Below are 70,753 nucleotides of genomic sequence, written 5' to 3' on the forward strand. Positions count from 1 at the left end.
ACATCTCCTCTAAGTTTGTTTTGGATAATAGACGATTCCATTGGTGAGACGGATCCTCTTTCTTGCTACAATAAGTATTTGTAAACACAGAGTTAGTTCTGGACTTAGAGATTTTGATATCTACTAAGGTTATAAGTTTTTCTGACGTGAAGTCATTCACTGGATTAACTGTGACCTCTACTACCGTAGTCTTGATCTGTAGTGAGTCGAACTTATATTCAGTAAGAAGTGAGTATTAGGCCCCTTATATTCTACTGAAGGTCTCAGCTGTATATTTTATTCCTACTTATAAAATCGCTTGTTTTGTTTCGATAAATGTCACCGTCTCTAGGCTAGCTTCTTACTTGGTGGATTATCGTACTCGAAGTCTGTGATTATTCGAGACGATCTAGAGCGAGACACTTCGTCTATGTGTATATATGGTGAATTATGACGAAGATATTAAATTATTATTTTATCGGATTGCCTCCTGGTTATGATTTACAAAATCCTATTAAGTTGATCATTTATGCTAAACATAGCCAGTTGTGACCGTAATCCAACACCTTGTTACTAAGAAGACTAAGGAGAGTTATCCCGAACTCCCGGGAGTTCTCCGCTCCTGCTACCCAGCCTCACACATAACTTCTCTTATTTGTAACAAGGAGGAAGACAACAGTCAAGGACCAGGTAATCAGGCTGAGGAAGGAAGGTGGGGAACTCACAAGAAACGACCGAGAAGTATGTGAGGAGCTCAACACCAGATTTATAGAAGTATTTACAGGGGAGACAGAAAGGTCTCCAGGAAGTCAGAACAGTGAGGTACACCAACAAGTGTTGGACGAAATACACACAACTGAGGAGGTGAAGAAGCTGCTAAGTGACCTTGATACCTCAAAGGCGGTGGGACCAGACAACATCTCTCCGTGGGTCCTTAAAGAGGGAGCAGAGACACTGTGTGTGCCACTAACAACAATCTTCAACACATACATTGAAACAGGGCTACTACCTGAGGTATGGAAGAGACAAATGGTGTCCCAGTTTTAAGAAAGGAGACAGACACGAGGCATTAAACTACAGACCAGTGTCACTGACGTGTATAGTATGCAAAGTCATGGAGAAGATTATCAGGAGGAGAGTGGTGGAGCACCTGGAAGGAAAAAAGGTTATAAACGACATCCAGCATGGATTCAGGGAAGGAAATCCTGTGCCAAATACCTATTGGATTTTTATGACAAGGTAACGGAAGTATGACACGAGAGAGAGGGCTGGGTAGACTGCATCTTCTTGGACTGCAAGAAGGCCTTCGACAGTTCCTCACGAGAGATAAGTGCAAAAGCTAGAGGACCAGGCACATAACAGGAAGGGCACTGCAATGGATCAGAGAATACCTGACAGGGAGGCAACAACGAGTCATGGTACGTGATGAGGTATCACAGTGGGTGCCTGTGACGAGCGGGGTCTCACAGGGGTCAGTCCTAGGATCAGTGCTATTTTTGATATATGTAAACGACATGATGGATAATGTGAAGTTAATGAGAAGGATTAAATCAGATGAGGACCAGACAGGTCTACAAAGAGACCTGGACAGGCTGGACACCTGGTCCAGCAACTGGCTCATCGAAGTTTACCCCATCAGATGTAAAGTCGTGAAGATCGGAGGAGGGCAAACAAGACCGCAGACAGAATATAGGCTAGGTGGCCAAAGACTGCAAACTTCACTCAAGGAGAAAGACCTTGGGGTGACCATAACACCGAGCACATCACCGGAGGCACACATCAACCAAATAACTGCTGCAGCATACAGGCGCCTGGCAAACCTGAGAATAGCGTTCCAATACCTTAATAAGGAATCGTTCAAGACACTGTACACTGTGTATGTTAGGCCCATACTGGAGTATGCAGCACCAGTCTGGAACCCACACCTGGTCAAACACGTCGAGAAATTAGAGAAAGTACAAAGGTTTGCAACAAGGCTAGTCCCAGAGCTAAGGAGAATGTCCTATGAAGAAAGGTTGAGGAAAATTGGACTGACGACACTGGAGGACAGGAGGGTTAGGGGAGATATGATAACGACATACAAAATACTGCGTGGAATAGATAAGGTGGACAGAGACAGGATGTTCCAGAGATGGGACACAGAAACAAGGGGTCACAATTGGAAGTTGAAGACTCAGATGACTCAGAGAGAGATGTCAGGAAGTATTTCTTCAGTCACAGAGTTGTCAGGAAGTGGAATAGCCTAGCAAGTGATGTAGTGGAGGCAGGAACCATACATAGCTTTAAGACGAGGTATGATAAAGCTCATGGAGCAGAGAGAGAAAGAGGACCTAGTAGCGACCAGTGACGAGGCGGGGCCAGGAGCTATGAATCGACCCCTGCAACCACAAATAGGTGAATACACACACACACACACACACACACACACACACACACACACACACACACACACACACACACACACACACACACACACACACACACACACACCCACACACACACACACACACACCCACACACACACACACACACACACACACACACACACACACACACACACACACACACCCACACCCACACACACACACACACACACACACACACACACACTAACCCCCCACCTCACCCCCCCTACCACCCCCACCCCCCACCCCCCCACAGACAACAAAACCCCACCATTGTCTCCTCTTTTCATATACACGATACAAAACTCCAAAACAAAAGCCTTTTTAGGAAAAGCCTCTTTGCAAGCCTGCCATTGAAGTCAGGCTTGCATAAAACCCACCCAGGGGCAAAACTCCGGTAAAAACCACGCCAAAAACCCACCCTGTCCAATTCTTTTTTTTTTTGCTGGGTCTAAATTGATAATAATTGATCATTTAGAGGTGGGTTGGTGGGTTAGTAGGTGGGTTGGTGGGTTAGTAGGTGGGTTGGTGGGTTAGTAGGTGGGTTGGTGGGTTAGTAGGTGGGTTGGTGGGTTAGTAGGTGGGTTGGTGGGTTAGTAGGTGGGTTAGTAGGTGGGTTAGTAGGTGGGTTAGTAGGTGGGTTGGTGGGTTAGTAGGTGGGTTGGTGGGTTAGTAGGTGGGTTGGTGGGTTAGTAGGTGGGTTAGTAGGTGGGTTAGTAGGTGGGTTGGTGGGTTAGTAGGTGGGTTGGTGGGTTAGTAGGTGGGTTGGTGGGTTAGTAGGTGGGTTGGTGGGTTAGTAGGTGGGTTAGTAGGTGGGTTGGTGGGTTAGTAGGTGGGTTAGTAGGTGGGTTGGTGGGTTAGTAGGTGGGTTGGTGGGTTAGTAGGTGGGTTGGTGGGTTAGTAGGTGGGTTGGTGGGTTAGTAGGTGGGTTGGTGGGTTAGTAGGTGGGTTGGTGGGTTAGTAGGTGGGTTGGTGGGTTAGTAGGTGGGTTAGTAGGTGGGTTGGTGGGTTAGTAGGTGGGTTGGTGGGTTAGTAGGTGGGTTGGTGGGTTAGTAGGTGGGTTGGTGGGTTAGTAGGTGGGTTGGTGGGTTAGTAGGTGGGTTGGTGGGTTAGTAGGTGGGTTAGTAGGTGGGTTAGTAGGTGGGTTGGTGGGTTGGTAGTGGGTTGGTAGGTTAGTAGTGGGTTGGTAGTTGGTTGGTGGGTTAGTAGTGGGTTAGTAGTGGGTTGGTGGGTTAGTAGGTGGGTTAGTAGGTGGGTTGGTGGGTTAGTAGGTGGGTTGGTGGGTTAGTAGGTGGGTTGGTGGGTTAGTAGGTGGGTTGGTGGGTTAGTAGGTGGGTTGGTGGGTTAGTAGGTGGGTTGGTGGGTTAGTAGGTGGGTTGGTGGGTTAGTAGGTGGGTTGGTGGGTTAGTAGGTGGGTTAGTAGGTGGGTTGGTGGGTTAGTAGGTGGGTTGGTGGGTTAGGTGGGTTGGTGGGTTAGTAGGTGGGTTGGTGGGTTGGTGGGTTAGTAGGTGGGTTGGTGGGTTAGTAGGTGGGTTGGTGGGTTAGTAGGTGGGTTAGTAGGTGGGTTGGTGGGTTAGTAGGTGGGTTGGTGGGTTAGTAGGTGGGTTGGTGGGTTAGTAGGTGGGTTGGTGGTTAGGTAGGTGGGTTAGTAGGTGGGTTGGTGGGTTAGTAGGTGGGTTGGTGGGTTAGTAGGTGGGTTAGTAGGTGGGTTGGTGGGTTAGTAGGTGGGTTGGTGGGTTAGTAGGTGGGTTAGTAGGTGGGTTGGTGGGTTAGTAGGTGGGTTGGTGGGTTAGTAGGTGGGTTGGTGGGTTAGTAGGTGGGTTAGTGGGTTAGTAGGTGGGTTGGTGGGTTAGTAGGTGGGTTAGTAGGTGGGTTGGTGGGTTAGTAGGTGGGTTGGTGGGTTAGTAGGTGGGTTAGTAGGTGGGTTAGTAGGTGGGTTAGTAGGTGGGTTGGTGGGTTAGTAGGTGGGTTGGTGGGTTAGTAGGTGGGTTAGTAGGTGGGTTGGTGGGTTAGTAGGTGGGTTGGTGGGTTAGTAGGTGGGTTGGTGGGTTAGTAGGTGGGTTAGTAGGTGGGTTAGTAGGTGGGTTGGTGGGTACGTAGGTGGGTTAGTAGTGGGTTGGTGGGTTAGTAGGTGGGTTAGTGGGTTAGTAGGTGGGTTAGTGGGTTAGTAGGTGGGTTAGTGGTGTTAGTAGGTGGGTTGGTGGGTTAGTAGGTGGGTTGGTGGGTTAGTAGGTGGGTTGGTGGGTTAGTAGGTGGGTTAGTAGGTGGGTTGGTGGGTTAGTAGGTGGGTTGGTGGGTTAGTAGGTGGGTTGGTGGGTTAGTAGGTGGGTTGGTGGGTTAGTAGGTGGGTTGGTGGGTTAGTAGGTGGGTTAGTAGGTGGGTTGGTGGGTTAGTAGGTGGGTTGGTGGGTTAGTAGGTGGGTTGGTGGGTTAGTAGGTGGGTTGGTGGGTTAGTAGGTGGGTTGGTGGGTTAGTAGGTGGGTTAGTAGGTGGGTTGGTGGGTTAGTAGGTGGGTTGGTGGGTTAGTAGGTGGGTTAGTAGGTGGGTTGGTGGGTTAGTAGGTGGGTTGGTGGGTTAGTAGGTGGGTTGGTGGGTTAGTAGGTGGGTTAGTAGGTGGGTTGGTGGGTTAGTAGGTGGGTTGGTGGGTTAGTAGGTTAGTAGGTGGGTTAGTAGGTGGGTTGGTGGGTTAGTAGGTGGGTTGGTGGGTTAGTAGGTGGGTTGGTGGGTTAGTAGGTGGGTTAGTGGGTTAGTAGGTGGGTTGGTGGGTTAGTAGGTGGGTTAGTAGGTGGGTTGGTGGGTTAGTAGGTGGGTTAGTGGGTTAGTAGGTGGGTTAGTGGGTTAGTAGGTGGGTTAGTGGGTTAGTAGGTGGGTTGGTGGGTTAGTAGGTGGGTTGGTGGGTTAGTAGGTGGGTTAGTAGGTGGGTTGGTGGGTTAGTAGGTGGGTTGGTGGGTTAGTAGGTGGGTTGGTGGGTTAGTAGGTGGGTTGGTGGGTTAGTAGGTGGGTTGGTGGGTTAGTAGGTGGGTTAGTAGGTGGGTTGGTGGGTTAGTAGGTGGGTTAGTGGGTTAGTAGGTGGGTTAGTGGGTTAGTAGGTGGGTTGGTGGGTTAGTAGGTGGGTTGGTGGGTTAGTAGGTGGGTTGGTGGGTTAGTAGGTGGGTTGGTGGGTTAGTTGGTGGGTTGGTGGGTTAGTAGGTGGGTTGGTGGGTTAGTAGGTGGGTTGTGGGTTAGTAGGTGGGTTGGTGGGTTAGTAGGTGGGTTGGTGGGTTAGTAGGTGGGTTGGTGGGTTAGTAGGTGGGTTAGTGGGTTAGTAGGTGGGTTAGTGGGTTAGTAGGTGGGTTGGTGGGTTAGTAGGTGGGTTGGTGGGTTAGTAGGTGGGTTGGTGGGTTAGTAGGTGGGTTGGTGGGTTAGTAGGTGGGTTGGTGGGTTAGTAGGTGGGTTGGTGGGTTAGTAGGTGGGTTGGTGGGTTAGTTGGTGGGTTGGTGGGTTAGTAGGTGGGTTGGTGGGTTAGTAGGTGGGTTGGTGGGTTAGTAGGTGGGTTGGTGGGTTAGTAGGTGGGTTGGTGGGTTAGTAGGTGGGTTGGTGGGTTAGTAGGTGGGTTAGTGGGTTAGTAGGTGGGTTGGTGGGTTAGTAGGTGGGTTGGTGGGTTAGTAGGTGGGTTGGTGGGTTAGTAGGTGGGTTGGTGGGTTAGTAGGTGGGTTGGTGGGTTAGTTGGTGGGTTGGTGGGTTAGTAGGTGGGTTGGTGGGTTAGTAGGTGGGTTGGTGGGTTAGTAGGTGGGTTGGTGGGTTAGTAGGTGGGTTGGTGGGTTAGTAGGTGGGTTGGTGGGTTAGTTGGTGGGTTGGGTGGGTTAGTAGGTGGGTTGGTGGGTTAGTAGGTGGGTTGGTGGGTTAGTAGGTGGGTTGGTGGGTTAGTAGGTGGGTTGGTGGGTTAGTAGGTGGGTTGGTGGGTTAGTAGGTGGGTTGGTGGGTTAGTAGGTGGGTTAGTAGGTGGGTTGGTGGGTTAGTAGGTGGGTTGGTGGGTTAGTAGGTGGGTTGGTGGGTTAGTAGGTGGGTTAGTAGGTGGGTTGGTGGGTTAGTTGGTGGGTTGGTGGGTTAGTAGGTGGGTTGGTGGGTTAGTAGGTGGGTTGGTGGGTTAGTAGGTGGGTTGGTGGGTTAGTAGGTGGGTTGGTGGGTTAGTAGGTTGGTAGTGGGTTAGTAGGTTGGTAGTGGGTTAGTAGTAGGTTGGTAGTGGGTTAGTAGGTGGGTTGGTGGGTTAGTAGGTGGGTTGGTGGGTTAGTAGGTGGGTTGGTGGGTTAGTAGGTGGGTTGGTGGGTTAGTTGGTGGGTTGGTGGGTTAGTAGGTGGGTTGGTGGGTTAGTAGGTGGGTTGGTGGGTTATTAGGTGGGTTGGTGGGTTAGTAGGTGGGTTGGTGGGTTAGTAGGTGGGTTGGTGGGTTAGTAGGTGGGTTGGTGGGTTAGTAGGTGGGTTGGTGGGTTAGTAGGTGGGTTGGTGGGTGGTGGGTTAGTAGGTGGGTTGGTGGGTTAGTAGGTGGATTGGTGGGTTAGTAGGTGGGTTAGTAGGTGGGTTGGTGGGTTAGTAGGTGGGTTGGTGGGTTAGTAGGTGGGTTGGTGGGTTAGTAGGTGGGTTAGTAGGTGGGTTGGTGGGTTAGTTGGTGGGTTGGTGGGTTAGTAGGTGGGTTGGTGGGTTAGTAGGTGGGTTGGTGGGTTAGTAGGTGGGTTGGTGGGTTAGTAGGTGGGTTGGTGGGTTAGTAGGTGGGTTGGTGGGTTAGTAGGTGGGTTAGTAGGTGGGTTGGTGGGTTAGTTGGTGGGTTGGTGGGTTAGTAGGTGGGTTGGTGGGTTAGTAGGTGGGTTGGTGGGTTAGTAGGTGGGTTGGTGGGTTAGTAGGTGGGTTGGTGGGTTAGTAGGTGGGTTGGTGGGTTAGTAGGTGGGTTGGTGGGTTAGTTGGTGGGTTGGTGGGTTAGTAGGTGGGTTGGTGGGTTAGTAGGTGGGTTGGTGGGTTAGTTGGTGTGTTGGTGGGTTAGTAGGTGGGTTGGTGGGTTAGTAGGTGGGTTGGTGGGTTAGTAGGTGGGTTGGTGGGTTAGTAGGTGGGTTGGTGGGTTAGTAGGTGGGTTGGTGGGTTAGTAGGTGGGTTGGTGGGTTAGTAGGTGGGTTGGTGGGTTAGTAGGTGGGTTGGTGGGTTAGTAGGTGGGTTGGTGGGTTAGTAGGTGGGTTGGTGGGTTAGTTGGTGGGTTGGTGGGTTAGTGGGTGGGTTGGTGGGTTAGTAGGTGGGTTAGTGGGTTAGTAGGTGGGTTAGAAGGTGGGTTGGTGGGTTAGTAGGTGGGTTGGTGGGTTAGTAGGTGGGTCGGTGGGTTAGTTGGTGGGTTGGTGGGTTAGTAGGTGGGTTAGTAGGTGGGTTGGTGGGTTAGTTGGTGGGTTGGTGGGTTAGTTGGAGGGTTGGTGGGTTAGTTGGTGGGTTGGTGGGTTAGTAGGTGGGTTAGTAGGTGGGTTGGTGGGTTAGTTGGTGGGTTGGTGGGTTAGTAGGTGGGTCGGTGGGTTAGTTGGTGGGTTGGTGGGTTAGTAGGTGGGTTAGTAGGTGGGTTGGTGGGTTAGTTGGTGGGTTGGTGGGTTAGTAGGTGGGTCGGTGGGTTAGTTGGTGGGTTGGTGGGTTAGTAGGTGGGTTAGTAGGTGGGTTGGTGGGTTAGTTGGTGGGTTGGTGGGTTAGTAGGTGGGTTGGTGGGTTAGTTGGTGGGTTGGTGGGTTAGTTGGTGGGTTGGTGGGTTAGTAGGTGGGTTAGTAGGTGGGTTGGTGGGTTAGTAGGTGGGTCGGTGGGTTAGTTGGTGGGTTGGTGGGTTAGTAGGTGGGTTGGTGGGTTAGTAGGTGAGTTGGTGGGTTAGTAGGTGGGTTGGTGGGTTAGTTGGTGGGTTGGTGGGTTAGTTGGTGGGTTGGTGGGTTAGTAGGTGGGTTAGTAGGTGGGTTGGTGGGTTAGTAGGTGGGTCGGTGGGTTAGTTGGTGGGTTGGTGGGTTAGTAGGTGAGTTGGTGGGTTAGTAGGTGGGTTGGTGGGTTAGTTGGTGGGTTGGTGGGTTAGTTGGTGGGTTGGTGGGTTAGTAGGTGGGTTAGTAGGTGGGTTGGTGGGTTAGTAGGTGGGTCGGTGGGTTAGTTGGTGGGTTGGTGGGTTAGTAGGTGGGTTGGTGGGTTAGTAGGTGAGTTGGTGGGTTAGTAGGTGGGTTGGTGGGTTAGTTGGTGGGTTGGTGGGTTAGTTGGTGGGTTGGTGGGTTAGTAGGTGGGTTAGTAGGTGGGTTGGTGGGTTAGTAGGTGGGTCGGTGGGTTAGTTGGTGGGTTGGTGGGTTAGTAGGTGGGTTGGTGGATAAGTAGGTGAGTTGGTGGGTTAGTAGGTGGGTTGGTGGGTTAGTTGGTGGGTTGGTGGGTTAGTTGGTGGGTTGGTGGGTTAGTAGGTGGGTTAGTAGGTGGGTTGGTGGGTTAGTAGGTGGGTCGGTGGGTTAGTTGGTGGGTTGGTGGGTTAGTAGGTGGGTTGGTGGGTTAGTAGGTGAGTTGGTGGGTTAGTAGGTGGGTTGGTGGGTTAGTTGGTGGGTTGGTGGGTTAGTTGGTGGGTTGGTGGGTTAGTAGGTGGGTTAGTAGGTGGGTTGGTGGGTTAGTAGGTGGGTCGGTGGGTTAGTTGGTGGGTTGGTGGGTTAGTAGGTGGGTTGGTGGGTTAGTTGGTGGGTTGGTGGGTTAGTAGGTGGGTTGGTGGGTTAGTTGGTGGGTTGGTGGGTTAGTAGGTGGGTTGGTGGGTTAGTAGGTGGGTTGGTGGGTTAGTTGGTGGGTTGGTGGGTTAGTTGGTGGGTTGGTGGGTTAGTAGGTGGGTTGGTGGGTTAGTTGGTGGGTTGGTGGGTTAGTAGGTGGGTTGGTGGGTTAGTTGGTGGGTTGGTGGGTTAGTTGGTGGGTTGGTGGGTTAGTAGGTGGGTTGGTGGGTTAGTTGGTGGGTTGGTGGGTTAGTAGGTGGGTTGGTGGGTTAGTTGGTGGGTTGGTGGGTTAGTTGGTGGGTTGGTGGGTTAGTAGGTGGGTTGGTGGGTTAGTAGGTGGGTTGGTGGGTTAGTAGGTAGGTTGGTGGGTTAGTAGGTGGGTTGGTGGGTTAGTTGGTGGGTTGGTGGGTTAGTAGGTGGGTTGGTGGGTTAGTTGGTGGGTTGGTGGGTTAGTAGGTGGGTTGGTGGGTTAGTAGGTGGGTTGGTGGGTTAGTAGGTAGGTTGGTGGGTTAGTTGGTGGGTTGGTGGGTTAGTTGGTGGGTTGGTGGGTTAGTAGGTGGGTTGGTGGGTTAGTTGGTGGGTTGGTGGGTTAGTAGGTGGGTTGGTGGGTTAGTTGGTGGGTTAGTAGGTGGGTTGGTGGGTTAGTTGGTGGGTTGGTGGGTTAGTAGGTGGGTTGGTGGGTTAGTAGGTGGGTTGGTGGGTTAGTTGGTGGGTTGGTGGGTTAGTAGGTGGGTTGGTGGGTTAGTAGGTGGGTTAGTGGGTTAGCAGGTGGGTTGGTGGGTTAGTAGGTGGGTTGGTGGGTTAGTAGGTGGGTTAGTAGGTGGGTTGGTGGGTTAGTTGGTGGGTTAGTAGGTGGGTTGGTGGGTTAGTTGGTGGGTTAGTAGGTGGGTTGGTGGGTTAGTAGGTGGGTTGGTGGGTTAGTAGGTGGGTTGGTGGGTTAGTAGGTAGGTTGGTGGGTGACTAGGTGGGTTGGTGGGTTCGTAGGTGGGTTGGTGGGTTAGTAGGTGGGTTAGTAGGTGGGTTGGTGGGTTAGTAGGTGGGTTGGTGGGTTAGTAGGTGGGTTGGTGGGTTAGTAGGTGGGTTAGTAGGTGGGTTGGTGGGTTAGTAGGTGGGTTGGTGGGTTAGTAGGTGGGTTGGTGGGTTAGTAGGTGGGTTAGTAGGTGGGTTGGTGGGTTAGTTGGTGGGTTAGTAGGTGGGTTGGTGGGTTAGTAGGTGGGTTGGTGGGTTAGTAGGTGGGTTGGTGGGTTAGTAGGTGGGTTGGTGTGTTAGTAGGTGGGTTGGTGGGTTAGTAGGTGGGTTGGTGGGTTAGTAGGTAGGTTGGTGGGTTAGTAGGTGGGTTAGTAGGTGGGTTGGTGGGTTAGTTGGTGGGTTAGTAGGTGGGTTGGTGGGTTAGTTGGTGGGTTAGTAGGTGGGTTGGTGGGTTAGTAGGTGGGTTGGTGGGTTAGTAGGTGGGTTGGTGGGTTAGTAGGTGGGTTAGTAGGTGGGTTGGTGGGTTAGTAGGTGGGTTGGTGGGTTAGTAGGTGGGTTGGTGGGTTAGTAGGTGGGTTGGTGGGTTAGTAGGTAGGTTGGTGGGTGACTAGGTGGGTTGGTGGGTTAGTAGGTGGGTTGGTGGGTTAGTAGGTGGGTTAGTAGGTGGGTTGGTGGGTTAGTAGGTGGGTTGGTGGGTTAGTAGGTGGGTTGGTGGGTTAGTAGGTGGGTTGGTGGGTTAGTAGGTGGGTTGGTGGGTTAGTTGGTGGGTTAGTAGGTGGGTTGGTGGGTTAGTAGGTGGGTTGGTGGGTTAGTAGGTGGGTTGGTGGGTTAGTAGGTGGGTTAGTAGGTGGGTTGGTGGGTTAGTTGGTGGGTTAGTAGGTGGGTTGGTGGGTTAGTAGGTGGGTTGGTGGGTTAGTAGGTGGGTTGGTGGGTTAGTAGGTGGGTTGGTGGGTTAGTAGGTGGGTTGGTGGGTTAGTAGGTAGGTTGGTGGGTTAGTAGGTGGGTTAGTAGGTGGGTTGGTGGGTTAGTTGGTGGGTTAGTAGGTGGGTTGGTGGGTTAGTTGGTGGGTTAGTAGGTGGGTTGGTGGGTTAGTAGGTGGGTTGGTGGGTTAGTAGGTGGGTTGGTGGGTTAGTAGGTGGGTTGGTGGGTTAGTAGGTGGGTTGGTGGGTTAGTAGGTGGGTTGGTGGGTTAGTAGGTGGGTTAGTAGGTGGGTTGGTGGGTTAGTAGGTGGGTTGGTGGGTTAGTAGGTGGGTTGGTGGCTTAGTAGGTAGGTTGGTGGGTGACTAGGTGGGTTGGTGGGTTAGTAGGTGGGTTGGTGGGTTAGTAGGTGGGTTAGTAGGTGGGTTGGTGGGTTAGTGGGTTAGTAGGTGGGTTGGTGGGTTAGTAGGTGGGTTGGTGGGTTAGTAGGTGGGTTGGTGGGTTAGTAGGTGGGTTGGTGGGTTAGTAGGTGGGTTGGTGGGTTAGTAGGTGGGTTGGTGGGTTAGTAGGTGGGTTGGTGGGTTAGTAGGTGGGTTGGTGGGTTAGTAGGTGGGTTGGTGGGTTAGTAGGTAGGTTGGTGGGTTAGTAGGTGGGTTAGTAGGTGGGTTGGTGGGTTAGTTGGTGGGTTAGTAGGTGGGTTGGTGGGTTAGTTGGTGGGTTAGTAGGTGGGTTGGTGGGTTAGTAGGTGGGTTGGTGGGTTAGTAGGTGGGTTGGTGGGTTGGTGGGTTAGTAGGTGGGTTAGTAGGTGGGTTGGTGGGTTAGTAGGTGGGTTGGTGGGTTAGTAGGTGGGTTGGTGGGTTAGTAGGTGGGTTGGTGGGTTAGTAGGTGGGTTGGTAGGTTGGTGGGTTACTAGGTGGGTTGGTGGGTTAGTAGGTGGGTTGGTGGGTTAGTAGGTGGGTTAGTGGGTTAGTAGGTGGGTTGGTGGGTTAGTAGGTGGGTTGGTGGGTTAGTAGGTGGGTTGGTGGGTTAGTAGGTGGGTTGGTGGGTTAGTAGGTGGGTTAGTGGGTTAGTAGGTGGGTTGGTGGGTTAGTAGGTGGGTTGGTGGGTTAGTAGGTGGGTTGGTGGGTTAGTAGGTGGGTTAGTAGGTGGGTTGGTGGGTTAGTAGGTGGGTTGGTGGGTTAGTAGGTGGGTTGGTGGGTTACTAGGTGGGTTGGTAGGTTAGTAGGTGGGTTAGTAGGTGGGTTGGTGGGTTAGGTGGGTTAGTAGGTGGGTTGGTGGGTTAGTAGGTGGGTTGGTGGGTTAGTAGGTGGGTTGGTGGGTTAGTAGGTGGGTTGGTGGGTTAGTAGGTGGGTTGGAGGGTTAGTAGGTGGGTTGGTGGGTTAGTAGGTGGGTTGGTGGGTTAGTAGGTTGGTTGGTGGGTTAGTAGGTGGGTTGGTGGGTTAGTAGGTGGGTTGGTGGGTTAGTAGGAGGGTTGGTGGGTTAGTAGGTGGGTTGGTGGGTTAGTAGGTGGGTTGGTGGGTTAGTAGGTGGGTTGGTGGGTTAGTAGGTGGGTTGGAGGGTTAGTAGGTGGGTTGGTGGGTTAGTAGGTGGGTTGGTGGGTTAGTAGGGTGGTTGGTGGGTTAGTAGGTGGGTTGGTGGGTTAGTAGGTGGGTTGGTGGGTTAGTAGGAGGGTTGGTGGGTTAGTAGGTGGGTTAGTAGGTGGGTTGGTGGGTTGATGGGTTAGTACGTGGGTTGGTGGGTTAGTAGGTGGGTTAGTAGGTGTGTTGGTGGGTTAGTAGGTGGGTTGGTGGGTTAGTAGGTGGGTTGGTGGGTTAGTAGGTGGGTTGGTGGGTTAGTAGGTGGGTTGGTGGGTTAGTAGGTGGGTTGGTGGGTTAGTAGGTGGGTTAGTGGGTTAGTAGGTGGGTTAGTAGGTGGGTTGGTGGGTTAGTAGGTGGGTTGGTGGGTTACTAGGTGGGTTAGTGGGTGGGGTAGTAGGTGGGTTGGTGGGTTAGTAGGTGGATTGGTGGGTTAGTAGGTGGGTTGGTGGGTTAGTAGGTTGGTTGGTGGGTTAGTAGGTGGGTTGGTGGGTTAGTAGGTGGGTTGGTGGGTTAGTAGGTGGGTTGGTGGGTTAGTAGGTGGGTTGGTGGTTTAGTAGATGGGTTAGTAGGTGGGTTGGTGGGTTACTAGGTGGGTTGGTGGGTTAGTAGGTGGGTTCGTGGGTTAGTAGGTGGGTTGGTGGGTTAGTAGGTGGGTTGGTGGGTTACTAGGTGGGTTGGTGGGTTAGTAGGTGGGTTGGTGGGTTAGTAGGTGGGTTGGTGGGTTAGTAGGTGGGTTGTTGGGTTAGTAGGTGGGTTGGTGGGTTAGGTGGGTTGGTGGGTTAGTAGGTGGGTTGGTGGGTTAGTAGGTGGGTTGGTGGGTTACTAGGTGGGTTGGTGGGTTAGTAGGTGTGTTGGTGGGTTAGTAGGTGGGTTAGGTGGGTTGGTGGGTTAGTAGGTGGTTTGGTGGGTTAGTAGGTGGGTTGGTGGGTTAGTAGGTGGGTTGGTGGGGTAGTAGGTGGGTTGGTGGGTTAGTAGGTGGGTTGGTGGGTTAGTAGGTGAGTTGGTGGGTTAGTAGGTGGGTTGGTGGGTTAGTAGGTGGGTTAGGTGGGTTGGTGGGTTACTAGGTGGGTTAGTAGGTGAGTTGGTGGGTTAGTAGGTGGGTTGGTGGGTTACTAGGTGGGTTGGTGGGTTAGTAGTTGGGTTGGTGGGTTAGTAGGTGGGATGGTGGGTTAGTAGGTGGGTTAGTAGGTGGGTTAGTAGGTGGGTTGGTGGGTTAGTAGGTGGGTTGGTGGGTTAGTAGGTGAGTTGGTGGGTTAGTAGGTGGGTTGGTGGGTTAGTAGGTGGGTTGGTGGGTTAGGTGGGTTAGTAGGTGGGTTGGTGGGTTACTAGGTGGGTTGGTGGGTTAGTAGGTTAGTTGGTGGGTTACTAGGTGGGTTGGTGGGTTACTAGGTGGGTTGGTGGGTTAGTAGGTGGGTTGGTGGGTTATTAGGTGGGTTCGTAGGTGGGTTGGTGGGTTAGTAGGTGGGTTGGTGGGTTAGTAGGTGGGTTGGTGGGTTAGTAGGTGGGTTGGTGGGTTACTAGGTGGGTTGGTGGGTTAGTAGGTGGATTGGTGGGTTAGGTGGGTTGGTGGGTTAGTAGGTGGGTTGGTGGGTTAGTAGGTGGGTTGGTGGGTTAGGTGGGTTGGTGGGTTAGTAGGTGGGTTGGTAGGTTAGTAGGTGGGTTGGTGGGTTAGTAGGTGGGTTGGTGGGTTACTAGGTGGGTTGGTGGGTTAGTAGGCGGGTTAGTAGGTGGGTTGGTGGGTTAGTATGTGGGTTGGTTGGTTAGTAGGTGGGTTGGTGGGTTAGTAGGTGGGTTAGTAGGTAGGTTTGTGGGTTAGTAGGTGGGTTGGTGGGTTAGTAGGTGGGTTGGTGGGTTAGTAGGTGGGTTGGTGGGTTAGTAGGTGGGTTGGTGGGTTAGTAGGTGGGTTAGTGGGTTTGTAGGTGGGTTAGTGGGTTATTAGGTGGGTTGGTGGGTTAGTAGGTGGGTTGGTGGGTTAGTTGGTGGATTGGTCGGTTAGTTGGTGGGTTGGTGGGTTAGTAGGTGGGTTGGTGGGTTAGTAGGTGGGTTAGTAGGTGGGTTGGTGGGTTAGTAGGTGGGTTGGTGGGTTAGTAGGTGGGTTGGTGGGTTAGTAGGTAGGTTGGTGGGTTAGTAGGTAGGTTGGTGGGTTAGTGGGTTAGTAGGTAGGTTGTGGGTTAGTTGGTGTGTTGGTGGGTTAGTAGGTGGGTTGGTGGGTTAGTTGGTGTTTTGGTGGGTTAGTTGGTGGATTAGTTGGTGGGTTAGTAGGTAGGTTGTGGGTTAGTAGGTGGGTTGGTGGGTTAGTAGGTGGGTTGGTGGGTTAGTAGGTGGATTGGTGGGTTAGTTGGTGGATTAGTAGGTGGGTTGGTGGGTTAGTAGGTGAATTGGTGGGTTAGTAGGTGGGTTGGTGGGATAGTTGGTGGGTTGGTGGGTTAGTTGTTGGATTAGTTCGTGGGTTGGTGGGTTAGTAGGTGGGTTTGTGGGTTAGAAGGTGGGTTGGTGGGTTAGTTGTTGGGTAAGTTGGTGGGTTGGTGGGTTAGTAGGTGGGTTGGTGGGTTAGTAGGTGGGTTGGTGGGTTAGTTGTTGGATTAGTTGGTGGGTTAGTAGGTGGGTTTGATGGGTTAGTAGGTGTTGGTGGGTTAGTTGGTGGATTAGTTGGTGGGTTAGTAGGTGGGTTGGTGGGTTAGTAGGTAGGTTTGTGGGTTAGTAGGTGGGTTGGTGGGTTAGTAGGTGGGTTGGTGGGTTAGTAGGTGGGTTGGTGGGTTAGTAGGTGGGTTAGTAGGTTGGTTAGTTGGTTTGTAGGTGGGTTAGTAGGTGGGTTGGTGGGTTAGTAGGTGTGTTGGTGGGTTAGTTGGTGTGTTAGTTGGTGGATTGGTCGGTTAGTTGGTGGGTTAGTAGGTGGGTTGGTGGGTTAATAGGTGGGTTGGTGGGTTAGTAGGTGGGTTGGTGGGTTATTAGGTGGGTTGGTGGGTTAGTTGGTGGGTTAGTAGGTGGGTTGGTGGGTTAGTAGGTGGGTTGGTGGGTTAGTAGGTGGGTTAGTAGGTGGGTTGGTGGGTTAGTAGGTGGGTTGGTGGGTTAGTAGGTAGGTTGGTGGGTTAGTAGGTAGGTTGGTGGGTTAGTGGGTTAGTAGGTAGGTTGTGGGTTAGTTGGTGTGTTGGTGGGTTAGTAGGTGGGTTGGTGGGTTAGTTGGTGTTTTGGTGGGTTAGTTGGTGGATTAGTTGGTGGGTTAGTTGGTGGGTTGGTGGGTTAGTTGGTGGGTTGGTGGGTTAGTAGGTAGGTTGTGGGTTAGTAGGTGGGTTGGTGGGTTAGTAGGTGGGTTGGTGGGTTAGTAGGTGGATTGGTGGGTTAGTTGGTGGATTAGTAGGTGGGTTGGTGGGATAGTTGGTGGGTTGGTGGGTTAGTTGTTGGATTAGTTCGTGGGTTGGTGGGTTAGTAGGTGGGTTTGTGGGTTAGAAGGTGGGTTGGTGGGTTAGTTGTTGGGTAAGTTGGTGGATTAGTTGGTGGGTTGGTGGGTTAGTAGGTGGGTTGGTGGGTTATTAGGTGGGTTGGTGGGTTATTAGGTGGGTTGGTGGGTTAGTAGGTGGGTTGGTGGGTTAGTTGGTGGGTTGGTGGGTTAGTTGTTGGATTAGTTGGTGGGTTAGTAGATGGGTTTGATGGGTTAGTAGGTGTGTTGGTGGGTTAGTTGGTGGATTAGTTGGTGGGTTGGTGAGTTAGTAGGTGGGTTGGTGTGTTAGTAGGTGGGTTGGTGGGTTAGTTGGTGGGTTAATTGGTGGGTTGGTGGGTTAGTAGGTGGGTTGGCGGGTTAGTTGGTGGATCAGTTGGTGGGTTAGTAGGTGGGTTGGTGGGTTAGTAGGTGGGTTTGTGGGTTAGTAGGTGGGTTGGTGGGTTAGTTGGTGGATTAGTTGGTGGGTTAGTTGGTGGGTTAGTAGGTGGGCTGGTGGGTTAGTTGGTGGATTAGTTGGTGGGTTAGTAGGTGGGTTGGTGGGTTAGTTGGTGGGTTAGTAGGTGGGTTAGTTGGGTTGGTGGGTTAGTAGGTGGGCTGGTGGGTTAGTAGGTGGGTTGGTTGGTGGGTTAGTAGGTGGGTTGGTGGGTTAGTAGGTGGGTTGGTGGGTTAGTTGGTGGGTTAGTAGGTGAATTGGTGGGTTAGTTGGTGGGTTGGTGGGTTAGTTGGTGGGTTGGTGGGTTAGTTGGTGGGTTGGTGGATTAGTTGGTGGGTTAGTAGGTGGGTTGGTGGATTAGTTAGTGGGTTAGTAGGTGGGTTGGTGGATTAGTTGGTGGGTTGATGGGTTGGTGGATTAGTTGGTGGGTTCGTTGGTGGGTTGGTGGGTTAGTTGGTGGGTTGGTGGATTAGTTGGTGGGTTAATTGGTGGGTTGGTTGGTGGGTTAGTTGGTGGGTTGGTGGGTTAGTTGGTGGATTAGTTAGTGGGTTAGTTGGTGGGTTGGTGGATTAGTTGGTGGGTTAGTAGGTGGGTTGGTGGATTAGTTGGTGGGTTGGTCGGTTAGTGGGTTAGTTGTTGGGTTTGTTGATGAGTTAGTTAGTGGGTTGGTGGGTTGTTCGGTTGATGAGTTGGTGGGTTAGTTGTTGGGTTAGTTAGTGGGTTTGTTGGTGGCTTTGCAAGTGGATTTGTAGGCGACTTTGTAGGTGGGTGTGTTGGCGACTTAATAGTTGGTTTTGTAGGTGGTATAATAAAACGGGCGAAATGTCTTGTATCACCCAACCCACAACATTTCGCCGGGAGATGTCTGGCTTCCCGTGTGTGTGCGGACTCGATCTCCGGTTCACATTAGGAAAGACCAGAGGGAGAGTCTAGCTAGGGTCACAGAACCTGAAGGGGACCTCTGGGGTCCCTGAAGACCTCTTTGGGGACGGAAGAGGAGGCAATCAGAGGCTTACCAATGATACAGGAGGCAGGAAATTAGTGCTCGAGGGCAGGTAGTGGCCAGTTCTTCACGTGTCAATTGGTATCTCGTCTGACATCAAGGCTGTCAGTGTGAGGGATGATTCTATCAACACATATACAGCTCCTGGCCCCGCCTCTTCACTGGTCGCTACTAGGTCCACTTTCTCCCTGCTCCAGGAGCTTTATCATACCTCTTCTTAAAGCTATGTATGGATCCTGCCTCCACTACATCACTCTCCAGATTGTTCCACTTCCTGACAACTCTGTGGCTGAAGAAATACTTCCTAACATCCCTGTGACTCATCTGAGTCTTCAACTTCCAGTTGTGTTCCCTTGTTGCTGTGTCCCCTTGTTGCTGTGTCCCCTTGTTGTTGTGTCCCCTTGTTGCTCTGTTCCCTTGTTGCTGTGTCCCCTTGTTGCTGTGTCCCCTTGTTGCTGTGTCCCCTTGTTGTTGTGTCCCCTTGTTGCTCTGTTCCCTTGTTGCTGTGTCCCCTTGTTGCTGTGTCCCCTTGTTGTTGTGTCCCCTTGTTGCTCTGTTCCCTTGTTGCTGTGTCCCCTTGTTGCTGTGTCCCCTTGTTGCTGTGTCCCCTTGTTGCTGTGTCCCCTTGTTGCTGTGTCCCCTTGTTGCTGTGTCTTCTTGTTGCTGTGTCCCCTTGTTGCTGTGTCCCCTTGTTGCTGTGTCCCCTTGTGGCTGTGTCCCCTTGTTGTTGTGTCCCCTTGTTGCTGTGTCCCCTTGTTGCTGTGTCCCCTTGTTGCTGTGTCCCCTTGTTGCTGTGTCCCCTTGTTGCTGTGTCCCCTTGTTGCTGTGTCCCCTTGTTGCTGTGTCTTCTTGTTGCTGTGTCTCCTTGTTGCTGTGTCCCCTTGTTGCTGTGTCCCCTTGTGGCTGTGTCCCCTTGTTGTTGTGTCCCCTTGTTGCTCTGTTCCCTTGTTGCTGTGTCCCCTTGTTGCTGTGTCCCCTTGTTGCTGTGTCCCCTTGTTGCTGTGTCCCCTTGTTGCTGTGTCCCCTTGTTGCTGTGTCTTCTTGTTGCTGTGTCCCCTTGTTGCTGTGTCCCCTTGTTGCTGTGTCCCCTTGTGGCTGTGTCCCCTTGTTGTTGTGTCCCCTTGTTGCTGTGTCCCCTTGTTGCTGTGTCCCCTTGTTGCTGTGTCCCCTTGTTGTTGTGTCCTCTTGTTGCTGTGTCCCCTTGTTGCTGTGTCCCCTTGTTGCTGTGTCCCCTTGTTGCTGTGTCCCCTTGTTGTTGTGTCCCCTTGTTGCTGTGTCCCCTTGTTGTTGTGTCCCCTTGTTGCTGTGTCCCCTTGTTGCTGTGTCCCCTTGTTGTTGTGTCCCATCTCTGGAACATCCTGTCTCTATCCACCTTGCCAATTCCTCTCAGTATTTTATATGTCGTTATCATGTCCCCTCTATCTCTCCTGTCCTCCAGTGCCGTCATACCCCTTAGCACCGGGACTAGTCTTGTTGCAAACCTTTGCACTTTCTCAAGTTACTGTACGTGCTTGACCAGGTGTGTGTTCCACATTGCTGCTGCATACTGGTGTTGTAGTGGAGGTGTTCTAATGCAGGTGTTGTGAAGCAGTTGTTGTAGTGCTGGTGTTGTGGTGCAAGTGATGTAATGCAGGTGTTGGGGAGGTTGCAGGTGTTGTGGTGCAGGTATTGGGGAGAGTTCAGTCGTTGGGGTGCATTTGCTACGGTGCAGGTGTTGTAGTGCAGGCTTTGGGAGGGTGCAGGTGTTGTAGTGCAGGTGTTTTGATGGTGCAGGTGTTGGGAGGGTGCAGATGTAGGGAGGGTGCAGGTGTCGTAGTGCAGGTGTTGGGGAGGGTGCAGGTGTTTCATTCTTTCTGCTTTAAATCCAGCTTTTGTCTTGGCACTCCTGGCACTGTGCCACTCTCACCTCTTGTTTATAGTACTGCCAGGCAGGGTGGCAGGCAGGGTGGCAGGCAAGATGGAAGGCAGGGTGGCAGGCAGGGTGCCAGGCAAGGTGGCAGGCAGGGTGCCAGGCAAGGTGCCAGGCAGTGTGGTAGGAAGGGTGACAGGCAGGGTGCCAGGCAGGGTGCCAGGCAGTGTGGCAGGCAGGGTGGCTGGCAGGGTGCCAGGCAAGGTGGCAGGCAGGGTGCCAGGCAAGGTGCCTGGCAGTGTGGCAGGCATGGTGACAGGCAGGGTGTCAGGCAGGGTGCCAGGCAAGATGGCAGGTAGGGTGGCAGGCAGGGTGGCAGGCAAGGTGCCAGTGCCAGGCAAGGTGCCAGGCAGTATAGCAGGCAGGGTGGCAGGCAGGGTGGCAAGCAGGGTGGCAGGCAAGGTGGCAGGCAGGGTGCCAGGCAAGGTGCCAGGCAGTATGGCAGGCAGGGTGGCAGGCAGGGTGGCAGGCAAGGTACCAGACAGGGTGCCAGGCAGGGTACCAGGCATGGTGCCAGGCATGGTGGCAGGCAGGGTGACACAGTGCCACCACTTTTGAAGTTTTGGCAGTAAAGATCGAGAACCAAAGCCTTGTCACTGTGGTAGTATACAAGCCTCCAGGTACAACTTCCCAGCAATTCCAGGAAAAGCTTTTGAAAATTGATCACTGTCTGGAAAATCTGCCAACTCCTGCTCCAAACATCTTACTACTGGAAGACTTAAGACACCTAAAATGGAGGAGTAGAGTAAATAATGTTTAGCCCAGGAAGCAGCAGCACCTCAGGTGAACATACACATACATGCCAGCTATTAAATCTCTGCACCAAATTCACTTTAAACCAGCAAATATTAGAGTCTACAAGACTAGTAAATACGCTGGACCTCATCTTCACTAACATTGATGATCTATATAACTGTATCAAAGACAATACACTCAGATCACAACATAATAGAGGCACAAACATGTATGTACAGGGCTCCTGACCAGCAAAATGTGAGCAGTCATGAGTGTGTCTTAACATAATTCAACTTCGGTAACAAAAACATATAATGGGAACAAGTCAACTGTGTCCTTAATGAAACAACCTGGGAAGATATCCTAAATAACACGGATCTTAACTTTTGCCTAGAAAAATTAACTCTGCTCAAGGCACATTAAGAAAAAGAGAAGATGTAAACTAGAAAGAGAGAGACGTTCCCTATACAGACGAAGGTGAAGAATCACAGAGCTGCTGAGAGGGGCCAATATATCTGAAATACGAAGGGAAGCACTGGTCAGTGAAATAGCAAATATCGAACTTAAGCTGAAGGAATCTTACAGGAGAAAAGGATCTCAGGGAGAACTAAAAGCCATAAAAGAAACCGAAACAAATAAAAAACAAAATACTTCTTCTTTTATGCCAGAACTAAGATAAAAACAACATCCAGTACTTCTCTTATGCCAGAACTAAGATAAAACAACATCTAGTACTTGTCTTATGCCAGAACTAAGATAAAACAACATCCAGTACTTGTCTTATGCCAGAACTAAGATAAAAACAACATCCAGTACTTCTCTTATGCCAGAACTAAGATAAAACAACGTCCAGTACTTGTCTTATGTCAGAACTAAGATAAAAACAACATCCAGTACTTGTCTTATGCCAGAACTAAGATAAAAACAACATCCAGTACTTGTCTTATGCCAGAACTAAGATAAAACAACATCCAGTACTTGTCTTATGCCAGAACTAAGATAAAACAACATCCAGTACTTCTCTTATGCCAGAACTAAGATAAAACAACATCCAGTACTTGTCTTATGCCAGAACTAAGATAAAACAACATCCAGTACTTCTCTTATGCCAGAACTAAGATAAAACAACATCCAGTACTTCACTTATGTCAGAACTAAGATAAAACAACATCCAGTACTTGTCTTATGCCAGAACTAAGATAAAACAACATCCAGTACTTGTCTTATGCCAGAACTAAGATAAAAACAACATCCAGTACTTCTCTTATGCCAGAACTAAGATAAAACAACATCTAGTACTTCTCTTATGCCAGAACTAAGATAAAACAACATCCAGTACTTGTCTTATGCCAGAACTAAGATAAAAACAACATCCAGTACTTCTCTTATGCCAGAACTAAGATAAAACAACATCTAGTACTTCTCTTATGCCAGAACTAAGATAAAAACAACATCCAGTACTTGTCTTATGCCAGAACTAAGATAAAAACAACATCCAGTACTTCTCTTATGCCAGAACTAAGATAAAACAACGTCCAGTACTTCTCTTATGCCAGAACTAAGATAAAACAACATCCAGTACTTCTCTTATGCCAGAACTAAGATAAAACAACGTCCAGTACTTGTCTTATGCCAGAACTAAGATAAAACAACATCCAGTACTTCTCTTATGTCAGAACTAAGATAAAACAACATCCAGTACTTGTCTTATGCCAGAACTAAGATAAAACAACGTCCAGTACTTGTCTTATGCCAGAACTAAGATAAAAACAACATCCAGTACTTCTCTTATGTCAGAACTAAGATAAAACAACATCCAGTACTTGTCTTATGCCAGAACTAAGATAAAACAACATCCAGTACTTCTCTTATGCCAGAACTAAGATAAAACAACATCCAGTACTTGTCTTATGCCAGAACTAAGATAAAACAACATCCAGTACTTCTCTTATGCCAGAACTAAGATAAAACAACATCTAGTACTTCTCTTATGCCAGAACTAAGATAAAACAACATCCAGTACTTGTCTTATGCCAGAACTAAGATAAAACAACATCCAGTACTGGGCTGCTGCTCAGGCAGGATGGGACACAGATGACACCCAAGAAATGAGTGAGATACTAAAGTGCCAATATGACTCTGGTCAGTGAGCCGTTACCCAGACTAAGGGTCGACAACCCAAATGAATTCTTGATGAACGAGACCCAAAATTTGGTCATCTCAAAAAATTTCTGATATCCTAACACCATAAGACTTAGAAAAGGCAATTAATGACTTGGCCATGCACTCTGCCCCAGGCACAGACTCATGGAACTCCGTGTTCATCAAGAACTGCAAGAAGCCCCTATCACATACCTTCAGCATTCTATGGAGAGGGAACATGGACACAGGGGTCGTCCCACACTCACTAAAAACAACAGACATAGACCCATTATACAAAGTTGGCAGTAAAGCAATTGCAAAGAACTGCAGACCGATAGCACTAACATCCCATGTCATAAAAATCTTTGAAAGGATTCTAAGAAGCAAGATCGCCAACCATCTAGATACCCATCAGTTACACAACCCAGGGCAACTTGGGCCGCTCCTGCCTGTCCCAACTACTGGACCACTATAACAAGGTCTTGGATGATCACTACTGCCTGTCCCAACTACTGGACCACTATGGCATGGTCTTGGATGGTCACTACTGCCTCTCACAACTACTGGACCACTATGACATGGTCTTGGATGGTCACTCCTGCCTCTCACAACTACTGGACCACTATGACAAGGTCTTGGATGATCACTACTGCCTCTCACAACTACTGGACCACTATGACATGGTCTTGGATGGTCACTACTGCCTCTCACAACTATTGGACCACTATGACATGGTCTTGGATGATCACTAATGCCTCTCACAACTACTGGACCACTATGACATGGTCTTGGATGATCACTACTGCCTCTCACAACTACTGGACCACTATAACAAGGTCCTGGATGTCCTAGAGGATAAACAAAACACAGATGTAGTATACACAGAATTTGTGAAAGCCTCGACAAGTGTGACCATGGTGTAATAGCACACAAAATGTGTGATAAAGGAATAACAGGAAAAGTTGGTAGATGGATCTATAACTTCCTGACAAATACAACAGAGTAGTAAATAAAGTCTGAGGCGGCTACGGTGAAAAGCTCTGTTCCACAAGGTACAGTACTGGCTACCAGTGTTCCACAAGGTACAGTACTGGCTACCAGTGTTCCACAAGGTACAGTACTGGCTCCCAGTGTTCCACAAGGTACGGTACTGGCTACCAGTGTTCTACAAGGTACAGTACTGGCTACCAGTGTTCCACAAGGTACAGTACTGGCTACCAGTGTTCCACAAGGTACAGTATGGCTACCAGTGTTCCACAAGGTACAGTACTGGCTACCAGTGTTCCACAAGGCACAGTACTGGCTACCAGTGTTCCACAAGGTACAGTACTGGCTCCCAGTGTTCCACAAGGTACAGTACTGGCTACCAGTGTTCCACAAGGCACAGTACTGGCTACCAGTGTTCCACAAGGTACAGTACTGGCTCCCAGTGTTCCACAAGGTACAGTACTGGCTACCAGTGTTCTACAAGGTACAGTACTGGCTACCAGTGTTCCACAAGGCACAGTACTGGCTACCAGTGTTCCACAAGGTACAGTACTGGCTCCCAGTGTTCCACAAGGTACAGTACTGGCTACCAGTGTTCCACAAGGCACAGTACTGGCTACCAGTGTTCCACAAGGTACAGTACTGGCTCCCAGTGTTCCACAAGGTACAGTACTGGCTACCAGTGTTCCACAAGGTACAGTACTGGCTACCAGTGTTCCACAAGGTACAGTACTGGCTCCCAGTGTTCCACAAGGTACAGTACTGGCTACCAGTGTTCCACAAGGTACAGTACTGGCTACCAGTGTTCCACAAGGCACAGTACTGGCTACCAGTGTTCCACAAGGTACAGTACTGGCTACCAGTGTTCCACAAGGTACAGTACTGGCTACCAGTGTTCTACAAGGTACAGTACTGGCTACCAGTGTTCCACAAGGTACAGTACTGGCTACCAGTGTTCCACAAGGTACAGTACTGGCTCCCAGTGTTCCACAAGGTACAGTACTGGTTAGCAGTTTTCCACAAGGTACAGTACTGGCTCCCAGTGTTCCACAAGGTACAGTACTGGCTACCAGTGTTCCACAAGGTACAGTACTGGCTACCAGTGTTCTACAAGGTACAGTACTGGCTACCAGTGTTCCACAAGGTGCAGTACTGGCTACCAGTGTTCCACAAGGTACAGTACTGGCTACCAGTGTTCCACAAGGCACAGTACTGGCTACCAGTGTTCCACAAGGTACAGTACTGACTACCAGTGTTCCACAAGGTACAGTACTGGATACCAGTGTTCCACAAGGTACAGTACTGGCTACCAGTGTTCCACAAGGCACAGTACTGGCTACCAGTGTTCCACAAGGTACAGTACTGGCTACCAGTGTTCCACAAGGTACAGTACTGGCTACCAGTGTTCCACAAGGCACAGTACTGGCTACCAGTGTTCCACAATGCACAGTACTGGCTACCAGTGTTCCACAAGGCACAGTACTGGCTACCAGTGTTCCACAAGATACAGTACTGGCTACCAGTGTTCCACAAGACACAGTACTGGCTACCAGTGTTCCACAAGGTACAGTACTGGCTACCAGTGTTCCACAAGGCACAGTACTGGCTACCAGTGTTCCACAAGACACAGTACTGGCTACCAGTGTTCCACAAGGCACAGTACTGGCTACCAGTGTTCCACAAGACACAGTACTGGCTACCATTGTTCCACAAGGCACAGTACTGGCTACCAGTGTTCCACAAGGCACAGTACTGGCTACCAGTGTTCCACAAGGTACAGTACTGGCTACCAGTGTTCCACAAGGCACAGTACTGGCTACCAGTGTTCCACAAGGTACAGTACTGGCTACCAGTGTTCCACAAGGTACAGTACTGGCTACCAGTGTTCCACAAGGCACAGTACTGGCTACCAGTGTTCCACAAGGTACAGTACTGGCTACCAGTGTTCCACAAGGTACAGTACTGGCTACCAGTGTTCCACAAGGTACAGTACTGGCTACCAGTGTTCCACAAGGCACAGTACTGGCTACCAATGTTCCACAAGGTACAGTACTGGCTACCAGTGTTCCACAAGGTACAGTACTGGCTACCAGTGTTCCACAAGGCACAGTACTGGCTACCAGTGTTCCACAAGGTACAGTACTGGCTACCAGTGTTCCACAAGGCACAGTACTGGCTACCAGTGTTCCACAAGGTACAGTACTGGCTACCAGTGTTCCACAAGGTACAGTACTGGCTACCAGTGTTCCACAAGGCACAGTACTGGCTACCAGTGTTCCACAAGGTACAGTACTGGCTACCAGTGTTCCACAAGGCACAGTACTGGCTACCAGTGTTCCACAAGGTACAGTACTGGCTACCAGTGTTCCACAAGGCACAGTACTGGCTACCAGTGTTCCACAAGGTACAGTACTGGCTACCAGTGTTCCACAAGGTACAGTACTGGCTACCAGTGTTCCACAAGGCACATTACTGGCTACCAGTGTTCCACAAGGTACAGTACTGGCTACCAGTGTTCCACAAGGCACAGTACTGGCTACCAGTGTTCCACAAGGTACAGTACTGGCTGTTATCGTGTTCCTCATCCTCATATCTGACATAGACAGAGATGTAAGCCACAGCACCGTGTGTTCCTTTATGGATGCCACCTGGATCACCATAACAGTGACCTCCATCACAGACACTACGAGACTCAAGGTGGACATCAACTACACCTTCAGATGGGCCACTCGGAACAATGTGAAGGTCACTGAAGAGAAATTTCAGCTACTCAGAGATATATAACTTAAGGAAATTAAAACTGTATCAGGGAATACAACAAATTCTACCCATTCGATAGAGCGAGAAAGTAATGTGAAGGACCTGGGAGTGATAATGTCAGTTTTGTTCCAGGATGCGACGAACACCAGTCCACTAACACCCAGGATGCCACCCACACCAGTCCACTAACACCCAGGATGCCACCCACACCAGTCCACTAACACCCAGGATGCCACCCACACCAGTCCACTAACACCCAGGATGCCACCCACACCAGTGCACTAACACCCAGGATGCCACCCACACCAGTCCACTAACACCCAGGATGCCACCCACACCAGTGCACTAACACCCAGGATGCCACCCACACCAGTCCACTAACACCCAGGATGCCACCCACACCAGTCCACTAACACCCAGGATGCCACCCACACCAGTCCACTAACACCCAGGATGCCACCCACACCAGTCCACTAACACCCAGGATGCCACCCACACCAGTCCACTAACACCCAGGATGCCACCCACACCAGTGCACTAACACCCAGGATGCCACCCACACCAGTGCACTAACACCCAGGATGCCACCCACACCAGTGCACTAACACCCAGGATGCCACCCACACCAGTCCACTAACACCCAGGATGCCACCCACACCAGTCCACTAACACCCAGGGTGCCACCCACACCAGTCCACTAACACCCAGGATGCCACCCACACAAGTCCACTAACACCCAGGATGCCACCCACACCAGTCCACTAACACCCAGGATGCCACCCACACCAGTCCACTAACACCCAGGATGCCACCCACACCAGTCCACTAACACCCAGGATGCCACCCACACCAATCCACTAACACCCAGGATGCCACTCACACCAGTCCACTAACACCCAGGATGCCACCCACACCAGTCCACTAACATCCAGGATGCCACCCACACCAGTCCACTAACACCCAGGATGCGACCCACACAAGTCCACTAACACCCAGGATGCCACCCACACCAGTCCACTAACACCCAGGATGCCACCCACACCAATCCACTAACACCCAGGATGCCACTCACACCAGTCCACTAACACCCAGGATGCCACCCACACCAGTCCACTAACATCCAGGATGCCACCCACACCAGTCCACTAACACCCAGGATGCCACCCACACCAGTCCACTAACACCCAGGATGCCACCCACACCAGTCCACTAACACCCAGGATGCCACCCACACCAGTCCACTAACACCCAGGATGCTACCCACACCAGTCCACTAACATCCAGGATGCTACCCACACCAGTCCACTAACACCCAGGATGCCACCCACACCAGTCCACTAACACCCAGGATGCCACCCACACCAGTCCACTAACACCCAGGATGCTACCCACACCAGTCCACTAACACCCAGGATGCCACCCACACCAGTCCACTAACACCCAGGATGCCACCCACACCAGTCCACTAACACCCAGGATGCCACCCACACCAGTCCACTAACACCCAGGTACCTATTTTACTAATGGGTGAACATAGACAACCGATATAAGGAAACACGCCCAGTGTTTTCACCCCTTCGCTGGGAATCGAACCCGGACCTTCACCGTGTGAAGCGAGAGATTTTGCTACCAGTTCACGGGCCACCGTATGCTGGTGACAGTGTCTACCTACTGAGACACAGTGTCTACCTACTGAGGCATAGTGTCTACCTACTGAGACACAGTGTCTACCTACTGAGACACAGTGTCTACCTACTGAGACACAGTGTCTACCTACTGAGACACAGTGTCTACCTACTCAGACACAGTGTCTACCTACTCAGACACAGTGTCTACCTACTGAGGCACAGTGTCTACCTACTGAGACAGTGTCTACCTACTGAGGCACAGTGTCTACCTACTGAGACACAGTGTCTACCTACTGAGGCACAGTGTCTACCTACTGAGACACAGTGTCTACATACTGAGACACAGTGTCTACCTACTGAGACACAGTGTCTACCTACTGAGACACAGTGTCTACCTACTGAGACACAGTGTCTACATACTGAGACACAGTGTCTACCTACTGAGACACAGTGTCTACCTACTGAGGCACAGTGTCTACCTACTGAGACACAGTGTCTACCTACTGAGACACAGTGTCTACCTACTGAGACACAGTGTCTACCTACTGAGGCACAGTGTCTACCTACTGAGGCATAGTGTCTACCTACTGAGGCACAGTGTCTACCTACTGAGACACAGTGTCTACCTACTGAAGCACAGTGTCTACCTACTGAGGCATAGTGTCTACCTACTGAGACACAGTGTCTACCTACTGAGGTACAGTGTCTACCTGCTGAGGCATAGTGTCTACCTGGTGAGACACAGTGTCTACCTACTGAGACAGTGTCTACCTACTGAGGCACAGTGTCTACCTACTGAGGCACAGTGTCTACCTACTGAGACAGTGTCTACCTATTGAAGCACAGTGTCTACCTACTGAAGCACAGTGTCTACCTACTGAGGCACAGTGCCTACCTACTGAGGCATAGTGTCTACCTACTGAGACACAGTGTCTACCTACTGAGGCACAGTGTCTACCTACTGAGGTATAGTGTCTACCTACTGAGGCACATTGTCTACCTACTGAGGCACAGTGTCTACCTACTGAGACACAGTGTCTACCTACTGAGACACAGTGTCTACCTATTGAAGCACAGTGTCTACCTACTGAGACACAGTGTCTACCTACTGAGACACAGTGTCTACCTACTGAAGCACAGTGTCTACATACTGAGACACAATGTCTACCTACTGAGACACAGTGTCTACCTATTGAAGCAGTGTCTACATACTGAGACACAGTGTCTACCTACTGAGACACAGTGTCTACATACTGAGGCACAGTGTCTACATACTGAGACACAGTGTCTACCTACTGAGACACAGTGTCTACCTACTGAGGCACAGTGTCTACCTACTGAGACACAGTGTCTACCTACTGAGGTACAGTGTCTACCTACTGAGGCACAGTGTCTACCTACTAAGGCATAGTGTCTACCTACTGAGGCACAGTGTCTACCTACTGAGGCACAGTGTCTACCTACTGAGTCACCGTGTCTACCAGTACTACCTGTCTACCTAGTGAGGCACAGTGTCTACCTACTGAGGCACAGTGTCTACCTACTGAGACACAGTGTCTACCTACTGAGGCACAGTGTCTACCTACTGAGGCACAGTGTCTACCTACTGAGACACAGTGTCTACCTACTGAGGTACAGTGTCTACCTACTGAGACACAGTGTCTACCTACTGAGGCACAGTGTCTACCTACTGAGGCACAGTGTCTACCTACTGAGGTACAGTGTCTACCTACTGAGGCACAGTGTCTACCTACTGAGGTACAGTGTCTACCTACTGAGGCACAGTGTCTACCTACTGAGGCACAGTGTCTACCTACTGAGGCACAGTGTCTACCTTCTGAGGCACAGTGTCTACCTACTTAGACACAGTGTCTACCTACTGAGACACAGTGTCTACCTACTGAGGCACAGTGTCTACCTACTGAGGCATAGTGTCTACCTACTGAGACACAGTGTCTACCTACTGAGACACAGTGTCTACCTACTGAGGCACAGTGTCTACCTACTGAGGCACAGTGTCTACCTACTGAGACACAGTGTCTACCTACTGAGACACAGTGTCTACCTACTGAGACACAGTGTCTACCTACTGAGGCACAGTGCCTACCTACTGAGGCACAGTGTCTACCTACTGAGACACAGTGTCTACCTACTGAGACACAGTGTCTACCTACTGAGGCACAGTGTCTACCTACTGAGGCACAGTGTCTACCTACTGAGACACAGTGTCTACCTACTGAGGCACAGTGTCTACCTACTGAGGCACAGTGTCTACCTACTGAGGCACAGTGTCTACCTACTGAGACACAGTGTCTACCTACTGAGGCACAGTGTCTACCTATTGAAGCAGTGTCTACCTACTGAGGCACAGTGTCTACCTACTGAGGCACAGTGTCTACCTACTGAGGCACAGTGTCTACCTACTGAGGCACAGTGTCTGCCTACTGAGGCACAGTGTCTACCTACTGAGACACAGTGTCTACCTACTGAGGCACAGTGTCTACCTACTGAGACACAGTGTCTACCTACTGAGGCACAGTGTCTGCCTACTGAGGCACAGTGTCTACCTACTGAGACACAGTGTCTACCTACTGAGGCACAGTGTCTACCTACTGAGGCACAGTGTCTACCTACTGAGACACAGTGTCTACCTACTGAGGCACAGTGTCTACCTACTGAGACACAGTGTCTACCTACTGAGACACAGTGTCTACCTATTGAGGCACAGTGTCTACCTACTGAGACACAGTGTCTACCTACTGAGGCACAGTGTCTACCTACTGAGACACAGTGTCTACCTACTGAGGCACAGTGTCTACCTACTGAGACACAGTGTCTACCTACTGAGGCACAGTGTCTACCTACTGAGGCACAGTGTCTACCTACTGAGACACAGTGTCTACCTACTGAGACAGTGTCTACCTACTGAGGCACAGTGTCTACCTACTGAGACAGTGTCTACCTACTGAGACAGTGTCTACCTACTGAGGCACAGTGTCTACCTGCTGAGGCACAGTGTCTACCTAATGAGACACAGTGTCTGTCTACTGAGGCACAGTGTCTACCTACTGAGACACAGTGTCTACCTACTGAGACACAGTGTCTACCTACTGAGACACAGTGTCTACCTACTGAGGCACAGTGTCTACCTACTGAGGCATAGTGTCTACCTACTGAGGCACAGTGTCTACCTACTGAGACACAGTGTTTACCTATTGAAGCACAGTGTCTACCTACTGAGGCATAGTGTCTACCTACTGAGACACAGTGTCTACCTACTGAGGTACAGTGTCTACCTGCTGAGGCATAGTGTCTACCTGGTGAGACACAGTGTCTACCTACTGAGACAGTGTCTACCTACTGAGGCACAGTGTCTACCTACTGAGGCACAGTGTCTACCTACTGAGACAGTGTCTACCTATTGAAGCACAGTGTCTACCTACTGAAGCACAGTGTCTACCTACTGAGGCACAGTGCCTACCTACTGAGGCATAGTGTCTACCTACTGAGACACAGTGTCTACCTACTGAGGCACAGTGTCTACCTACTGAGGCATAGTGTCTACCTACTGAGGCACATTGTCTACCTACTGAGGCACAGTGTCTACCTACTGAGACACAGTGTCTACCTACTGAGACACAGTGTCTACCTGTTGAAGCACAGTGTCTACCTACTGAGACACAGTGTCTACCTACTGAGACACAGTGTCTACCTACTGAAGCACAGTGTCTACATACTGAGACACAGTGTCTACCTACTGAGACACAGTGTCTACCTATTGAAGCAGTGTCTACATACTGAGACACAGTGTCTACCTACTGAGACACAGTGTCTACATACTGAGGCACAGTGTCTACATACTGAGACACAGTGTCTACCTACTGAGACATAGTGTCTACCTACTGAGGCACAGTGTCTACCTACTGAGACACAGTGTCTACCTACTGAGGTACAGTGTCTACCTACTGAGGCACAGTGTCTACCTACTGAGGCATAGTGTCTACCTACTGAGGCACAGTGTCTACCTACTGAGGCACAGTGTCTACCTACTGAGACACAGTGTCTACCTAGTGAGGCACAGTGTCTACCTACTGAGGCACAGTGTCTACCTACTGAGACACAGTGTCTACCTACTGAGGCACAGTGTCTACCTACTGAGGCACAGTGTCTACCTACTGAGACACAGTGTCTACCTACTGAGGTACAGTGTCTACCTACTGAGGCACAGTGTCTACCTACTGAGGCACAGTGTCTACCTACTGAGGTACAGTGTCTACCTACTGAGGCACAGTGTCTACCTACTGAGGTACAGTGTCTACCTACTGAGGCACAGTGTCTACCTATTGAGGCACAGTGTCTACCTACTGAGGCACAGTGTCTACCTACTGAGGCACAGTGTCTACCTACTGAGACACAGTGTCTACCTACTGAGACACAGTGTCTACCTACTGAGGCACAGTGTCTACCTACTGAGGCATAGTGTCTACCTACTGAGACACAGTGTCTACCTACTGAGACACAGTGTCTACCTACTGAGGCACAGTGTCTACCTACTGAGGCACAGTGTCTACCTACTGAGACACAGTGTCTACCTACTGAGACACAGTGTCTACCTACTGAGACACAGTGTCTACCTACTGAGGCACAGTGTCTACCTACTGAGGCACAGTGTCTACCTACTGAGACACAGTGTCTACCTACTGAGACACAGTGTCTACCTACTGAGGCACAGTGTCTACCTACTGAGGCACAGTGTCTACCTACTGACACACAGTGTCTACCTACTGAGGCACAGTGTCTACCTACTGAGGCACAGTGTCTACCTACTGAGGCACAGTGTCTACCTACTGAGACACAGTGTCTACCTACTGAGGCACAGTGTCTACCTATTGAAGCAGTGTCTACCTACTGAGGCACAGTGTCTACCTACTGAGGCACAGTGTCTACCTACTGAGGCACAGTGTCTACCTACTGAGGCACAGTGTCTGCCTACTGAGGCACAGTGTCTACCTACTGAGACACAGTGTCTACCTACTGAGGCACAGTGTCTACCTACTGAGACACAGTGTCTACCTACTGAGGCACAGTGTCTGCCTACTGAGGCACAGTGTCTACCTACTGAGACACAGTGTCTACCTACTGAGGCACAGTGTCTACCTACTGAGGCACAGTGTCTACCTACTGAGACACAGTGTCTACCTACTGAGGCACAGTGTCTACCTATTGAAGCAGTGTCTACCTACTGAGGCACAGTGTCTACCTACTGAGGCACAGTGTCTACCTACTGAGGCACAGTGTCTACCTACTGAGGCACAGTGTCTGCCTACTGAGGCACAGTGTCTACCTACTGAGACACAGTGTCTACCTACTGAGACACAGTGTCTACCTACTGAGGCACAGTGTCTACCTACTGAGGCACAGTGTCTACCTACTGAGGCACAGTGTCTACCTACGGAGGCACAGTGTCTACCTACTGAGGCACAGTGTCTACCTGTTGAGGCACAGTGTCTACCTACTGAGGCACAGTGTCTACCTACTGAGGCACAGTGTCTACCTGTTGAGGCACAGTGTCTACCTACTGAGGCACAGTGTCTACCTACTGAGACACAGTGTCTACCTACTGAGGCACAGTGTCTACCTACTGAGGCACAGTGTCTACCTACTGAGGCACAGTGTCTACCTACTGAGGCACAGTGTCTACCTACTGAGGCACAGTGTCTACCTACTGAGGCACAGTGTCTACCTACTGAGACACAGTGTCTACCTACTGAGGCACAGTGTCTACCTACTGAGACACAGTGTCTACCTGTTGAGGCACAGTGTCTACCTACTGAGGCACAGTGTCTACCTACTGAGGCACAGTGTCTACCTACTGAGGCACAGTGTCTACCTACTGAGGCACAGTGTCTACCTACTGAGACACAGTGTCTACCTGCTGAGGCACAGTGTCTACCTACTGAGACACAGTGTCTACCTGCTGAGGCACAGTGTCTACCTACTGAGACACAGTGTCTACCTACTGAGGCACAGTGTCTACCTACTGAGGCACAGTGTCTACCTGCTGAGGCACAGTGTCTACCTGCTGAGGCACAGTGTCTACCTACTGAGGCACAGTGTCTACCTGCTGAGACACAGTGTCTACCTACTGAGGCACAGTGTCTACCTACTGAGACACAGTGTCTACCTACTGAAGCACAGTGTCTACCTGCTGAGGCACAGTGTCTACCTACTGAGGCACAGTGTCTACCTACTGAGGCACAGTGTCTACCTACTGAGGCACAGTGTCTACCTACTGAGGCACAGTGTCTACCTACTGAGGCACAGTGTCTACCTACTGAGGCACAGTGTCTACCTGCTGAGGCACAGTGTCTACCTACTGAGACACAGTGTCTACCTACTGAATCACAGTGTCTACCTGTTGAGGCACAGTGTCTACCTACTGAGGCACTGTGTCTACCTACTGAGGCACAGTGTCTACCTACTGAGGCACAGTGTCTACCTGCTGAGGCACAGTGTCTACCTGCTGAGGCACAGTGTCTACCTACTGAGGCACAGTGTCTACCTGTTGAGGCACAGTGTCTACCTACTGAGGCACTGTGTCTACCTGCTGAGGCACAGTGTCTACCTGCTGAGGCACTGTGTCTACCTATTGAAGCACAGTGTCTACCTACTGAAGCACAGTGTCTACCTACTGAAGCACAGTGTCTACCTGCTGAGGCACAGTGTCTACCTACTGAGGCACAGTGTCTACCTACTGAAGCACAGTGTCTACCTACTGAGGCACAGTGTCTACCTACTAAGACACAGTGTCTACCTACTGAAGCAGTGTCTACCTGCTGAGGCACAGTGTCTACCTACTGAGGCACAGTGTCTACCTACTAAGACACAGTGTCTACCTACTGAAGCACAGTGTCTACCTGCTGAGGCACAGTGTCTACCTGTCTACCTGTATTTCACCAGGACTTGAAATCTGACCACGTACCTCCTGTACACAACTCTGATAATTCCCACAAATCCTTTAACTTGAGGGGAAGAGAGAATTGTGTTTTTCCCCCTCTGGGAAAAATCGATTTGCATAGTCAGATTTGTAGCCAGCGACTCCAATTTACATTCACAGATTTTCTTTGATTACTAAGAAAACATGGGAAAATCTGGGTCCCAACAGATTTTCTTTGGCTGTTTAGCAAACACGGAAAAAATCTGGGTCCCAACAGATTTTTTGGGGTACTAAGACAACGGGAAAAATCTGGGTCCCAATAGATTGTAGATTTCTTGGTTGGTGAGGTTTGAAGACTATCTACTAGATTAGGGATCATTAAGGTGAGGTTTGAATAGTGATTAATGTATACAACCAGTGTATATACACTGAGATATACACCTCTCAGTGTATATACACTGAGATATACACCTCTCAGTGTATATACACTGAGATATACACCTCTCAGTGTATATACACTGAGATATACACCTCTCAGTGTATATACACTGAGATATACACCTCTCAGTGTATATACACTGATATATACACCTCTCAGTGTATATACACTGAGATATACACCTCTCAGTGTATATACACTGAGATATACACCTCTCAGTGTATATACACTGAGATATACACCTCTCAGTGTATATACAGTGATATACAACTCTCAGTGTATATACACTGAGATATACACCTCTCAGTGTATATACAGTGATATACAACTCTCAGTGTATATACACTGAGATATACACCTCTCAGTGTATATACACTGAGATATACACCTCTCAGTGTATATACAGTGATATACAACTCTCAGTGTATATACACTGAGATATACACCTCTCAGTGTATATACACTGAGATATACACCTCTCAATGTATATACACTGAGATATACACCTCTCAATGTATATACACTGAGATATACACCTCTCAGTGTATATACACTGAGATATACACCTCTCAATGTATATACACTGAGATATACACCTCTCAATGTATATACACTGAGATATGCACCTCTCAGTGTATATACACTGAGATATACACCTCTCAGTGTATATACACTGAGATATACACCTCTCAGTGTATATACACTGAGATATACACCTCTCAGTGTATATACACTGAGATATACACCTCTCAGTGTATATACACTGAGATATACACCTCTCAGTGTATATACACTGAGATATACACCTCTCAGTGTATATACACTGAGATATACACCTCTCAGTGTATATACACTGAGATATACACCTCTCAGTGTATATACACTGAGATATACACCTCTCAGTGTATATACACTGAGATATACACCTCTCAGTGTATATACACTGATATATACACCTCTCAGTGTATATACACTGAGATATACACCTCTCAGTGTATATACACTGATATATACACCTCTCAGTGTATATACACTGAGATATACACCTCTCAGTGTATATACACAAAGTTAAATATAGTAAAATATTAATTGCCTCATTTTCCTACATGATTTTACATAAATAATTGAAAATTCGTTTAATTAAAGTTAACCATTTTAAAAGTACCGTTTTCTTTAACTCAAAATTAATATTACGTTTTCTTTTATGGTTAAATATGGTAAACGATTATTTTTTTCAAGAATTCAGAGAGACAATACCGTGGCTGGAGCAGTACATAAATAACCAGCATAAAGGAGAGAGAAACGCGTCTGACGATGTTTCGGCTCGGCTTAGACCATTAATTAGTCTCCAGGCTGAGGGACTGACCTCCTCTAAAATACGTTTTAAGAGGGTGAGGGACTGATGTCATGGTCCTCACGTCATTACTGCTCCTGTTACCGCCTCTGTAATCGACTGTAGAAGTTACTGTGTGGGCGAAACGTTTGGCAACAAAGATGCTTTGGGATTACTTGAGTGACACCCATCCTGGGACCTGACGCCAGGGTCACCCAGGAACCTCACTGGATACGTGAGTGACCCCCATCCTGGGACCTGACGCCAGGGTCACCCAGGAACATCACTGGATACCTGAGTGACCACATCCTGGGACCTGACGCCAGGGTCACCCAGGAACCTCACTGGATACGTGAGTGACCCCATCCTGGGACCTGACGCCAGGGTCACCCAGGAACATCACTGGATACGTGAGTGACCACATCCTGGGACCTGACGCCAGGGTCACCCAGGAACCTCACTGGATACGTGAGTGACCCCATCCTGGGACCTGACGCCAGGGCCACCCAGGAACATCACTGGATACCTGAGTGACCACATCCTGGGACCTGACGCCAGGGCCACCCAGGAACATCACTGGATACCTGTGTGACCACATCCTGGGACCTGACGCCAGGGTCACCCAGGAACCTCACTGGATACGTGAGTGACCCCATCCTGGGACCTGACGCCAGAGTCACCCAGGAACATCACTGGATTCCTGAGTGACCCCATCCTGGGACCTGACGCCAGGGTCACCCAGGAACCTCACTGGATACCCGAGTGACCACATCCTGGGACCTGACGCCAGGGTCACCCAGGAACCTCACTGGATACCTGAGTGACCACATCCTGGGACCTGACGCCAGGGTCACCCAGGAACATCACTGGATACCTGAGTGACCACATCCTGGGACCTGACGCCAGGGTGACCCAGGAACCTCACTGGATACGTGAGTGACCCCATCCTGGGACCTGACGCCAGGGTCACCCAGGAACCTCACTGGATACCTGAGTGACCCCATCCTGGGACCTGACGCCAGGGTCACCCAGGAACATCACTGGATACCTGAGTGACCACATCCTGGGACCTGACGCCAGGGTCACCCAGGAACATCACTGGATACCTGAGTGACCACATCCTGGGACCTGACGCCAGGGTCACCCAGGAACCTCACTGGATACCTGAGTGACCCCATCCTGGGACCTGACGCCAGGGTCACCCAGGAACATCACTGGATACCTGAGTGACCCCATCCTGGGACCTGACGCCAGGGTCACCCAGGAACATCACTGGATACCTGAGTGACCACATCCTGGAACCTGACGCCAGGGTGACCCAGGAACCTCACTGGATACCTGAGTGACCACATCCTGGGACCTGACGCCAGGGTCACCCAGGAACCTCACTGGATACCTGAGTGACCACATCCTTGGACCTGACGCCAGGGTGACCCAGGAACCTCACTGGATACCTGAGTGACCCCCATCCTGGGACCTGACGCCAGGGTGACCCAGGAACCTCACTGGATACCTGAGTGACCCCATCCTGGGACCTGACGCCAGGGTCACCCAGGAACCTCACTGGATACCTGAGTGACCACATCCTGGGACCTGACACCAGGGTGACCCAGGAACCTCACTGGATACCTGAGTGACCACATCCTGGAACCTGACGCCAGGGTGACCCAGGAACCTCACTGGATACCTGAGTGACCACATCCTGGGACCTGACGCCAGGGTCACCCAGGAACATCACTGGATACCTGAGTGACCACATCCTGGGACCTGACGCCAGGGTCACCCAGGAACATCACTGGATACCTGAGTGACCCCCATCCTGGGACCTGACGCCAGGGTCACCCAGGAACCTCACTGGATACCTGAGTGACCACATCCTGGGACCTGACGCCAGGGTCACCCAGGAACCTCACTGGATACCTGAGTGACCACATCCTGGGACCTGACGCCAGGGTGACCCAGGAACCTCACTGGATACCTGAGTGACCACATCCTGGAACCTGACGCCAGGGTCACCCAGGAACCTCACTGGATACCTGAGTGACCACATCCTGGGACCTGACGCCAGGGTGACCCAGGAACCTCACTGGATACCTGAGTGACCACATCCTGGGACCTGACGCCAGGGTCACCCAGGAACATCACTGGATACCTGAGTGACCACATCCTGGGACCTAACGCCAGGGTCACCCAGGAACATCACTGGATACCTGAGTAACCACATCCTGGGACCTGACGCCAGGGTGACCCAGGAACATCACTGGATACCTGAGTGACCCCCATCCTGGGACCTGACGCCAGGGTGACCCAGGAACATCACTGGATACCTGAGTGACCACATCCTGGGACCTGACGCCAGGGCCACCCAGGAACATCACTGGATACGTGAGTGACCACATCCTGGGACCTGACGCCAGGGTGACCCAGGAACATCACTGGATACCTGAGTGACCACATCCTGGGACCTGACGCCAGGGTGACCCAGGAACATCACTGGATACCTGATTGACCACATCCTGGGACCTGACGCCAGGGTGACCCAGGAACATCACTGGATACGTGAGTGACCACATCCTGGGACATGACGCCAGGGTCACCCAGGAACATCACTGAATACCTGAGTGACCCCCATCCTGGGACCTGACGCCAGGGTCACCCAGGAACCTCACTGGATACCTGAGTGACCCCCATCCTGGGACCTAACGCCAGGGTCACCCAGGAACCTCACTGGATACCTGAGTGACCCCCATCCTGGGACCTGACGCCAGGGTCACCCAGGAACCTCACTGGATACCTGAGTGACCACATCCTGGGACCTAACGCCAGGGTCACCCAGGAACCTCACTGGATACCTGAGTGACCACATCCTGGGACCTGACGCCAGGGTCACCCAGGAACCTCACTGGATACCTGAGTGACCACATCCTGGGACCTGACGCCAGGGTCACTGGATGTCATCTCTGCTACTGGCTACCAGTAAACGACAGGGACTTCACTGGATGTCATCTCTGCTACTGGCTACCAGTGAACGACTGGGACTTCACTTGATGTCATCTCTGCTACTGGCTACCGGTGAACGACAGGGACTTCACTGGATGTCATCTCTACTACTGGCTATCGGTGAACGACTGGGACTTCACTGGATGTCATCTCTGCTACTGGCTACCAGTGAACGACACGGACTTCACTGGATGTCATCTCTGCTACTGGCTACCAGTGAACGACTGGGACTTCACTGGATGTCATCTCTGCTACTGGCTACCAGTGAACGGCTGGGACTTCACTGGATGTCATCTCTGCTACTGGCTACCAGTGAACGACAGGGACTTCACTGGATGTCATCTCTGCTACTGGCTACCAGTGAACGACAGGGACTTCACTGGACGTCATCTCTGCTACTGGCTACCAGTGAACGGCAGGGACTTCACTGGATGTCATCTCTGCTACTGGCTACCAGTGAACGACTGGGACTTCACTGGACGTCATCTCTGCTACTGGCTACCAGTGAACAACAGGGACTTCACTGGATGTCATCTCTGCTACTGGCTACCAGTGAACGACAGGGACTTCACTGGATGTCATCTCTGCTACTGGCTACCAGTGAACGACAGGGACTTCACTGGATGTCATCTCTACTACTGGCTACCAGTGAACGACAGGGACTTCACTGGATGTCATCTCTGCTACTGGCTACCAGTGAACGACAGGGACTTCACTGGATGTCATCTCTGCTACTGGCTACCAGTGAACGACAGGGACTTCACTGGATGTCAAATCTGCTACTGGCTACCAGTGAACGACAGGGACGTCACTGGATGTCATCTCTGCTACTGGCTACCAGTGAACGACAGGGACTTCACTGGACGTCATCTCTGCTACTGGCTACCAGTGAACGACAGGGACGTCACTGGACGTCATCTCTGCTACTGGCTACCACTGAACGACAGGGACGTCACTGGATGTCATCTCTGCTACTGGCTACCAGTGAACGAGAGGGACGTCACTGGATGTCATCTCTGCTACTGGCTAACAGTGAACGACAGGGACTTCACTGGATGTCATCTCTGCTACTGGCTACCACTGAACGACAGGGACGTCACTGGATGTCATCTCTGCTACTGGCTACCACTGAACGACAGGAACTTCACTGGATGTCATCTCTGCTACTGGCTACCAGTGAACGACAGGGACGTCACTGGATGTCATCTCTGCTACTGGCTACCACTGAACGACAGGGACGTCACTGGATGTCATCTCTGCTACTGGCTACCACTGAACGACAGGGACGTCACTGGATGTCATCTCTGCTACTGGCTACCACTGAACGACAGGGACGTCACTGGATGTCATCTCTGCTACTGGCTACCAGTGAACGACAGGGACGTCACTGGATGTCATCTCTGCTACTGGCTACCAGTGAACGACAGGGACGTCACTGGATGTCATCTCTGCTACTGGCTACCAGTGAACGACAGGGACGTCACTGGATGTCATCTCTGCTACTGGCTACCAGTGAACGACAGGGACGTCACTGGATGTCATCTCTGCTACTGGCTACCACTGAACGACAGGGACTTCACTGGATGTCATCTCTGCTACTGGCTACCAGTGAACGACTGGGACTTCACTGGACGTCATCTCTGCTACTGGCTACCAGTGAACAACAGGGACTTCACTGGATGTCATCTCTGCTACTGGCTACCAGTGAACGACAGGGACTTCACTGGATGTCATCTCTGCTACTGGCTACCAGTGAACGACAGGGACTTCACTGGATGTCATCTCTGCTACTGGCTACCAGTGAACGACAGGGACTTCACTGGATGTCATCTCTACTACTGGCTACCAGTGAACGACAGGGACTTCACTGGATGTCATCTCTGCTACTGGCTACCAGTGAACGACAGGGACTTCACTGGATGTCAAATCTGCTACTGGCTACCAGTGAACGACAGGGACGTCACTGGATGTCATCTCTGCTACTGGCTACCAGTGAACGACAGGGACTTCACTGGACGTCATCTCTGCTACTGGCTACCAGTGAACGACAGGGACGTCACTGGACGTCATCTCTGCTACTGGCTACCACTGAACGACAGGGACGTCACTGGATGTCATCTCTGCTACTGGCTACCAGTGAACGAGAGGGACGTCACTGGATGTCATCTCTGCTACTGGCTAACAGTGAACGACAGGGACTTCACTGGATGTCATCTCTGCTACTGGCTACCACTGAACGACAGGGACGTCACTGGATGTCATCTCTGCTACTGGCTACCACTGAACGACAGGAACTTCACTGGATGTCATCTCTGCTACTGGCTACCAGTGAACGACAGGGACGTCACTGGATGTCATCTCTGCTACTGGCTACCACTGAACGACAGGGACGTCACTGGATGTCATCTCTGCTACTGGCTACCACTGAACGACAGGGACGTCACTGGATGTCATCTCTGCTACTGGCTACCACTGAACGACAGGGACGTCACTGGATGTCATCTCTGCTACTGGCTACCAGTGAACGACAGGGACGTCACTGGATGTCATCTCTGCTACTGGCTACCAGTGAACGACAGGGACGTCACTGGATGTCATCTCTGCTACTGGCTACCAGTGAACGACAGGGACGTCACTGGATGTCATCTCTGCTACTGGCTACCAGTGAACGACAGGGACGTCACTGGATGTCATCTCTGCTACTGGCTACCAGTGAACGACAGGGACTTCACTGGATGTCATCTCTGCTACTGGCTACCAGTGAACGACAGGGACTTCACTGGATGTCATCTCTGCTACTGGCTACCAGTGAACGACAGGGACTTCACTGGATGTCATCTCTGCTACTGGCTACCAGTGAACGACAGGGACTTCACTGGATGTCATCTCTGCTACTGGCTACCAGTGAACGACAGGGACTTCACTGGATGTCATCTCTGCTACTGGCTACCACTGAACGACAGGGACTTCACTGGATGTCATCTCTGCTACTGGCTACCAGTGAACGACAGGGACTTCACTGGATGTCATCTCTGCTACTGGCTACCAGTGAACGACAGGGACTTCACTGGATGTCATCTCTGCTACTGGCTACCAGTGAACGACAGGGACTTCACTGGACGTCATCTCTGCTACTGGCTACCAGTGAACGACAGGGACTTCACTGGATGTCATCTCTGCTACTGGCTACCAGTGAACGACAGGGACTTCACTGGATGTCATCTCTGCTACTGGCTACCAGTGAACGACAGGGACTTCACTGGACGTCATCTCTGCTACTGGCTACCACTGAACGACAGGGACTTCACTGGATGTCATCTCTGCTACTGGCTACCAGTGAACGACAGGGACTTCACTGGATGTCATCTCTGCTACTGGCTACCAGTGAACGACAGGGACGTCACTGGATGTCAACTCTGCTACTGGCTACCAGTGAACGACAGGGACTTCACTGGATGTCATCTCTGCTACTGGCTACCAGTGAACGACAGGGACTTCACTGGATGTCATCTCTGCTACTGGCTACCAGTGAACGACAGGGACTTCACTGGATGTCATCTCTGCTACTGGCTACCAGTGAACGGCAGGGACTTCACTGGATGTCATCTCTGCTACTGGCTACCAGTGAACGACAGGGACTTCACTGGATGTCATCTCTGCTACTGGCTACCAGTGAACGACAGGGACTTCACTGGACGTCATCTCTGCTACTGGCTACCACTGAACGACAGGGACTTCACTGGATGTCAACTCTGCTACTGGCTACCAGTGAACGACAGGGACGTCACTGGATGTCATCTCTGCTACTGGCTACCAGTGAACGACAGGGACTTCACTATATTAACTACCAGTTTTCTCAGCTCACACACTGAGGTCCGGGGTTCGATCCCCGGTACGGCTGGCAAACATTAGAACGCCTTTCCTTAAGACACCTGTTGTCCCTGTTCAGCCTTAACTAAAACAGGTACCTGGGTGTTAGTGGACTGGTGTGGGTGGCATCCTGGGTGTTAGTGGACTGGTGTGGGTGGCATCCTGGGTGTTAGTGGACTGGTGTGGGTGGCATCCTGGGTGTTAGTGGACTGGTGTGGGTGGCATCCTGGGTGTTAGTGGACTGGTGTGGGTGGCATCCTGGGTGTTAGTGGACTGGTGTGGGTGGCATCCTGGGTGTTATTGGACTGGTGTGGGTGGCATCCTGGGTGTTAGTGGACTGGTGTGGGTGGCATCCTGGGTGTTAGTGGACTGGTGTGGGTGGCATCCTGGGTGTTAGTGGACTGGTGTGGGTGGCATCCTGGGTGTTAGTGGACTGGTGTGGGTGGCATCCTGGGTGTTAGTGGACTGGTGTGTGTGGCATCCTGGGTGTTAGTGGACTGGTGTGGGTGGCATCCTGGGTGTTAGTGGACTGGTGTGGGTGGCATCCTGGGTGTTAGTGGACTGGTGTGGGTGACATCCTGGGTGTTAGTGGACTGGTGTGGGTGGCATCCTGGGTGTTAGTGGACTGATGTGGGTGGCATCCTGAGTGTTAGTGGACTGATGTGGGTGGCATCCTGGGTGTTAGTCGACTGATGTGGGTGGCATCCTGGGTGTTAGTGGACTGGTGTGGGTGGCATCCTGGGTGTTAGTCGACTGATGTGGGTGGCATCCTGGGTGTTAGTGGACTGGTGTGGGTGGCATCCTGGGTGTTAGTGGACTGGTGTGGGTGGCATCCTGGGTGTTAGTCGACTGATGTGGGTGGCATCCTGGGTGTTAGTGGACTGGTGTGGGTGGCATCCTGGGTGTTAGTGGACTGGTGTGGGTGGCATCCTGGGTGTTAGTGGACTGGTGTGGGTGGCATCCTGGGTGTTAGTGGACTGGTGTGTGTGGCATCATGGGTGTTAGTGGACTGGTGTGGGTGGCATCCTGGGTGTTAGTGGACTGGTGTGTGTGGCATCATGGGTGTTAGTGCACTGGTGTGGGTGGCATCCTGGGTGTTAGTGGACTGGTGTGGGTGGCATCCTGGGTGTTAGTGGACTGGTGTGGGTGGCATCCTGGGTGTTAGTGGACTTGTGTGGGTGGCATCCTGGGTCTTAGTGGACTGGTGTGTGTGGCATCCTGGGTGTTAGTGGACTGGTGTGGGTGGCATCCTGGGTGTTAGTGGACTTGTGTGAGTGGCACCCTGGGTGTTAGTGGACTGGTGTGGGTGGCATCCTGGGTGTTAGTGGACTGGCGTGGGTGGCATCCTGGGTGTTAGTGGACTGGTGTGGGTGGCATCCTGGGTGTTAGTGGACTATTGTGTGTGGCATTCTGGGTGTTAGTGGACTGGTGTGTATGGCATCCTGGGTGTTAGTGGACTGGTGTGGGTGGCATCCTGGGTATTAGTGGACTGGTGTGGGTGGCATCCTGGGTGTTAGTGCACTAGTGTGCGTGGCATCCTGGGTGTTAGTGGACTATTGTGGGTGGCATTCTGGGTGTTAGTGGACTTGTGTGGGTGGCATCCTGGGTGTTAATGGACTGGTGTGGGTGGCATCATGGGTGTTAGTGGACTGGTGTGGGTGGCATCCTGGGTGTTAGTGGACTGGTGTGTGTGGCATCATGGGTGTTAGTGGACTGGTGTGGGTGGCATCCTGGGTGTTAGTGGACAGGTGTGGGTGGCATCCTGGGTGTTAGTGGACTGGTGTGGGTGGCATCCTGGATGTTAGTGGACTGGTGTGGGTGGCATCCTGGGTGTTAGTGGACTGGTGTGGGTGGCATCCTGGGTGTTAGTGGACTAATGTGGTTGGCATCCAGGGTGTTAGTGGACTGGTGTTGGTGGCATCCTGGGTGTTAGTGGACTGGTGTGGGTGGCATCCTGGGTGTTAGTGGACTGGTGTGGGTGGCATCCTGGGTGTTAGTGAACTGGTGTGGGTGGCATCCAGGGTGTTAGTGGACTGGTGTGGGTGGCATCCTGGGTGTTAGTGGACTGGTGTGTGTGGCATCCTGGGTGTTAGTGGACTGGTGTGGGTGGCATCCTGTGTGTTAGTGGACTGGTGTGGGTGGCATCCTTTGTGTTAGTGGACTGGTGTGGGTGGCATCCTGGGTGTTAGTGGACTGGTGTGGGTGGCATCCTGGGTGATAGTGGACTGGTGTGGGTGGCATCCTGGGTGTTAGTGGACTGGTGTGTGTGGCATCCTGGGTGTTAGTGGACTGGTGTGGGTGGCATCCTGGGTGTTAGTGGACTGGTGTGGGTGGCATCCTGGGTGTTAGTGGACTTGTGTGAGTGGCATCCTGGGTGTTAGTGGACTGGTGTGGGTGGCATCCTGGGTGTTAGTGGACTGGTGTGGGTGGCATCCTGGGTGTTAGTGGACTATTGTGGGTGGCATTCTGGGTGTTAGTGGACTGGTGTGGGTGGCATCCTGGGTGTTAGTGGACTGGTGTGGGTGGCATCCTGGGTGTTAGTGGACTGGTGTGGGTGGCATCCTGGGTGTTAGTGGACTGGTGTGGGTGGCATCCTGGGTGTTAGTGGACTGGTGTGGGTGGCATCCTGGGTGTTAGTGGACTGGTGTGGGTGGCATCCTGGGTGTTAGTGGACTGGTGTGGGTGGCATCCTGGGTGTTAGTGGACTGGTGTGGGTGGCATCCTGGGTGTTAGTGGACTGGTGTGGGTGGCATCCTGGGTGTTAGTGGACTGGTGTGGGTGGCATCCTGGGTGTTAGTGGACTGGTGTGGGTGGCATCCTGGGTGTTAGTGGACTGGTGTGGGTGGCATCCTGGGTGTTAGTGGACTGGTGTGGGTGGCATCCTGGGTGTTAGTGGACTGGTGTGGGTGGCATCCTGGGTGTTAGTGGACTGGTGTGGGTGGCATCCTGGGTGTTAGTGGACTGGTGTGGGTGGCATCCTGGGACAAAACTGACATAATTTGCGGGAAATGCTCAGCATAACAAGCAACTTTCTATATAGTAGTATGTCACTGATGTCAGCTATGATCTGTATACCTTGTACATGTACTGGTATACCTTGTACATGTACTGGTATACCTTGTACATGTACTTGTATACCTTGTACATGTACTTGTATACCTTGTACATGTACTGGTATACCTTGTACATGTACTGGTATACCTTGTACATGTACTTGTATACCTTGTACATGTACTGGTATACCTTGTACATGTACTGGTATACCTTGTACATGTACTGGTATACCTTGTACATGTACTTGTATACCTTGTACATGTACTTGTATACCTTGTACATGTACTGGTATACCTTGTACATGTACTGGTATACCTTGTACATGTACTTGTATACCTTGTACATGTACTTGTATACCTTGTACATGTACTTGTATACCTTGTACATGTACTGGTATACCTTGTACATGTACTAGTATACCTTGTACATGTACTGGTGTACCTTGTACATGTACTTGTATACCTTGTACATGTTCTTGTATACCTTGTACATGTACTTGTATACCTTGTACATGTACTTGTATACCTTGTACATGTACTTGTATACCTTGTACATGTACTTGTATACCTTGTACATGTACTGGTATACCTTGTACATGTACTTGTATACCTTGTACATGTACTGGTATACCTTGTACATGTACTGGTATACCTTGTACATGTACTGGTATACCTTGTACATGTACTTGTATACCTTGTACATGTACTTGTATACCTTGTACATGTACTGGTATACCTTGTACATGTACTTGTATACCTTGTACATGTACTTGTATACCTTGTACATGTACTTGTATACCTTGTACATGTACTTGTATACCTTGTACATGTACTGGTATACCTTGTACATGTACTTGTATACCTTGTACATGTACTTGTATACCTTGTACATGTACTGGTATACCTTGTACATGTACTTGTATACCTTGTACATGTACTGGTATACCTTGTACATGTACTTGTATACCTTGTACATGTACTTGTATACCTTGTACATGTACTTGTATACCTTGTACATGTACTTGTATACCTTGTACATGTACTTGTATACCTTGTACATGTACTTGTATACCTTGTACATGTACTGGTATACCTTGTACATGTACTCGTATACCTTGTACATGTACTTGTATACCTTGTACATGTACTTGTATACCTTGTACATGTACTTGTATACCTTGTACATGTACTTGTATACCTTGTACATGTACTGGTATACCTTGTACATGTACTTGTATACCTTGTACATGTACTTGTATACCTTGTACATGTACTGGTATACCTTGTACATGTACTAGTATACCTTGTACATGTACTGGTATACCTTGTACATGTACTCTTGGTACAGTACTTGCATACCCTTGTACATGCACTTGCATACCCTGGTACATGCAATTTGCATACCCTGTACATGCACTTGCACACTTGCACATGCACTGCATACTTGTACATGTACTTGTCAGATACCCTTGTACACGCACTGGTGCATACCTTGTACATGTACTTGCATACCCTTGTACATGCAATTGCATATCCTTGTACATGCACTTGGACATTGACATGTAATTCTGCATACCTTGTACATGCACTTTGATATCTTGTACATGCACTAGCATACTGTACATGCACTGCATACCTTGTACAGTACTTGTACATGTATGCATACTTGTACATGCACTGCATACCTTGTACATGTACTGGTATCTTGTACACTAGTACATGTATACTTGTACATGTACAATGCACATCTGGTACACGTACTTCAGATATCATGTACATGCACTGCATACTGTACATGTACTGATAGTACTGTACATGTACTGGCATACCTTGCACATATACCTTGTACATGTACTGGTATACCTTGTACATGTACTTGTATACCTTGTACATGTACTTGTATACCTTGTACATGTACTTGTATACCTTGTACATGTACTTGTATACCTTGTACATGTACTGGTATACCTTGTACATGTACTTGTATACCTTGTACATGTTTACCTGGAGTTTACCTGGAGAGAGTTTCGGGGGTCAACGCCCCCGCGGCCCGGTCTGTGACCAGGCCTTGTATACCTTGTACATGTACTTGTATACCTTGTACATGTACTTGTATACCTTGTACATGTACTTGTATACCTTGTACATGTACTTGTATACCTTGTACATGTACCTGCGAAGTGTTGGGTTGCTCTGCCACTCACAGCATGACCTGTGGACGCACAACAAACGTAAAAACCACCTGTGCCAAGAGTTTAGTCCTAGTTACCATACTTGAGAGCGGGTTTCAACCCGACTGTCTATGCAGTTCTCATGTTACCAAGCTAATTAAAATAGACCTTTTCTAGGCATTATGGAAGTAATCAAGATATATTTACTAAATAATTTATTGAACAAGATTGGTAACTGATATATATACGTATTGGTATTAATACAGTGAGATATACGAGGTGTATATACACTGATATATACACTGGTGTATACACTGGTGTATATACACTGGTGTATATACACTGGTGTATATACACTGGTGTATATACATTGGTGTATATACACTGGTGTATATACATTGGTGTATATACACTGGTGTATATACATTGGTGTATATACACTGGTGTATATACTGGTGTATATACATTGGTGTATATACTGGTGTATATACATTGGTGTATATACACTGGTGTATATACTGGTGTATATACATTGGTGTATATACTGGTGTATATACACTGGTGTATACACTGGTGTATATACACTGGTGTATATACTGGTGTATACACTCGTGTATATACACTGGTGTATATACACTGGTGTATATACACTGGTGTATATACACTGATATATACACTGGTGTATATACACTGGTGTATATACACTGATATATACACTGGTGTATATACACTGGTGTATATACACTGATATATACACTGGTGTATATACACTGGTGTATATACTGGTGTATACACTGGTGTATATACACTGGTGTATATACACTGGTGTATATACACTGGTGTATATACACTGATATATACACTGGTGTATATACACCAGTGTATATACACTGGTGTATATACACTGGTGTATATACACTGGTGTATATACACTGATATATACACTGGTGTATATACACTGATATATACACTGGTGTATATACACTGGTGTATATACACTGATATATACACTGGTGTATATACACTGGTGTATATACACTGATATATACACCAGTGTATATACATTAGTGTATATAAACTATATAAACAATAATTCTAACCACAGTAAAATAAACTTTGAAAATAACAATAAACAGAAAATATTTTTTAGTAATATTAAATAGAAAATATAAATCTAAATTATATTTATATAAACATTCTCGTGGTTTAAAAAATAAGAGGAGTAACTAATCTATTTTTTTATTAAAAAACAGAGGAGTAACTAATCTATTTTTATTAAAAAAACAGAGGAGTAACTAATCTATTTTTTTAATAAAAAAACAGAGGAGTAACTAATCTATTTTTATTAAAAAAACAGAGGAGTAACTAATCTATTTTTTTATTAAAAAAACAGAGGAGTAACTAATCTATTTTTTTATTAAAAAAACAGAGGAGTAACTAATCTATTTTTTTATTAAAGAAACAGAGGAGTAACTAATCTATTTTCTTATTAAAGAAACAGAGGAGTAACTAATCTATTTTTTATTAAAAAAACAGAGGAGTAACTAATCTATTTTTTTATTAAAAAAACAGAGGAGTAACTAATCTATTTTTTTATTAAAAAAACAGAGGAGTAACTAATCTATTTTTTATTTAAAAAACAGAGGAGTAACTAATCTATTTTTATTAAAAAAACAGAGGAGTAACTAATCTATTTTTATTAAAAAACAGAGGAGTAACTAATCTATTTTTTAATAAAAAAACAGAGGAGTAACTAATCTATTTTTATTAAAAAAACAGAGGAGTAACTAATCTATTTTTTTATTAAAGAAACAGAGGAGTAACTAATCTATTTTTTTATTAAAAAAACAGAGGAGTAACTAATCTATTTTTTTATTAAAAAAACAGAGGAGTAACTAATCTATTTTTTTATTAAAAAAACAGAGGAGTAACTAATCTATTTTTATTAAAAAACAGAGGAGTAACTAATCTATTTTTTTATTAAAAAAACAGAGGAGTAACTAATCTATTTTTATTAAAAAACAGAGGAGTAACTAATCTATTTTTTTATTAAAAAAACAGAGGAGTAACTAATCTATTTTTTTATTAAAAAACAGAGGAGTAACTAATCTATTTTTATTAAAAAACAGAGGAGTAACTAATCTATTTTTAATAAAAAAACAGAGGAGTAACTAATCTATTTTTTATTAAAAAAACAGAGGAGTAACTAATCTATTTTTTTATTAAAAAAACAGAGGAGTAACTAATCTATTTTTTTATTAAAGAAACAGAGGAGTAACTAATCTATTTTTTATTAAAAAAACAGAGGAGTAACTAATCTATTTTTTATTAAAAAAACAGAGGAGTAACTAATCTATTTTTATTAAAAAAACAGAGGAGTAACTAATCTATTTTTATTAAAAAAACAGAGGAGTAACTAATCTATTTTTATTAAAAAAACAGAGGAGTAACTAATCTATTTTTATTAAAAAAACAGAGGAGTAACTAATCTATTTTTATTAAAAAACAGAGGAGTAACTAATCTATTTTTTAATAAAAAAACAGAGGAGTAACTAATCTATTTTTATTAAAAAAACAGAGGAGTAACTAATCTATTTTTTTATTAAAAAAACAGAGGAGTAACTAATCTATTTTTTTATTAAAAAAACAGAGGAGTAACTAATCTATTTTTTAATAAAAAAACAGAGGAGTAACTAATCTATTTTTATTAAAAAAACAGAGGAGTAACTAATCTATTTTTTTATTAAAAAAACAGAGGAGTAACTAATCTATTTTTTTATTAAAAAAACAGAGGAGTAACTAATCTATTTTTTATTAAAAAAACAGAGGAGTAACTAATCTATTTTTATTAAAAAAACAGAGGAGTAACTAATCTATTTTTTTATTAAAAAAACAGAAGAGTAACTAATCTATTTTTATTAAAAAACAGAGGAGTAACTAATCTATTTTTTTTATTAAAAAAACAGAGGAGTAACTAATCTATTTTTTTATTAAAAAAACAGAGGAGTAACTAATCTATTTTTATTAAAAAAACAGAGGAGTAACTAATCTATTTTTATTAAAAAACAGAGGAGTAACTAATCTATTTTTATTAAAAAAACAGAGGAGTAACTAATCTATTTTTATTAAAAAACAGAGGAGTAACTAATCTATTTTTATTAAAAAAACAGAGGAGTAACTAATCTATTTTTTTATTAAAAAAACAGAGGAGTAACTAATCTATTTTTATTAAAAAAACAGAGGAGTAACTAATCTATTTTTATTAAAAAACAGAGGAGTAACTAATCTATTTTTTAATAAAAAAACAGAGGAGTAACTAATCTATTTTTATTAAAAAAACAGAGGAGTAACTAATCTATTTTTTTATTAAAAAAACAGAGGAGTAACTAATCTATTTTTATTAAAAAAACAGAGGAGTAACTAATCTATTTTTATTAAAAAACAGAGGAGTAACTAATCTATTTTTTAATAAAAAAACAGAGGAGTAACTAATCTATTTTTTATTAAAAAAACAGAGGAGTAACTAATCTATTTTTTTATTAAAAAAACAGAGGAGTAACTAATCTATTTTTTTATTAAAAAAACAGAGGAGTAACTAATCTATTTTTTATTAAAAAACAGAGGAGTAACTAATCTATTTTTTATTACAAAAACAGAGGAGTAACTAATCTATTTTTATTAAAAAACAGAGGAGTAACTAATCTATTTTTATTAAAAAACAGAGGAGTAACTAATCTATTTTTTATTAAAAAAACAGAGGAGTAACTAATCTATTTTTATTAAAAAACAGAGGAGTAACTAATCTATTTTTTATTAAAAAAACAGAGGAGTAACTAATCTATTTCTAAATATTAATGAATTTTTTGGTCAAATTATCATTTGTTTTTATTTCGGTTTGTTAACCTGTGTAATCTATAAGTAGATAGGATGTAAACTTAACTCTAGAGAAGGCATGTAGAATTTTAGACAACACTGATATTGCAACACAGTGTTGTCAGGGTGATCACTACACTGTGTTGCTACAACACTGTGTTGCTACAACAGTGTTGCTACAACACTGTGTTGCTACAACACTGTGTTGCTACAACACTGTGTTGCTACAACACTGTGTTGCTACGACACTACACTGTGTTGCTACGACACTACACTGTGTTGCTACAACACTGTGTTGCTACAACACTGTGTTGCTACAACACTGTGTTGCTACAACACTGTGTTGCTACAACACTGTGTTGCTACAACACTACACTGTGTTGCTACGACACTACACTCACTGTGTGGCGTCTCAGAAGAGAAAAATAAGGCTACAAGACATATAGTTGGACTTATATCAAAGAAGACTCTTTAATATACACTTTTCTAAGTGTCTGAGAAACCTACATTTAAAATTGTTCCTGTTGATGTTGGTTTATAGGGCTACTGACAACTTACACCGTAGTCCTTGGTGTATTTGTCATTGTTGATGTTGGTTTATAGGGCTACTGACAACTTACACCGTAGTCCTTGGTGTATTTGTCATTGTTGATGTTGGTTTATAGGGCTACTGACAGCTTACACCGTAGTCCTTGGTGTATTTGTCATTGTTGATGTTGGTTTATAGGGCTACTGACAGCTTACACCGTAGTCCTTGGTGTATTTGTCATTGTTGATGTTGGTTTATAGGGCTACTGACAGCTTACACCGTAGTCCTTGGTGTATTTGTCATTGTTGATGTTGGTTTATAGGGCTACTGACAGCTTACACCGTAGTCCTTGGTGTATTTGTCTTTGTTGATGTTGGTTTATAGGGCTACTGACAGCTTACACCGTAGTCCTTGGTGTATTTGTCATTGTTGATGTTGGTTTATAGGGCTACTGACAGCTTACACCGTAGTCCTTGGTGTATTTGTATTGTTGATGTTGGTTTATAGGGCTACTGACAGTTTACATCGTAGTCCTTGGTGTATTTGTCATTGTTGATGTTGGTTTATAGGGCTACTGACAGTTTACACCGTAGTCCTTGGTGTATTTGTCATTGTTGATGTTGGTTTATAGGGCTACTGACAGTTTACACCGTAGAACACTGATGTATATGTTATTGTTGATGTTGGTTTATAGGGCTACTGACAGTTTACACCGTAGAACACTGATGTATATGTTACTGTTGATGTTGGTTTATAGGGCTACTGACAGCTTACACCGTAGTCCTTGGTGTATTTATTCCAGTTGTTGGGGTTTATAGGGCTACTGACAGCTTACACCGTAGTCCTTGGTGTATTTATTCCAGTTGTTGGGGTTTATAGGGCTACTGACAACTTACACCGTAGTCCTTGGTGTATTTATTCCTGTTGTTGGGGTTTATAGGGCTACTGACAACTTACACCGTAGTCCTTGGTGTATTTATTCCAGTTGTTGGGGTTTATAGGGCTACTGACAACTTACACTGTAGTCCTTGGTGTATTTATTCCAGTTGTTGTGGTTTATAGGGCTACTGACAACTTACACCATAGTCCTTGGTGTATTTATTCCAGTTGTTGGGGTTTATAGGGCTACTGACAACTTACACCGTAGTCCTTGGTGTATTTATTCCAGTTGTTGGGGTTTATAGGGCTACTGACAACTTACACCGTAGTCCTTGGTGTATTTATTCCAGTTGTTGGGGTTTATAGGGCTACTGACAACTTACACCGTAGTCCTTGGTGTATTTATTCCAGTTGTTGGGGTTTATAGGGCTACTGACAGCTTACACCGTAGTCCTTGGTGTATTTATTCCAGTTGTTGGGGTTTATAGGGCTACTGACAACTTATACCGTATCGAGCCAATGCCCTAACACAAGTGTTGCTGGCCGCAAATTTGTTTCGTAAGTACACAATGATGGGCAGGCTTGCCCACCGTATATCACAGGTAGTGTTACACTCTAGAGCACATCCTGTTACACCCCAGAGCACACCCTAAGGCACATTTCTTCAGTATCGAAGGTATTTTCGTTTCCTCCACATCCCCCGTAGACGAAATGCTCACAGCGTCCATTTTCGGGCACCCAAGCCCACTTGTGGAACAAGGCTCGACAGTAGCCCCGCTTCATTTGTTTGGAACACACAGCCTTTGCCTCATCTGGAACAAAAGATTGTTCATATATACGCTTCTCTGAGTGGACTGAATGGCTAACCCGGAATTAGCCACCCAGGATAGCCCAGTAAAGTCTTGTCCCCCAAGGTGCGACCCACACCAGTTGGCTAACACCCAGGTATCTATTTACTGCTAGGTGAACAGTGACAGCAGGTGTAAGGTGACTGATACCCAGGTACCTGCTTACTGCTTGGTGAAGAGGGACAGCAGGTGTAAGGTAACTAACACCCAGGTACCTACTTACTGCTATGTAAACAGGAACAGCAGGTGCAAGGCAACGAACATTCAGGTACCTACTTACTGCTCAGTGAACATGGGCAGCAGGTATAAGGTAACTAACACCCAAGTGCCTACTCACTGCTAAGTGAGCATAGATAGCAGGTGTAAGCTAACAAACACCCAGGTACCTACTTGCTAGATGAACAGGGACAGCAGGTATAAGGCAACTTACACCCAGGTACCTACTTACTGCTAGGTGAACAGTGACAGCAGGTGTAAGGTAACACGCCTAGTGTTTTCACCCCTGCCGGGGGTCGAACCACGGACACTCAGTGTATGAGGCGAGAGCGTTCAAAACCAAGCCACGGACCACATTTATACCTGGGATATCGTATATCCCATGTTCGCTGCAGCTTATCCTAACCCAGCCTACTTAGATTCCAGCTTAATCAACTCAGATATAGCATAGTCTAACCTGGCTTGTATTAATCTAGCCAAGCTAACCTAACCTAACCTAACCTAATAAGGGTCAGTTGTTCATCACTCAGAAAGAGTATAAACGTTCAGAAGTGAACGTTCAACACTGTGTTAGGATGTCTGGAACGGCTAGACGTATGTGAATGGTGTCTCTTCCTCTCTAACACTCTCCCAAGACGCTTTCTAATGCTGGCTACTGGCGCCACACTGTCTTGTGTGTGTGTGTGTGTGTGTGTGTGTGTGTGTGTGTGTGTGTGTGTGTGTGTGTGTGTGTGTGTGTGTGTGTGTGTGTATGTGTGTAAAGCCTTCAATTTAGCCTTAATAACTGCCACACACACACACACACACACACACTGGAGGACAGGAGGGTCAGGGGAGACATGATAACGACATACAAAATACTGCGTGGAATAGACAAGGTGGACAGAGACAGGATGTTCAGAGATGGGACACAGAAACAAGGGGTCACAGCAACAAGGGGACACAGCAACAAGGGGACACAGCAACAAGGGGACACAGCAACAAGGGGACACAGCAACAAGGGGACACAGCAACAAGGGGACACAGCAACAAGGGGACACAGCAACAAGGGGACACAGCAACAAGGGGACACAGCAACAAGGGGTCACAACTGGAAGTTGAAGACTCAGATGAGTCACAGGGTTGTTAGGAAGTATTTCTTCAGTCACAGAGTAGTCAGGAAGTGGAACAGTCTGGCAAGTGTTGTAGTGGAGGCAGGAACCATACATAGCTTTAAGACGAGGTATGATAAAGCTCATGGAGCAGGGAGAGAGAGGACCCAGTAGCGGTTAGCGAAGAGGCGGGGCCAGGAGCTGAGCCTCGGCCCCTGCAACCACAATTAGGTAAATTAAGTGTGTACGTACACACACACACACACGTCGCTTATCTGAAAGGTGTACACACGCCCACATGAGTGTACTACAGTATCTGAAAGGTGTACACACGCCCACATGAGTGTACTACAGTATCTGAAAGTTGTACACACGCCCACATGAGTGTACTACAGTATCTGAAAGTTGTACACACGCCCACATGAGTGTACTACAGTATCTGAAAGTTGTACACACGCCCACATGAGTGTACTACGGTATCTGATAGATGTACACACGCCCACATGAGTGTACTACGGTATCTGAAAGGTGTACACACGCCCACATGAGTGTACTACAGTATCTGAAAGTTGTACACACGCCCACATGAGTGTACTACGGTATCTGAAAGGTGTACACACGCCCACATGAGTGTACTACGGTATCTGAAAGTTGTACACACGCCCACATGAGTGTACTACAGTATCTGAAAGTTGTACACACGCCCACATGAGTGTACTACAGTATCTGAAAGTTGTACACACGCCCACATGAGTGTACTACAGTATCTGAAAGTTGTACACACGCCCACATGAGTGTACTACAGTATCTGAAAGTTGTACACACGCCCACATGAGTGTACTACAGTATCTGATAGATGTACACACGCCCACATGAGTGTACTACAGTATCTGACAGTTGTACACACGCCCACATGAGTGTACTACAGTATCTGAAAGTTGTACACACGCCCACATGAGTGTACTACAGTATCTGATAGATGTACACACGCCCACATGAGTGTACTACGGTATCTGAAAGTTGTACACACGCCCACATGAGTGTACTACAGTATCTGATAGATGTACACACGCTCGTGTACATTTGTACACCGGGAATCCCACAATGGTGGGAGATTTAGGTGAGTGAAAGTCAGCGACGGTATCAGGGTCAAGCCCTGGGGACGCCAGCCCTGGCCAGACCTTACGGTGGGGAGAATCTGGTTTAGTATCCCGTGGCTGGGTTGGTAGCGCACTCGCCTCACACACTGAGATCCGTGGTTCGATCCCCGGTACGGGTGGAAACATTGAGGCGTGTTTGCTTTGAAGACACCTGCTGTCTATGTTCACCTTGAAGTAAGTAGGTACCTGGGTGTTGGTCACCTTACATCTACTGTCACTGTTCACCTAGTAGTAAGTAGGTACCTGGGTGTTAGTGGACTGGTGTGGGTGGCATCCTGGGTGTTAGTGGACTGGTGTGGGTGGCATCCTGGGTGTTAGTGGACTGGTGTGGGTGGCATCCTGGGTGTTAGTGGACTGGTGTGGGTGGCATCCTGGGTGTTAGTGGACTGGTGTGGGTGGCATCCTGGGTGTTAGTGGACTGGTGTGGGTGGCATCCTGGGTGTTAGTGGACTGGTGTGGGTGGCATCCTGGGTGTTAGTGGACTGGTGTGGGTGGCATCCTGGGTGTTAGTGGACTGGTGTGGGTGGCATCCTGGGGACAAATAAGTCGCCAGAAATGCTCAACATAACCAGGAACTTTCTATATAGTATGTCATAGGTGTGAGCTATGGTCTGTATAAGTTGTATCTTGTACTGGTAGAAATATACATTATTATTATTAGTATTATTATACCACTAGTACAACTATCAAACAATGTACTCTAGAACACACAGAACTCTCAGCAGTACTCAACATGGTACTCACCTCTAGTACAAGCACACTCCAGACATCCAGTAGTACTCAACGTTCGTGAGCAGGAATCCGGGCAGTCCAAATCCGGGCATCTAGATTCCTGACAGTGTTCCTCACAAGATGACCTGGACTCGAACCTGCCAGTGATGATGATGATTATTATTATTATTATTATTATTATTATTATTATTATTATTATGATTATTATTATTATTATTATGATTATTATTATTATTATTATTATTATTATTATTATTATTATTATTATGATTATTATTATTATTATTATTATGATTATTATTATTATTATTATTATTATTATTATTATGATTATTATTATTATTATTATTATTATTATTATTATTATTATGATTATTATTATTATTATTATTATTATTATTATTATTATTATTATTATTATTATTATTATTATTATGATTATTATTATTATTATTATTATGATTATTATTATTATTATTATTATTATTATTATTATTATTATTATGATTATTATTATTATTATTATTATTATTATTATTATTATTATTATTATATCATTAATATACCTGGTATGACACAGGTGTATACCTGGAGTATACATTATCAATATTCTGGTATAACACAGGTGTATACCTGGAGTATACATTATCAATATTCTGGTATGACACAGGTGTATACCTGGAGTATACATTATCAATATTCTGGTATAACACAGGTGTATACCTGGAGTATACATTATCAATATTCTGGTATGACACAGGTGTATACCTGGAGTATACATTATCAATATTCTGGTATAACACAGGTGTATACCTGGAGTATACATTATCAATATTCTGGTATGACACAGGTGTATACCTGGAGTATACATTATCAATATTCTGGTATAACACAGGTGTATACCTGGAGTATACATTATCAATATTCTGGTATGACACAGGTGTATACCTGGTGTGTACCTATAGAATACACCAGGTATACCTGGAGTGTATACTCACCTGTTAGCGTTGCCACCACAGCCGGAATACACGAAGAATATACATCTGTGTTCATCACGGCTGTAATACCAGGCTTCCTGCTGCCCGGAACACGTACCTACGTCCTTAGGGGCGTGGCAGTTCACTGCTGCGTCCGTGGAGTCATCTGCAGTACCAAGAACGTCCGTGAGATGGTGCATATGCAATGTTCTTAATTGACAACCTACAATACCATGATCCGCGACTATCAGTTTATATATATATATATATGGGTTATATACACCTTCCAGTGTATATATACACTGAGATATACACCTCTCAGTGTATATACATTGATATATACACACCTCCTAGTGTATATACACTAAGATATACACCTCTCAGTGTATATACACTGATATATACACACCTCCTAGTGTATATACACTAAGATATACACCTCTCAGTGTATATACATTGATATATGCACACACCTCCCAGTATATATATACTAAGATATACACCTCACAGCGTATATACACTGATATATACACACCTCCTAGTGTATATACACTAAGATATACACCTCACAGTGTATATACACTGATATATACACACACCTCTCAGTGTATATACACTGATATATACACTCCTCCCAGTGTATATACACTAAGATATACACCTCACAGTGTATATACACTGATATATACACTCCTCCCAGTGTATATACACTAAGATATACACCTCACAGTGTATATACACTGATATATACACACCTCCTAGTGTATATACACTAAGATATACACCTCACAGTGTATATACACTGATATATACACACCTCCTAGTGTATATACACTAAGATATACACCTCACAGTGTATATACACTGATATATACACACACCTCTCAGTGTATATACACTGATATATACACTCCTCCCAGTGTATATACACTAAGATATACACCTCACAGTGTATATACACTGATATATACACACCTCCTAGTGTATATACACTAAGATATACACCTCACAGTGTATATACACTGATATATACACTCCTCCCAGTGTATATACACGGAGACATACACCTCACAGTGTATATACACTGATAAACACCATTGTTACCATAGTCAATGGTGCCATTAGCCACTGTTACTCCACCATGATGGAGAATTAACTGACCTGTGATGGAGTTACCCTTGAAGGCTGTAGTGATGGACAAGATTGTCGACAGTAATATAAATATATCCATCTCGTTTGTTTTGGCTTGTTGAGGCAGGTGATGGAGGGTCTTGTGATGGAGTGTGGTGAGGCTGTGATGGAGTGTGGTGATGCTGTGATGGAGTGTGGTGAGGCTGTGATGGAGTGTGGTGAGGCTGTGATGGAGTGTGGTGAGGCTGTGATGGTGTGTGGTGAGGCTGTGATGGAGCGTGGTGATGCTGTGATGGAGTGTGGTGAGGCTGTGATGGAGTGTGGTGATGCTGTGATGGAGCGTGGTGATGCTGTGATGGAGTGTGGTGATGCTGTGATGGAGTGTGGTGATGCTGTGATGGAGCGTGGTGATGCTGTGATGGAGCGTGGTGATGCTGTGATGGAGTGTGGTGATGCTGTGATGGAGTGTGGTGAGGCTGTGATGGAGTGTGGTGAGGCTGTGATGGTGTGTGGTGATGCTGTGATGGAGTGTGGTGAGGCTGTGATGGTGTGTGGTGAGGCTGTGATGGAGTGTGGTGAGGCTGTGATGGAGTGTGGTGAGGCTGTGATGGAGTGTGGTGAGGCTGTGATGGTGTGTGGTGAGGCTGTGATGGTGTGTGGTGAGGCTGTGATGGAGTGTGGTGAGGCTGTGATGGTGTGTGGTGATGCTGTGATGGAGTGTGGTGAGGCTGTGATGGAGTGTGGTGAGGCTGTGATGGAGTGTGGTGAGGCTGTGATGGAGTGTGGTGAGGCTGTGATGGAGTGTGGTGAGGCTGTGATGGTGTGTGGTGAGGCTGTGATGGTGTGTGGTGAGGCTGTGATGGAGTGTGGTGAGGCTGTGATGGTGTGTGGTGAGGCTGTGATGGAGTGTGGTGAGGCTGTGATGGTGTGTGGTGAGGCTGTGATGGAGTGTGGTGAGGCTGTGATGGTGTGTGGTGAGGCTGTGATGGTGTGTGGTGAGGCTGTGATGGTGTGTGGTGAGGCTGTGATGGTGTGTGGTGAGGCTGTGATGGAGTGTGGTGAGGCTGTGATGGTGTGTGGTGAGGCTGTGATGGTGTGTGGTGAGGCTGTGATGGAGTGTGGTGAGGCTGTGATGGAGTGTGGTGAGGCTGTGATGGAGTGTGGTGAGGCTGTGATAGAGATAGGGAGTTTACACTCCCGCAGTCCACAACTCTCTGACTGAATCACTCTGTCACTCTGTCTTATATTACAAATCTCTCTCTCTCTCTCTCTCTCTCTCTCTCTCTCTCTCTCTCTCTCTCTCTCTCTCTCTCTCTCTCTCTCTCTCTCTCTCTCTCTCTCTCTCTCTCTCTTTCTCTCTATCTCTATCTATCTATCTATTTATCTAATACTTTCATTCTTGATTATTACTATTACTGTAAATGAAAGTATTACAGATAGACACATAGATAGATAGATAGAGAAAGAGAGAGATAGATAGAAAGGGGAAACGAGAGGGGAAGAAAAGGAATCTCTAAAAGGGGATATTCCCCTGGTTGGGTGAGTGGGTGAAGTAGCCAGGGGTATCCTACACACATAAACATACCTGGAGTATACCTGGAGCTAGTTTCGGGGGTCAACGCCCCCTCGGCCCGGTCCATGACCAGGTCTCGTGGTGGATAAGGACCTAATCAACCAGGTTGTTACTGGTGGCCGCACGTAAGCCAACGTAGGAACTACAGCCCGGCTGGTCAGGTACTGACTTTGTGTCTGGCAAGTTCCCTCTTGAAGACAGTCAGGGGTCTTGAAGACAGTCAGGGGTCTTGAAGACAGGGGTCTTGAAGACAGCCAGGGGTCTTGAAAACAGCCAGGGGTCTTGAAGACAGCCAGGGGTCTTGAAGACAGCCAGGGGTCTTGAAGACAGCCAGGGGTCTTGAAGACAACCAGGGGTCTTGAAGACAACCAGGGGTCTTGAAGACAGCCAGGAGACTTGAAGACAAAGGAGGAGTAGATGTAAAATAGAAAGAGACAGGCGCTCCCTTTACAGGCGACGGAAAAGAATAACAGAGCGGCTAAAAGAGGTCAATATATCTGAAATGCGTAAGGAGACACTGGTCAGAGAAATAGCAAGCATCGAACTTAAGCTAAAGGAATCTTATAGGAGTCAGGAATCGCGGGAAGAACTAAAAGCCATAAATGAAATCGAAAGAAACCCAAAGTATTTCTTCTCCTATGCCAAATCAAAGTCGAGAACAACGTCCAGTATTGGGCCCCTACTTAAACAAGATGGGTCCTACACAGATGACAGCAACGAAATGAGTGAGCTACTCAAGTCCCAATATGACTCAGTTTTTAGCAAGCCGCTAACCAGACTGAGAGTCGAAGATCAAAATGAATTTTTTATGAGAAAGCCACAGAATTTGGTTAACACAAGCCTATCCGATGTTATCCTGACGCCAAATGACTTCGAACAGGCGATAAATGACATACCCATGCACTCTGCCCCAGGGCCAGACTCATGGAACTCCGTGTTCATCAAGAACTGCAAGAAGCCCCTATCACGAGCCTTTTCCATCCTATGGAGAGGGAGCATGGACACGGGGGTCGTCCCACAGTTACTAAAAACAACAGACATAGCCCCACTCCACAAAGGGGGCAGTAAAGCAACAGCAAAGAACTACAGACCGATAGCACTAACATCCCATATCATAAAAATCTTTGAAAGGGTCCTAAGAAGCAAGATCACCACCCATCTAGAAACCCATCAGTTACACAACCCAGGGCAACATGGGTTTAGAACAGGTCGCTCCTGTCTGTCTCAACTATTGGATCATTACGATAAGGTCCTAGATGCACTAGAAGAAAAAAAGAATGCAGATGTAATATATACAGACTTTGCAAAAGCCTTCGACAAGTGTGACCATGGCGTAATAGCGCACAAAATGCGTGCTAAAGGAATAACAGGAAAAGTCGGTCGATGGATCTATAATTTCCTCACTAACAGAACACAGAGAGTAGTCGTCAACAGAGTAAAGTCCGAGGCAGCTACGGTGAAAAGCTCTGTTCCACAAGGCACAGTACTCGCTCCCATCTTGTTCCTCATCCTCATATCCGACATAGACAAGGATGTCAGCCACAGCACCGTGTCTTCCTTTGCAGATGACACCCGAATCTGCATGACAGTGTCTTCCATTGCAGACACTGCAAGGCTCCAGGCGGACATCAACCAAATCTTTCAGTGGGCTGCAGAAAACAATATGAAGTTCAACGATGAGAAATTTCAATTACTCAGATATGGTAAACACGAGGAAATTAAATCTTCATCAGAGTACAAAACAAATTCTGGCCACAAAATAGAGCGAAACACCAACGTCAAAGACCTGGGAGTGATCATGTCGGAGGATCTCACCTTCAAGGACCATAACATTGTATCAATCGCATCTGCTAGAAAAATGACAGGATGGATAATGAGAACCTTCAAAACTAGGGATGCCAAGCCCATGATGACACTCTTCAGGTCACTTGTTCTATCTAGGCTGGAATATTGCTGCACACTAACAGCACCTTTCAAGGCAGGTGAAATTGCTGACCTAGAAAATGTACAGAGAACTTTCACGGCGCGCATAACGGAGATAAAACACCTCAATTACTGGGGGCGCTTGAGGTTCCTAAACCTGTATTCCCTGGAACGCAGGCGGGAGAGATACATGATTATATACACCTGGAAAATCCTAGAGGGACTAGTACCGAACTTGCACACGAAAATCACTCACTACGAAAGCAAAAGACTTGGCAGACGATGCACCATCCCCCCAATGAAAAGCAGGGGTGTCACTAGCACGTTAAGAGACCATACAATAAGTGTCAGGGGCCCGAGACTGTTCAACTGCCTCCCAGCATATATAAGGGGGATTACCAACAGACCCCTGGCAGTCTTCAAGCTGGCACTGGACAAGCACCTAAAGTCGGTTCCTGACCAGCCGGGCTGTGGCTCGTACGTTGGTTTGCGTGCAACCAGCAGCAACAGCCTGGTTCATCAGGCTCTGATCCATCAGGAGGCCTGGTCACAGACCGGGCCGCGGGGGCGTTGACCCCCGGAACTCTCTCCAGGTAAACTCCAGGTCTATTGATAATCCCTCTTACATATGCTGGGAGGCAGTTCAACAGTCTTGGGCCCCTGACACTTATTGTATTGTCTCTTATCATGCTAGTGGCGCCCCTTATTTTCAATGGGGGAATGTTGCATCGTCTGCCGAGTCTTTTGCTTTCATGGGGAGTGATTTTCGTGTGTATATTAGGGACAAGTCACTCTAGGATTTTCTAAGTACATATTATCATGTATCTTTCTCGCCAGCGTTCCAGAGAGTACAAATCAAGGGACTTCAACCATTCCCAGTAATTTAGGTGCTCTATTGTACATTTTCCAGGTCGGGAATTTCGCCAGCCTTGAAGGAGGCAGTTAGTGTACAGCCTAGGGCTTGGCGTCCCTAGTTTTGAAGGTTCTCATTATCCATCCTATCATTTTCCTAGCAGATGAGGTAGATACATAGTTGTAATCTTTGAATTTGAGATCCTCTGACATTATGACTCCCAGGTCCTTCACATTACTTTTTGGCTCTATTGTGTAGTTGGAATTTGTTTTATACACCGATACACCTTTTACTTACTCGAGTTTTCCATAGCGGAGTAATTTAAATCTGTCTACATTGAATTTCATATTTTCTGAGGCCCATTAAAGGCTTAGGTAATGTCCTCTTGGACATGGATGACATTGTCATGTAAACTCTGGTATCATCAGTAAATGAGGACACGGTGCTGTGGCTGACATCTCTGTGTCAGTTATGAGTATGTGGAACACTGGGAGCCAGTACTGTGCCTTGTGGAACACTGGTAGCCAGTACTGTACCTTGTGGAACACTGGTAGCCAGTACTGTACCTTGTGGAACACTGGTAGCCAGTACTGTACCTTGTGGAACACTGGTAGCCAGTACTGTACCTTGTGGAACACTGGAAGCCAGTACTGTACCTTGTGGAACACTGGTAGCCAGTACTGTGCCTTGTGGAACACTGGGAGCCAGTACTGTGCCTTGTGGAACACTGGTAGCCAGTACTGTACCTTGTGGAACACTGGTAGCCAGTACTGTACCTTGTGGAACACTGGTAGCCAGTACTGTACCTTGTGGAACACTGGTAGCCAGTACTGTACCTTGTGGAACACTGGTAGCCAGTACTGTACCTTGTGGAACACTGGAAGCCAGTACTGTACCTTGTGGAACACTGGTAGCCAGTACTGTGCCTTGTGGAACACTGGGAGCCAGTACTGTGCCTTGTGGAACACTGGTAGCCAGTACTGTACCTTGTGGAACACTGGTAGCCAGTACTGTACCTTGTGGAACACTGGTAGCCAGTACTGTACCTTGTGGAACACTGGTAGCCAGTACTGTACCTTGTGGAACACTGGTAGCCAGTACTGCACCTTGTGGAACACTGATAGCCAGTACTGTACCTTGTGGAACACTGGTAGCCAGTACTGTACCTTGTGGAACACTGGTAGCCAGTACTGTACCTTGTGGAACACTGGTAGCCAGTACTGTACCTTGTGGAACACTGGTAGCCAGTACTGTACCTTGTGGAACACTGGTAGCCAGTACTGTACCTTGTGGAACACTGGTAGCCAGTACTGCACCTTGTGGAACACTGATAGCCAGTACTGTACCTTGTGGAACACTGGTAGCCAGTACTGTACCTTGTGGAACACTGGTAGCCAGTACTGTACCTTGTGGAACACTGGGAGCCAGTACTGTACCTTGTGGAACACTGGGAGCCAGTACTGTACCTTGTGGAACACTGGTAGCCAGTACTGTACCTTGTGGAACACTGGGAGCCAGTACTGTACCTTGTGGAACACTGGTAGCCAGTACTGTACCTTGTGGAACACTGGGAGCCAGTACTGTACCTTGTGGAACACTGGTAGCCAGTACTGTACCTTGTGGAACACTGGTAGAAAGTACTGTACCTTGTGGAACACTGGGAGCCAGTACTGTACCTTGTGGAACACTGGTAGCCAGTACTGTACCTTGTGGAACACTGGTAGCCAGTACTGTACCTTGTGGAACACTGGTAGCCAGTACTGTACCTTGTGGAACACTGGTAGCCAGTACTGTACCTTGTGGAACACTGGTAGCCAGTACTGCACCTTGTGGAACACTGATAGCCAGTACTGTACCTTGTGGAACACTGGTAGCCAGTACTGTACCTTGTGGAACACTGGTAGCCAGTACTGTACCTTGTGGAACACTGGTAGCCAGTACTGTACCTTGTGGAACACTGGTAGCCAGTACTGTACCTTGTGGAACACTGGTAGCCAGTACTGTACCTTGTGGAACACTGGTAGCCAGTACTGCACCTTGTGGAACACTGATAGCCAGTACTGTACCTTGTGGAACACTGGTAGCCAGTACTGTACCTTGTGGAACACTGGTAGCCAGTACTGTACCTTGTGGAACACTGGGAGCCAGTACTGTACCTTGTGGAACACTGGGAGCCAGTACTGTACCTTGTGGAACACTGGTAGCCAGTACTGTACCTTGTGGAACACTGGGAGCCAGTACTGTACCTTGTGGAACACTGGTAGCCAGTACTGTACCTTGTGGAACACTGGGAGCCAGTACTGTACCTTGTGGAACACTGGTAGCCAGTACTGTACCTTGTGGAACACTGGTAGAAAGTACTGTACCTTGTGGAACACTGGGAGCCAGTACTGTACCTTGTGGAACACTGGTAGCCAGTACTGTACCTTGTGGAACACTGGTAGCCAGTACTGTACCTTGTGGAACACTGGTAGCCAGTACTGTACCTTGTGGAACACTGGGAGCCAGTACTGTACCTTGTGGAACACTGGTAGCCAGTACTGTACCTTGTGGAACACTGGTAGCCAGTACTGTACCTTGTGGAACACTGGGAGCCAGTACTGTACCTTGTGGAACACTGGTAGCCAGTACTGTACCTTGTGGAACACTGGTAGCCAGTACTGTACCTTGTGGAGCACTGGGAACCAGTAGTGTACCTTGTAGAACACTGGTAGCCAGTACCGTACCTTGTGGAACACTGGGAGCCAGTACTGTACCTTGTGGAACACTGGGAGCAAGTACTGTACCTTGTGGAACACTGGTAGCCAGTACTGTACCTTGTGGAACACTGGTAGCCAGTACTGTACCTAGTGGAATACTGGGAGCCAGTACTGTACCTTGTGGAACACTGGGAGCCAGTACTGTACCTTGTGGAACACTGGTAGCCAGTACTGTACCTTGTGGAACACTGGTAGCCAGTACTGTACCTTGTGGAGCACTGGGAACCAGTACTGTACCTTGTAGAACACTGGTAGCCAGTACCGTACCTTGTGGAACACTGGTAGCCAGTACTGTACCTTGTGGAACACTGGTAGCCAGTACTGTACCTTGTGGAACACTGGTAGCCAGTACTGTACCTTGTGGAACACTGGTAGCCAGTACCGTACCTTGTGGAACACTGGGAGCCAGTACCGTACCTTGTGGAACACTGGTAGCCAGTATTGTACCTTGTGGAACACTGGTAGCCAGTACTGTACCTTGTGGAACACTGGTAGCCAGTACTGCACCTTGTGGAACACTGGTAGCCAGTACTGTACCTTGTGGAACACTGGGAGCCAGTACTGTACCTTGTGGAACAGAGCTTTTCACCGTAGCCGCCTCAGACTTTATTTACTACTCTGTTGTATTTGTCAGGAAGTTATAGATCCATCTACCAACTTTTCCTGTTATTCCTTTATCACACATTTTGTGTGCTATTACACCATGGTCACACTTGTCGAGGCTTTCACAAAGTTTGTGTATACTACATCTGTGTTTTGTTTATCCTCTAGGACATCCAGGACCTTGTCATAGTGGTCCAGTAGTTGTGAGAGGCAGGAGTGACCATCCAAGACCATGTTATAGTGGTCCAGTAGTTGTGAGAGGCAGTAGTGATCATCCAAGACCATGTCATAGTGGTCCAGTAGTTGTGAGAGGCAGGAGTGACCATCCAAGACCATGTCATAGTGGTCCAGTAGTTGTGAGAGGCAGGAGTGACCATCCAAGACCATGTCATAGTGGTCCAGTAGTTGTGAGAGGCAGGAGTGACCATCCAAGACCATGTCATAGTGGTCCAGTAGTTGTGAGAGGCAGGAGTGACCATCCAAGACCATGTCATAGTGGTCCAGTAGTTGTGAGAGGCAGGAGTGACCATCCAAGACCATGCCATAGTGGTCCAGTAGTTGTGAGAGGCAGGAGTGACCATCCAAGACCATGTCATAGTGGTTCAGTAGTTGTGAAAGGCAGGAGTGACCATCCAAGACCATGTCATAGTGGTCCAGTAGTTGTGAGAGGCAGGAGTGACCATCCAAGACCATGTCATAGTGGTCCAGTAGTTGTGAGAGGCAGGAGTGACCATCCAAGACCATGTCATAGTGGTCCAGTAGTTGTGAGAGGCAGGAGTGACCATCCAAGACCATGTCATAGTGGTCCATTAGTTGTGAGAGGCAGGAGTGACCATCCAAGACCATGTCATAGTGGTCCAGTAGTTGTGAGAGGCAGGAGTGACCATCCAAGACCATGTCATAGTGGTCCAGTAGTTGTGAGAGGCAGGAGTAACCATCCAAGACCATGTCATAGTGGTCCAGTAGTTGTGAGAGGCAGGAGTGACCATCCAAGACCATGTCATAGTGGTCCAGTACTTGTGAGAGGCAGGAGTGACCATCCAAGACCATGTCATAGTGGTCCATTAGTTGTGAGAGGCAGGAGTGACCATCCAAGACCATGTCATAGTGGTCCAGTAGTTGTGAGAGGCAGGAGTGACCATCCAAGACCATGTCATAGTGGTCCAGTACTTGTGAGAGGCAGGAGTGACCATCCAAGACCATGTCATAGTGGTCCATTAGTTGTGAGAGGCAGGAGTGACCATCCAAGACCATGTCATAGTGGTTCATTAGTTGTGAAAGGCAGGAGTGACCATCCAAGACCATGTCATAGTGGTTCATTAGTTGTGAAAGGCAGGAGTGACCATCCAAGACCATGTCATAGTGGTCCAGTAGTTGTGAGAGGCAGGAGTGACCATCCAAGACCATGTCATAGTGGTCCAGTAGTTGTGAAAGGCAGGAGTGACCATCCAAGACCATGTCATAGTGGTTCATTAGTTGTGAAAGGCAGGAGTGACCATCCAAGACCATGTCATAGTGGTCCAGTAGTTGTGAGAGGCAGGAGTGACCATCCAAGACCATGTCATAGTGGTCCATTAGTTGTGAGAGGCAGGAGTGACCATCCAAGACCATGTCATAGTGGTCCAGTAGTTGTGAGAGGCAGGAGTGACCATCCAAGACCATGTCATAGTGGTCCAGTAGTTGTGAGAGGCAGGAGTGACCATCCAAGACCATGTCATAGTGGTCCAGTAGTTGTGAGAGGCAGGAGTGACCATCCAAGACCATGTCATAGTGGTCCAGTAGTTGTGAGAGGCAGTAGTGACCATCCAAGACCACGTCATAGTGGTCCAGTAGTTGTGAAAGGCAGGAGTGACCGTCCAAGACCATGTCATAGTGGTCCAGTAGTTGTGAGAGGCAGGAGCGACCATCCAAGACCATGTCATAGTGGTCCAGTAGTTGTGAGAGGCAGGAGTGACCATCCAAGACCATGTCATAGTGGTCCAGTAGTTGTGAGAGGGAGGAGTGACCATCCAAGACCATGTCATAGTGGTCCAGTAGTTGTGAGAGGCAGGAGTGACCATCCAAGACCATGTCATAATGGTCCAGTAGTTGTGAGAGGCAGGAGTGACCATACAAGACCATGTCATAGTGGTCCAGTAGTTGTGAGTGGCAGGAACGACCATCCAAGACCATGTCATAGTGGTCCAGTAGTTGTGAGTGGCAGGAACGACCATCCAAGACCATGTCATAGTGGTCCAGTAGTTGTGAGAGGGAGGAGTGACCATCCAAGACCATGTCATAGTGGTCTAGTAGTTGTGAGAGGCAGGAGTGACCATCCAAGACCATGTCATAATGGTCCAGTAGTTGTGAGAGGCAGGAGTGACCATACAAGACCATGTCATAGTGGTCCAGTAGTTGTGAGTGGCAGGAACGACCATCCAAGACCATGTCATAGTGGTCCAGTAGTTGTGAGTGGCAGGAACGACCATCCAAGACCATGTCATAGTGGTCCAGTAGTTGTGAGAGGCAGGAGTGACCATCCAAGACCATGTCATAGTGGTCCAGTAGTTGTGAGAGGCAGGAGTGACCATCCAAGACCATGTCATAGTGGTCAACAGTATTGAACAGATACCAGGGAAATATTCCTCGACAAGGTGTCTGGTTGAACACTGGGAGAATTTACAAGAGGAAGTAACAAACATCGAATCCACCATTATCTTGAAATAAAATATATTAAATGAATGTATTTATGAAAATGAGATAATACAACCTAACTCTGCTACTGGACTGGACTGTAGGAAAGTTTTTTGATACAGTAGGATGCAGGGGACTGATACGAAAGCCAGAGAAATAGCAGGGAAAGCATCACAGTGGTTCGGGGAATACCTGACAGGAAGGAAAGAATGGGTGATGGTATGTGATGAGGTGTTGGAATGGGTTCATGTGTCGAGTGGAGTTCCACAAGGGTCAGTCCTAGGTCCAGTGCTGTTTCTAGTGTATGTGAATGACATAATGGAAGGGATAGACTCAGAAGTGTCCCTGTTTGCAGACGATGTGAAGCTAATGAGGAGAATACAGGTGGACGAGGATCAGGTAAGGCTACAAGATCTGGACAGGCTACAAGCCTGGTCCAAAAACTGGCTCTTGGAGTTTAACCCCACCAAGTGCAAAGTTATGAAGATCGGGGAGGGGTAAAGAAGCCCACAGACGGAGTGCAGCCTAGGAGGTC

The 70,753-nt window shown here is 48.0% G+C and overlaps 1 protein-coding gene across 1 annotated transcript; it reads right to left on the reverse strand.

Annotated features, from left to right (window-relative positions):
• Positions 1–54,037: 54,037 nt before the first annotated feature.
• LOC128701796 (boophilin-H2-like) lies at positions 54,038–60,679 on the reverse strand. Its single transcript, XM_053795718.2, has 4 exons — positions 59,865–60,679; positions 58,725–58,869; positions 57,739–57,863; positions 54,038–54,491 (listed from the first exon to the last, which is right to left on the reverse strand). The coding sequence occupies exons 1-4, from the start codon at positions 59,932–59,934 to the stop codon at positions 54,310–54,312; spliced, it is 522 nt and encodes a 173-aa protein (XP_053651693.1). The 5' UTR covers positions 59,935–60,679; the 3' UTR covers positions 54,038–54,309.
• Between the last annotated feature and the right edge of the window lie 10,074 nt (positions 60,680–70,753).

The sequence above is a fragment of the Cherax quadricarinatus genome, chromosome 96 (genome assembly GCF_038502225.1).
Source record: "Cherax quadricarinatus isolate ZL_2023a chromosome 96, ASM3850222v1, whole genome shotgun sequence".
NCBI lineage: Eukaryota > Metazoa > Arthropoda > Malacostraca > Decapoda > Parastacidae > Cherax > Cherax quadricarinatus.

Coding starts and splice junctions, on each gene's coding strand:
- LOC128701796 (XM_053795718.2), bottom strand. CDS start 59,934: ATGGATATATTTATATTACTGTCGACAATCTTGTCCATCACTACAGCC. Junction 57,864..58,724: donor TGTGGTGGCAACGCTAACAG/GTGAGTATACAC, acceptor CATCACTGGCAG/GTTCGAGTCCAGGTCATCTT. Junction 54,492..57,738: donor GGAGTGTGCTTGTACTAGAG/GTGAGTACCATG, acceptor CTTTTGTTCCAG/ATGAGGCAAAGGCTGTGTGT.